The sequence below is a fragment of the Peromyscus eremicus genome, chromosome 10, assembly GCF_949786415.1.
Source record: "Peromyscus eremicus chromosome 10, PerEre_H2_v1, whole genome shotgun sequence".
NCBI lineage: Eukaryota > Metazoa > Chordata > Mammalia > Rodentia > Cricetidae > Peromyscus > Peromyscus eremicus.
In genome coordinates this window covers 13,268,903-13,340,991 of record NC_081426.1, presented here as the reverse complement: position 1 = coordinate 13,340,991, position 72,089 = coordinate 13,268,903, and the positions used below count along the sequence as shown (strand labels likewise).

The window sequence follows — 72,089 nt, the reverse complement described above, 5'->3', positions numbered from 1 at the left end:
CTACTTTTCCAGCCCATAGATCAGTGGTTCTCAACCTTCCTGATGCCGTGACCCTTTAATACAGTTCCTCATGTTGTGGTGATCCCCAAACATAAAATTATTTTCATTGTTACTTCATAACTGTAATTTTGCTACTGTTATGAACCATAATGTAAATATTTGATGGTGACCCACAGGTTGAGAACCACTGCCATAGATGATGCTATCAGTGTTTAGAGCATATCTTCCCTCCTCAGCTCAGCCTCTCTGGAAACTACCTCATAGATAGCCTCAGAGGTGTTTCCTAGCTGATCTAAGTCCAGGCAAGGTGACAAGGCAGATTAACCATCACTGTGTCTTCTGTGTTTCCATGTGAAGTTTAGGATTGTTTTTGCTAGGTCTTATGAAAAAAATGTCAGTGGAATTTTCATTGTGTTGAATCTGTGGGCTGCTTTCAGAGATATTGCCATCTTCATAAAATTCACACTGCCAGTCTGGGAGCTTGAAGGCCTTTCCACATTTTTTTAGTGTCTTAGCATTTTCTTTATGAAGGTCTTCGCCTCCTTCATTAGCTTTATGAACTACTGTAAATTCAATATTTCCTGATTTCTTAGCATGTTCATTGTAAGGATGTAGAAAAGCTACCAATTTTTGTATGTTGGCTTTGGAATTTACCACTTTACAGAGAGTGTTTATAGATCTAAGAGAAATCTGGTAGAGAATTTGGGGGTTAAGAACATATTTTTTTATGTTGCCTGCAAGTAGGATAAATCGAGTTTTTACTCATTTGTTTTCCTTTTATCTGCTCTTATTGTTCTAACTAATATTTCATTCCAAATTTAAAAAAAAATATTTTGAGTTTTTTTCCCATTCAGTATAATCTGGCAATATGTTTGTTGTTTATAGATTTATTATGCTGAGATAAATTCTTTCTATTTCTTGTTTCTTTAGGGGGTTAATTAAAACTATGTGTTGAATTTTAGTACATTTTTTTTCTGCAACTTGTTGTGATGATCCCGTTACTTCTCTCCTTGTGCCTGTTTATATGCAGCCTTACATTCATTATTCTGCATACGTTGAACCAAACTTGCAGTCCTAGGAGGACACCAATTTAGCTGTGATCTCCTTAATGTGCTCTTGCATTCATTTTTAAAGTGATTTATGGAGAATTTTTGAGTCTCTGTCTATTGGTTTATGTTGCTGTGTCCTTGTTTTGCTATCCAGGTGGTACTGTGTTGATTGGTTAGATCTGGTAGTCATCTTTCTCTTCTATTCTGTAGAACTGTTCCAGATGCATTGATTGCTCTCTGTAAACATTTGGTAGAACTCAACATGAACATGTCTGGTTCTGGGCTTTTCTTTGTGTGGATTATTTTACTCCTCCAATCTTCTTGCATTTTAGGACTCTATTTAATATTCTCCTGATTTAATTTTGGTGCCCATATGTGTTTAGGATTTACCCATTTCTTCTCAATTTCCCAGTGTTTTAGAATATAACTTTTTAAAATATTTTGTATCCCTGGATTTTATTGGAGTCTACTGCAATATCTCCCTCTTCATCTTTATTGTCTGTTTTTATTAGTTTGGCTAGATGTTTGTCAACATGTTTTTTTCTCCCCCAAATCCAACTGTTTCTTAACTGATTCTATCCATTGTCTTTTAGTCTCTATTTCATTACTTTTTGTCATGGTCTTTATTATTTCCTGCATTTGCATTTAATATGTTCTAATTCTTTATGTGCATCCTCTGGTTGAGATCTCTCTGAATTTTTTAATGCAAGTATTTATAGCTATAAGCTTTCCTCTTAGAACTGCCTTAGCTGTGTTTCAAAGGTTCCCATATAATATGCTGTCATTTTCTTTTGGTTCTAAGAATTTCATATGGTTTAATTTTGACAAAATATATTTATTTCTTCACTTATGCCCAGGCATGGTGGCACAAGCAGAGAACCCAGGAGAGGATGGAAGGAGGGACACAGAAGTTGAAGACCAGATAGTCTACCTGGTGAGTTCCAGGTCTGTCACATATACAGAGAAACACTATTTCAAAAAGGAAAAAAGCATCATCATGATGTATGTATATAATGTATAAAATAATATATTATATAATTATAATATATACTGTAATTGTAGACCCATACAAATCCTACAAATACAATACAATATATATATGTATATATATATATATATGTATATATATATTAAGATGTTTCTCCCATCTTTTTATACTTCCAGATAATGTTTCAGTATGGTCAGATTATCTATAACAGTACTTGACAGGAAAGACTATTGAGTTCTGACTACCAAACAGACAAAGAGACATGTTATGTGTCTAATTTTGGCCAATGAATTGGAAAAAGAATTACTTCCAGGCTAGACTATTTAATTGCCCATTAAAACCTCCACAACTCCAAATCTCATTTTTCAACTTTTGAAATTTTGCTCATGAACTCCCTACTGTTATAATAAAATGAAACTTTGATTTGTTTTTAGGGCTAGAAATGAACTCCACAATCTTCTTCAATGCTACATGAGTATTATTGAGTTATAAAATGAGGCCCCATTGAAATTCTTGTATGTCCTAGTCCAAAGGCGGGAACACAAAACCAGCGATGTACAGTGCTGGGAGAGTATGTGCTCTGGTGGTACTAGTTCTTCTTTCCATGTTTATTAAGCACTTACATTGTGCTAGTTACTGTTCAAAGTATTTACTTAATTAATTCTTGCAGGTTGTTTTGAGGAATATATCTTCAAAAGCTCATTTTCAAAGAAGGAAATTAAACCTTAAGAGCCAAGTACAATTTTCAATCATAATAAAAGGCTGGTTTTTCCAAGTCTAGAATACAAACTCAGAACCATCATGTTTATGTAGCACCTGTAGACCCTGTGATCTGAACAGTATGTGTCATAGATGTTGTTTGAGTGAAGGCAGTGAAGTGCTTCGAAATATCTTCTCTTTCTCCTTTTTAAATTTCCCCACAGTCTCACATGACACTTCCCATGAGAGCCACCCTGGTCTACATAATGAATCCCAGGACAGTCAGAGCTACAAAATAGGGAGACTCTGTCTCAAAACAAACCAACCAACCAACAAACAAGTTCATCGGGTTCTTGTTCATCCCCACTTGAATGATTATTTCCTGAGAATCTTCTCTTAATATGGAGAACTTAAATACATTTTAATCACCATGAGTGTTTCAGAATATTTGTTTGCACTGTGTGATTACTGTCCTTGTAATCGGGTTAATAAAGAGCTGAATGGCCAATAGCTAGGCAGGAATAACTAGAAGGGACTTCTGGGGAAAGAGAGAACCCTGGAAAAAAACTAGGTGTGCAGGAGATGCCATCAAAACACAGAGAGAGTTGGACATACAGAATGGAAGAAAGGTAAAAAGCCACGTGGCAGAAGGTAGATTAATGGAAATAAGTTAATTTAACTTATAAGAGCTAGGTGGGAACAAGCCTAAGCTAAAGGCCAAGATTTCACAATTAATAGTAAATCTCCATGTCATTATTTGGGGGCTGGTGGTCTCAAAGAAAGTCTGACTATACATGAGATCGTTTTAAAGAATTTTATTAAATTTAAATTGTTAAATATTAAAATATTTTGTTCAAATCATGAAAATGTTTTTCTAATGTTTTTCCAATACCCAAGCACACACATATTTACACTCCCACATGGATATATTTTCATACACACACCTGGGGTAATATACCTCCATTCACACACACACACACACACATATACATATATATATATATATATATATATATATATATATATATATATATATATATATATACTCAAATCCATGAATGCTGAATATTCATATGCAATCATATACCTTCACTCATGCACATGTACATGTTCATATACTTACTAATCCACAAATTAACATTTTAAGGAGTGTAGTTGTGTGCACTTCATCCCTAGATACAGCTTATTTGTTCAACATTTTAATGAATTTAGCAATCAACAGGAACAATCTATGGCTTCGTAAAACTGTTACCCAGTGAGAAGAACAAAGAATAAGGCAGTTGAAAAATACAGGCCATAATTTCAAGTTGAAATAGATTCCATGGAGGATATAGACCAAGAGATATAGTAGCCAGGAAAAGTTCTCAGATTAGAGGGGCAGAGGCTTATCTGGAAAGCAGTGTTTCAACTGAGATCTTGGCCATAATAATGATTTGACTATTAAGATGGATCAGAGAATATGATAGGGTAGAGAAGAACAAATGCTTGGAGAAAGAGTTGAATAGGCAAAGAATCAAAATATGGCAATTATGGCTGAACTTTTGTGATGAACAGTGGAGTGAGATAAAACTAAAAAGGGTGAGATGGGTCAAATTAAGAGAGGCCCTGTAGACTGTGATATTGGATTTAATTTATTCTTTTGTTATTGTTTGTTTGTTTGTTTTGTTTTGTTTTTGAGACAAGGTTTCTCTGTGTAGACCTGGCTGTCCTGGAACTTGATAGTAGACCAGGCTGGACTCAGACTCACAGAGTCTGGCAGGGTAGAGCTCTAAGTCAGTGCGAGAGTCCTTGACTTGCATGCATGAGGTTCTGGGTTCACTCCCTGTTTTGAGCTTTCAAAAGTCAATTTCCTTGCCTGTCTCTTAGCTTCAGGATCACCTGATGCAGCCAAGAGGACCTTGGTGAGTCCTTGTGTCTGCATATCTAAAGTCTTTGCTGTCCCTTTGGTTAGCCCATTCTTCCCAAGTCTCTCTGTCATTAAACACATTTTCTGCAACCACAATGAGTTCAGCCAGCCTCATAACTTCAAAACCTTCTAGCCTTTTAACTTTCAGCAGCTATCCAGCTGACAAAAGCCAGCCTCGCTATAAATCTATTCTCTGATGCTTCTGACCCAAGGGTGTATAGGTCTTATAGGACTCTATTATTCTGTCCAAGGAGGCTCCTGACATTTCCTCAGGCCCCTGGTGCACCTGATTTACTTTGGATGAATTTTTGGGCCACCTCACAACAGCCCAAAGATCCATTAGAGCCTAAGGATAGTCTTTTAATCTCTCCCTACCTTCCTCCATGTTTAAGTGCCAGTCAGGTTGTATCAGGGAAAACCAGCATTTATGAAGTCTGCATTAGTATTTGGCCTTCTGTCTGGGCCTAGAACCAATTTAGAGGCCTCTGCCAGAATCCAATCTCTGCCCTCAGTAGTGAAGAGGATCTGGAGTAACTGGTAACAGTCATCCCATGTTGGTTGGTAAGTAAAAAGCACAGAATCTAACAAGTCAAAGAGCCTTACAGAAAATTTAGGGTTCTTTATCTTCTAATTATATAGGTCATTAGTGATGAAAAGCCAATGGGCCAGCTGCTGCCTGCCATTGGCATCAGGAGATCCCACAGCATGTAGTGGGAAAGCCATAAAGTCAGTCTCTCCACTGGCAGCTCCTCTTCCTGAGCCCTAGTGTGCATGTGTGGAGGGCTCCTTATCCCTCCTCCTTCCCTACTGTCACCCTCTGCCTCCCCCTGTGCCTCCACTCCTCCCCCTGCCCTTACCTCCTGAGCCACACAGGGGTGTAAGGGGTGGTGCTGAGAAAAATTCCTCCTCCAGATCACTTGGGGAGGACAGGGTACAATGGCACAGAAGGTTTGCCTCCTCCCTCTCCCTTTGGTTCCTCCTTCTAAACAGATACCACCATAATCACCTTTGTGGAGAAGGAAAGGGTTTCAACCACTTAGGGGGATTCTCCATAAGGAACTATAAGAACTATAAGATTCTATAAGGAACTGCCAGGTGGTTTTGTAGAGTACCTGATCAGGTGCCCTGGTGACCCATATACTATGTTTTTGACTCAATAGATGATTGGGAGATGGAAAGTCGCCTCCTACATCAAATGTGGGTCACTTGCTCCTGCAAAAATTGGAGAGTGTGCTTTTCTGGACCACAAACCCTAAGTAATAAGCTTTGGCCCAGAAATTCTTGAAGTTGTTTAACAGGATACTTAAGAGGGGGTAGATATTGCTTGCTCCATCTCTTCTAGGATAAGAAAGGAAGTTAGTAGACAAGGAAGACAATAAAATGGACAATGAGTACAATGCCTTAAAAAGAAACCAGAATCAAGACAATGGCCTACCTCAAGGTTGTTTGTCAGCCGTTTTGAAGGACTAACCTGCTGTTCTGTCCCAGCTCAACCAGGAGGACCCAGTCCCCTACAAATCCTACAAATACAAGTAGCTCCAAGACCTCTCTTGACCCATATGGCATGAGTGCCAGAAGTGTGTCCACTTGGCACATCCGGGACCAGCTCCAGGTTCAGTTTAGCTCAAGCTTCCCAGAAAACAGAACAAAGAACACAAGAATGCAAAGAACAAACTGAGACACACAAAGAGCACCCACTGGCCAACACACCACATGTTAGGGTCCACAAGAAGTCCTGTAAAAGCATATCAGACATGATGAAATCAGAAAGAGCATTTACTATCTCAAGAATAAAGGTACCAGCATGCTAGGGCAGAGCATCAAACAAAGGCAAAAATGGTGACCCCAAGAAAAGCTTACAAGCTCTTTTATACACACTAAAGGAATTCTGAAGCAGTATGATTATTCTACATAGGATTGGCTTATGCAAATTGCAATCATCTTTGTACTGTTCTAATTGGTTAGGGCTAGCATGGGTGGTCTAGGGCTATAGCTTTTCCATTCTTGGTCAAGTCTGGACAAGACCCAGGCCTTGTCCTTATTTGGTTATTGCCTTGAGGTGCCTGGGGAGGAGAAAGGGGAGTTTACCCATGCATTCATGCAGTTTTCCTCATCCACTATCAGGGGTGTTGGTGATTGATTACCCTTTTCTTTTGAACTAAGGCCTAGTTCCTATCAGAGTTATTAGGGGCCTGTCAGTTTACAGTGGTTACAGTAGATGTGAGAAAATAACAGGGATTTAGAACATAGTTTGAAAATAAGACCAGACTTTTGCAAATCTAATGTAGTGATTAAAGGAAGGTTATCAAAGATACCTTCCAGGTCTTTGGTTTGAGGATCTGAGAAGACTGTCATAACTAGACATGATTTAATCATCTATGTTGATATAATAGCTCACATTTATCCAAAGCTTTCTGTGTCATGTGTGTATTTTACATATATTATTTTATTATTTTTTACAGCATCCCTATATAAGGTAGATCCTATTATCTCTGCTTTACACATGAGGAATTAAAGCTTACTATGATGAACTTCTCCAAGTTTCAAGGCCTTGAATGTAAATACTGGTGCAGAATTTACATGCAACTACTCTGAACTTGGAGCCACTTTAGTGAGACTGAATGATTACACTCAAGGAAAGGATAGTTGTTATGTTTGGATAGTAAATGTCCTTACTACTAGCTTCTAGCTTGTTTTCAAGTTGACTCAGATAGTATATTAGGCAGGATTCATCAAGCTGTCAGTAAAGATTATCCCTCACAGATGGTGATCATTTGACTGTCATTTGTATCATTACTCAAGAAGAACAAGAGGTTTGAGATATTATGGTGTGTGTGCTGGACTATGAGGTAGTGCAAGTATGTTGGAAAGATGGATGAAAATGGAGTTGAAGCTTATGCTTGGATTGTACACATCTCTGTTAATATATAAGACATTTGGTGATAGATACATTTGATCTGTTTCAAAATGAATGGTCTCAGAGATGAGTGCTTTAGGTATATTTTATCTTGACTACTAATTATAGGTTAGGAGGTAACACAAATTGATAAGTGGTCTTATTAATAAAAAATCCAGAGCCAGATATTGGGGTGAAAGCTGAAAGATCAGAGAAACAGAACAAGCTAACCATGTTCTTACCTCTACAAAATCCTCAGCCTCAAAAGAAAGAGTTCCTATTTCCTCACACCTTATATACCTTTCTGTGTCCTGCCATATTACTTCCTGTGATTAAATGGGTGTGTGCTTCCCAGTACTGAGATTAAAGGTGTGTGACACCACTGCCTGGCTCTCTTTCCATTGTGGCCTTGAACTCAGAAATCCAGATGGATCTCTGCCTCCTGAGTGATAGGATTAAGGATAGTGTCACCACTGTCTGGCCTTTATGTCTAATCTAGTGGCTGGCTCTGTCCTCTGATCCTCTGGCAAGCTTTATTGAGGTGCACAATATATCACTACATTTCCCCTTTTTGTCTAAAATAATAAAAGGTTATAACTAATATAAGAAAAACTATATACAATAAGCACAATAACTATATACAATGTATACAGGCAATAAGTATATCAACAATGTCTAGTCCATTTGCATTTGGCAAATTCTGAAAAAATACTCCATTATCTATCCTATCTTTGTGAATCTAAAGGGTTATATCTAATTCACCTTCTATCCTAATTTGCATTACCAACCCAAAACTATCTTTTGATATCTTTCAAACTTACAAAAGAGACTAGATTTTGATTACAAAGGAAATTAGATTCAGAGCAGCACAGAGAAACCCTGTCTCAAACAAAACAAAACAAAACAAAACAAACATGAGATAAAAGGAACCTTTATACACTGCTGGAGGGACTGTAAACTAGTACAGAGTACTGAAAACAAAAACAAAAACAAAACAAAACAATCAAAGCCTTAGAGAGCAGTGGTTCTCAACCTGTGGGTCATGACCCCTTTGGGACTTGAATGACCTTTTCACAGGGGTCACCTAAGTCCATTGGAAAACAGAGGTATTTATATTATGATTCATAATAGTAGTAAAATTACAGTTATGAAGTAGCAAGAAAAATAATTTTATGGTCACCACAACATGAGGAACTGTGTTAAAGGGTCTCAGCATTTGAAAGGTTAAGGACCACTAGTACAGAGGTTCCTCAAAAAATTGTATGAAACTATAGTATGATCTAGCAATACTAGTTCTAGGAATAAGCCAACATACAATAAAGATAGCTGTACACCCATGTTTAGTGCAGCACTGATCACTGTTGCCAAGATATTAAATCAACCTAGATGTATGTGAACAAGTGAATAAATAAAGAAAATATAGTATATATGAGTATCAATAATCTATAAAAGGCAAATCCTTCCCTGTGCAAAAAAGTAGGTAGAATTGGAGGATGTTATATTGAGTGGCATACCTCAGACTCAGAGACAAGCATCACATGTGGAAAATTAAGAGAAGTCTGAAAGTCAATTAGGACCATAAATGCTTGGAAGGGAACCCAAGGAGGTGAGTAAGTGGAGAGTAAAAGGAAGTGTAGAAGTGGTCAGTACACAAATATGCATGGTTTATGTTTCTTAATGTAAATTTAATTTGTGCATATGGGTGCTTTGCTTACCTATATATCTGTGTACCACTTGAGTACCTGGTATCTAAGAAGGCCAGAAGAATTACCTGGAACTGGAGTTACAAATGGATGAGAGCCACTATGTGGGTGCTGGGGATCTAGCCTGAGTCTTCTGTAAGGGTAGCCAATCTTGTTATGTGCTGAGCCATCTCTCCAGCCCCTGTTTTAAATTTTTAAAATAGTCTTTCTCTGCCTCTGTCTGTCTGTCGTCTGTCTGTCTATACCCTCTTCTTTGTGTGTGGGTGTGTGTCTGTCTCTCCCTTTCTCTGTGATGTCATAAGTGTGATTGTGTGTGTGACTGTCGATGTGTGCATGCCACAGCCTGTATGTGGTCAGACATTGGTGGCCAGTTCTTGCCTTCTTCCTTGTTTAAGAGCCACTTGTTTGTGGCTGTGTTTGCCCCAGACAACTCATGAGCTCTTGGCATTCTCTTGTCTGTAGTTCTCATTTCTCTGTAGGATCACTGGGATTGCCAATGTGCCCTACAGCATGCAACTTTATGTGGATTCTAGGATTCTGAACTCAGTCCTATGCCTAAGTGACTAGAGATTTATTCATTGGATCACCTCTCTAGCACCTTCATTTTATGTTTAATAAATAGGTTTAGCTGAGTAATAACTATGAATATATAAGTTGTACAATTTTAAAAGTATTTACTATGGTAAATATACTTTTCACAACCAAAAAGCAATTTTTCTATATATCCATTTGTAATTCTCACATCCACAAGTACTAACTGCTACTATAGTTGAATTTCTGGGTTTTATATAAATCATAAAAATATTGCTATACTGTTTATTTTAAAACTATTTTTCATTCATATAAGAAACACATGAGATTTTCAGCTACTCCAGATGTTGGCCATACTTGATGTGGTTGGTCTTGTCAATTTTAACTGTCTAATGTATACATATAATAGTGTCTCATTCTAGTTGCAATGTACACTTTCTAATGACTAATTATGAACATCTGTTCAATGGTTACTTGATATCTGATGGATCTTTTGTCCATTCAAGAATATTAAAAATTTTGCTTTTATTCTTAAAGTTCAGTTCTGAGAGTAATTTATTCTGACTACAGATTCCTCATTAGTGTGCAATTTGCTGAGTTTTTTTTTTCTTCTCAATCTGCGTGTTGCTTTTCACTTCCTTGGTTGTATTATTTTTCCATTTTAGATGCACTCATTTTTTTTTCCTTTGGTCATTTGTACTTTGTTGTAGCTTAAGAAAAGACTGCCTAATATACAATCATGAAGATATTCTCTATGCAATTTCTTGTTAGAGGTTTACAGTTTGACCAATGGTTAATATAATCTGCACTGGTTAATTTTTTCTTCTGCATGTGGTATAATGTAGGGGTCCATCTTAAATTATTTTGCATCTTTGTTTTTAATGAAGCCAAAGTCACAACAGTTTCTACATATATTGGCTACTTTTTATTGTTATAGCAAAAGCAAAGTAAAGGAAGGGGGAGGTGGTTTGTTTTGGTGCATGGTTTCAGGTGACAGTCCATAGTGGTGCAGGAGTTTGAGGCTGCTGGTCACGTTGCATCCAAGTCAGGAAGCAGAGGCAGATAAATGTTAAGTTCTTGACTGTTTTCTCATTTTTATTCAGTCCAGCAATTATGGTATCTCTTTCTGCCTCACTTAACTTAATCCGAAAAGTCTCTCATGGACAAGCCCAGAGATTTGTCTCCAAAGTAATTTTAGATCCTGTTGGCAATATAAACTACCATGCCACAAAAAGTCTAATTAAAGTTTTAATTACCCCCTGCAAATGTTCAATAATACAACACAATTTTGGTTAGCAAGATCATTCTTTCCCTACTACATTTCTTTTGTACCTTTGTGTGAAAACAAATCAATTATCTAATTACAGTTCAGCCTATGTTCACAACAGCCTCAAAACAAAATGAACAAAAGAAAACATCATGGGTTAGGTTTAACCAAACAAATCAAATACTTCTATAATAAAAAGACTAAGATACTGAAAAAAAAGTTGAAGAAGACACTAGAAGATGGAAAGCTATCCTATGTCCATGGATCAGTAAGATTAAGATTGCAAAGTCCCCCATTATACCAAAAGCAATCTACAGATTCAATGAAATCCTCATCAAAATTCCAACACAATTCTTCACAGTGTAAAAAATGATCTTCAACTTCAGATGAAACACACACACACACACACACACACACACACACACACACACACAAAAGCATAGCTAAAAATAATCCTGAATAATAAAAGAACTATTAGAGGTATCACCATCCCAGATTTCTTCAAGTTGTATCATAGAGCTATAGTAATGTAAACAGCATGATAACGACATAAAAACAGACACACAGATGAATGGAATTGAACTGAAAAAGACATAAGCCCACACATGCTGTACTTTTTTTGTACTTTTTGTACTCTGTTAAGATTTGTCATTTGGACTGGCTTAATAAAAGGCTGAATGGCCAATAGCTAGGCAGGATTTTCAGGGAGAGAGAATGCTGAGAAGAAGGGCAGAGATGGGGAGTTGCCAGTGAGTCACAGAGGGAACAGGAGATGAACATGCCCACTGAAAAAAAGTACTGCCACATGTTAGAACATAGATAAGAAATATGGTTTAATTAAGGTTTAATAAAGCTAGTTAGTAAAAAGCCTAAGCTATCAGCCAAACTTCTAAAATTAATAATAAGTCTCTGTGTGGTTATTTGGGAGCTGGTTGGCAGAACAGAAAAGTTCACTTGTACACATATTTACAAACATTTGATTTTTTTAAAAAAAATGAAAAAAAGTATGGACTGGAGAAAAGATAGTACTTTCAAAAATGATGCTTGCCAAACTAGATGGCTACATGTTGAAAACAAAAATAGATTCATATCTATCTAACCTCTACAAAGTTGAAGTGCTCAACATTCCTAGTCATCAGGGAAGTGCAAAATAAAACTACTTTGAAATTTCATCTACCCCATCCATAATGGCTAAGATCAATAAAACAAGCAATAGCACATCATGGTGAGAATATGGGGAAAGAGGAGGATTTATTCATTGCTGACTGTAGTGCAAACTGATACAGCCACTATGGAAATCAGTATGGCAGTTCCCCAGAAAGCTGTGGATTGATCTCCCTCAAGATCTAGCTATACCACTCTTGGACATATACCCCAAAGGCTCTATATCCTACTACAGAAATATTTGCTCATCCATAATCAGAAAGTGGAAACAGCCTATATGTCCATTTGATGAATGGATAAAGAACACACAATGGAATATTATTCAGTTGTTAAGAAAAATAAAACTATGAAATTCTCCAGTAAATAAATGGAGCTAGGAACAAAAATCATCCTCAGTGAGATAACTCAGACCCCCACAAAGACAAACATTGTATGTTTTCTCTTATATGAGGATGTTGGATGTTAATTTTCAAAATGTATGCTATAATCCCAATAACAACAGAGATTATATTTCTAGTAAAGGAATGGGGACAAGAGATCTCCTGAGGAAGAGAAACTATAATATAATGTTATGGATAGAAAGGGGCAAACTAGACTAGGAGAATTAAATAGGAAGGAGGAAGGAGGGAGGGCAACAGAAGGAGGAAGGAGGGAGGGCAACAGGAGGGAGGGACAATTCACACTAAAGTCCATTTGTAAAACTATATGGAAACCTACTACTATAGAAGTGTCCTCAAATATATACATACATGAAAGGAATCTAAATGGAGTCACTAGAGAGACAATGCCCCAACTAGACATCTCATTCTACCAAGCAAAAACCTCCAGTGCTAGGAATGGGTTCCATGTTGTACATTTATTGGCCAAAGGGGCCCAGAGAAACTAGCAAACATCACAGGCTATTCAAAAGGCTATTGGTTGCTCTCAACAACATGGCAGTAAGGCCCTATTGTTGAAGAGAATACTTACGTATGTCATGGAACATGGAGTAATTAAGCTGGTGCCTAACTAGAAGGGTCACCCCTATTGACTAGTATGCATGGTACTGGGAGGTACTCTGAACTCACCCAGCTACAAACCCCACAGCCTACAAAAATGACCTGACTGCTAGATATTCTGGTACAGTAGTGGCAAAGATATGGGAGTAACCAGTTGCATGAATCCAAAATGGTCTTATAATAAAAACCTGGAGTCAGGTATCAGAGTGAAAGCTGAAAGATCAGAGAAGCAGAGTAAGCCACAGCCACCACCTCTTATCTCACCAACTCCTCAGCCTAACAGAGCATCTGCAAGATCATGAATTCCTATCTCCTCCCATCTTATATTCTTTTCTCTACCCAGTCATATCACTTCCTGTTTCAACCTTCCTAGTGATGGGATTAAAGGTGTGTGATCCCAAGTGCTGAAATTAAAGGTGTGTGCCACCATTGCCTGGCTCTGTTTCTTTTTTAGACTGCATTCATCTCATGTAGCCCAGGGTGGCATTGAACTTATAGAGATCCAGAGGGCTCTCTGCCTCTGCCTCATGAGTGCTAGGATTAAAGGTGGGTGACACCACTGCCTGACATCTGTGGCTAACTCTGTCCTCTGATCCTCAGGCAAGCTTTATTTCTTAGATTACAAATATATCACCACAATAACCAACCATTATTTGATTGGATTTAAGGTCCATTCCATGAAATGGAACCCATAGATGATGCTGCTAAAATGGCTAAGATCCTTTGACTAGATAAGTCATGGTCCTACAGGAAAACTTATTACTATTTTTCTGCTAAGAGAAAATAGAAATAAAATGATTCCTAATGACATATTGCTATATCCATATATCAGTTTCTCTCTCAACTTACATTAGAAACATTTCTTTCAGTACATAGGAATTAACACAGAGGCCCACAATTGGATAATGTCCAGAGTGAGAGACTCTGGAGCACTCAGTCCTAAATAAGATGTCTTCATCACAGCCTTCCTTCAATGCTCAGTGTTGTGGTTTCAGTGAGAATGGCCTCCAATAGGCTCATATATTTGAATGTTTATTCCCTAGTTGCTCAGGAAGGATTAGGTGTGGACTTGTTGGAGGAGGTGTGTCTCTGGGAGTAGGCTTTGAGATTTCAAAAGCCCACATCAGGCCCAGTTTCTCTTTCTGCTGCATTCTAATGGATAAGATGAAATCTCTCAGCTACTGTTCCAGCACCACACCTGCCTGCCTGCCACCACACTCCCTACCATGATGATCATATACTAACCCTCTGAAACTGTAAGCAAGTGCCCAATTAATTTCTTTCTTCTATAAGTTGCCTTGGTCATGATGTCTCTTCACAGCAACAGAATAGTAACTAAGACACTCTGGGATCTATGCATTTGGCAGAACATATCTGTATCATTAAAGGATCTGTGTAGGTAATTTTTGAAACCCTGTCTGACAGTCTCTGAATTTTAACTGAAATATTAGACTACTTACATTCCACACAATTATTAATATGATTTGATCACATTGCTATTGGTTTTCTATTTTTTATCATGTTCCTTCCACTTTATGTCTTCTATAGTTGTTAACTTATTTTATGGATTGGGAAACTACTTTTCTTAGTTGTTGCTTTAGAGTTAATAGTATTAACTAATTAATAGCAACACAATGTTATCTTCAAGTTATAATATACAACTTAATACAGACTATGAGAAGTTTGGTAGTGCATATCTTGCATGATAATGGAGAAGCATAGAAATGACCAGGCAAGATAAAGTCATACAACCTTAGTATCTATGATGAAATTAAGTTGTTCCATGATGTCAAGAAAGTTCTCAGATTCAGTAGAATCTGTTTGGGAAGCTTTTAGAAGAAATAAAACTTGTAAATTCAAGTTAAAAATATGTTTGAGGCCAGCCGAGTGAGTTCCAGGAAAGGCACAAAGCTACACAGAGAAACCCTGTCTTGAAAAACCAAAAAAAAAAAAAAAAAAAAAAAAAGAATAAATGGCATAGAAATTGAGGGTTTGGTAGATACAGGTGCAGATATAACAATAACTGTACCCAAAAAAATGGCATCCAGGTTAGCCTCTTCAGGAAGTAAATGTTCAGCATTTAGGAATGGGCAGTTTGTCTCAAGTAAAACACAGTGCAAGATGGGTTGAATGTATAAGGACAGAAGAACATAGAGAAAAAATAAAGCCATATATAGAAAATATAACAATAAATTTATGAGGACGTGACTTACTACAGCAATGGAATACTCAGATTAACATCCCCCCAATCTCAGAAACAAACTATAAAATAAGGAATGCTTCTGAGAGAAATATCAATAAGATACTATCAAGGACAGTCACAAATCATTCAAGCTGTACATAAGCAGGGCACCACAGCTGTTGATATTTCAAAGGTCCCAACAGTTCTACCTTTAAAATGGTTGACTAATAAATCTGTTTGTGTAGAACAATGGCCTTTGACATTAGAGAAATTACAGGCCTTAGAATATCTGGTACAGAAGAAGTTAAGTGCTCAACTAATTGAAGAACCAACCAGTCCTTGGAATTCTTCTGTATTTGTTATTAAAAAGAAATCTGGAAGATGGAGAATGGTAACAGACATAAGAGCTATTAATAAGTTGATTCAGCCAGTGGACTTTTTATAGCCTAGAATTCCCCTGCCTTCTTTATTACCTAAAGGATGGCCTGTAGTTAGAAATTTTCCTGTGTCCCACCTGGTCCTGCAGCCACTCAGACACAAGTAAACACACAGAGGCTTATATCATTTACAAACTGTATGGATATGTCCTATGGCTCAATTTTCTTGCTAGCTAGCTCTTATAACTAAACTCATTTCTATTTATCTACAAGTTGGCATGTGGCCGTGGCTTACCAGTACATTCACATCTTGCTTCTCCTGGCAGTGCTGGCATCTCTTTAGACTCTGCCTTTCTCTTTCCAGTCTCTCTCCTTGGATTTTCCTGCCTTGCTCTAAGCTGCCTTGCCATAAGCCAATGCAACTTTGTTTATTAACCAATGGGAAGAACATATATTCAAAGAATACAGAAAGATATCCCCCAGCACTTCTACCTTTCTATCTTACCAAAAATGAAGGTTTTAACATTAACATAGTAAAATTACATATAATAGAACAGTTATCAACCAAAAATTATAATTACACTATCTAGTCTATTTGCATTTGGTAAAACTAAGGAAAATATTTTATCATCTATCCTATATTTGTGAGTCTAAAGTTTCATATCTAATTTATCTTTTATTATAACCAAGGAAAATTATAACTATCTAGTCTTCAACTGCATCAAAAACCTCACAAGGCTATATTATTATCTAAGTAAACAGGAAGAGTGTTGTAAGCAACTTCAAAAAAATTTAGAATAACAGAGACAGCTGGCTGCTTGGACAGTCACCCAAAGTTCCTCTGCAATGTTAGGGCATCTATCTTTAGGCTATAGTCTCTCAGTCATTTTTCTCTGTGTCACGTAGAATGTCTGGCAGTCTCATCTGTGAAGCAGGAATCTGAAGGACCATTTAACCTTGTTTTGGCAAATTCAGTGGTCATTTTTCTATGTATCCTGTGTGTCCAGTTTATACAACATATTATCAGCTGTTCAGACAAGAACAGTTTCTTACCCAAATGGTTATTTTTGCCAAAAAGAAGATAAACTCCATATAGAGTATCTTTGATGCCCATCTTTCTCTTTGAAGTAAATTAGTGCTGCCAGGAGTAGATGTGTTTCACTGTCCAGAAAGTCTAAGTTTTTAAAACATTTTAAATGCCATATTCTGTATGTCTTTGAAGGGTTTGAAGATTACCTACACGACTGACATATATCTATGTATACCTTGAAAACTTAACTAACATGACTATAAGTTTGACTATCATAGATGACTAATTAGTTATCTGTATTTCTTAATTATACATTGCAATTTCAAATGAGCTGCACAAACATAATGCCTTAAACAAGAGTAGAAATATACATACAATATAATAAAATTAACTTTAAATTTGTATCGATAAACTAAAATCCATAGCAGTGTAAAATATTTTAAACAAGTTGTTACTCTTTTTTTTTTTTTCGAGAGATGAGGACCGAACCCAGGGCCTTGCGCTTGCTAGGCAAGCGCTCTACCACTGAGCTAAATCCCCAACCCCAAGTTTTACTCTTTATCCTATCATATCTATAATATCTCCTTTTCTTCTTTAGAAAGAGATTGCATTTATAATCAATTCCCTTTAAAAATAAACATTTAAACAATATTTGGGTAATTTTGATGTAGCTTCTCCTACTACTTCCTGCTGGATGAGGGCACTGGCAATCTTATGGGGATCCTGAGAAAATTAAGAATTATGGTCAATTCCTGACTGGAATAGTCTGCAAAGCTGCATTGTCTGAGCCAGTTGCTTTGAAACTGTTCTGGATCTTGGGTCATCTGGGCCATGGTGTAATTGGAGAACTTTCGGGGGTCTTGGCTGATCAAATCATATTAGCCTGGAAACAATATACAGGTTCTCATCTTCTGTGGAAACAAAAGCAGAACCTCTTTTCCAAAGCAAAATATCCTTAGACATAAACTTTAAAGTCAAGATACCTTTAATGTATATATATATATATATATATATATATATATATATATATATATATATATATATGTTTAACTCAGCAGCCTTTACAATCAAATATCTTTCTGCAGTTAAAAATGCAAAGACAATATAATCCAGACTCTGTGACTTCCAACTTTACATGGCTTATTTTTTATATTACTTTTACTGTCTCTTTAAGAGACTTTCTTTTTAAAAACTATTTCTTTATATAACTGTCTATCTTCCTCTTTCTCTCTCTTCCAAGCCTACATACATTTTTACACACACTGTAAACCATTTAGAGGATTATTCCATCTGAATCTGACTTATTTTGTGAATCTATAATCCTTCTCTGACTAGGACATATTTTAAAATGCTAAACTGAATGTTTAAGACTGAAGCAGCAGCCTTGGCTGCTGACTCCACCTATTTCAGCTTTTCAACGTGGCAGAGGTAATTCACCTTCAGCTCTGGGAGTCATGCTGTTCATTGACTCTCGGAGGCAGTGGATCCTTGCCTCCATTCAGCAGTGTGTAGCTCAAAAACCTTTTTTTTGTACTAGCAAAAGCTAAATCCACCACACAGCATGCTGCATGGCTTAGAGACACCATTGTATAGTGCACCAGGACTCCACCATGCTGCATAGCTTATGATAGCTGGCAGCCAGCTCCATCTTACAGACAGCTGTTGGGAGATGAGTTTTTACATTGCTACTGTCATGAGACTATGAGATTAGGAATCCTAGTAATGTAAAGGAGAGATAGTGAGAAAAGAAAGGAGAATGGGACAGATGCTGCTAGCCCCTGCCAGGAGAAGCAAGATATAAAAGTACCAAAAAGAGTGGACTTCTGAGAGATAATAGCCAAACAGGACAAAACAAGATAAAATAAGATAAGACAAAATTCCTCATGCCAAGGATGGACAATGCAACCCAATAGAAGGAAAAGAGTCCTAAGAGCAGGAAAAAGAGTCAGAGACAAACCCACTTTCAAGGTATTATTTAAGGAATCATTATTCATTGATAATTTTCATGAATTCATGTGGAAAAGAAGCAATGAATGAGTGTCAGGAAGAAGAGAAGAGAAATCAGGGGAGACACCTACTTTTATTTCTTCTCCATCACTTGTAGCCTGGATTAAACTAGCATTTCAGCTATAAAAGACAAGCTCCATAGATACAACATCCTGCATGAATAATACCCAGGAAGGGATATTTGAATGAATGTACCACTGAATAGGAAAGAACATCACTAGAGAGAAAATTTATGAGTAAGACACCAAGGGACATAAAACATCATTTATTTTTATATCATGATTTTTGTTCAGACCACTGAAAACTCTTCTTCAGATAGAGTACATCAATTCTGAGCAGGAAAAGAAAGGGAGACTTTAATAATAGAATATATATCTTCCATACTTAACTATGTGCTTTTGCATCACATTGATAATAAATATTTTGTTGGCTCATATCATTACAAGATCATGAAACATGAAGAGAAATGAGTGATAAATAAAGGCCTATGTGACTTTTAATAAAATGCCCCATGTCAGAGCCCATGGATTTTCTTATATTCACAGTGAGCTCAAATATCTTCTAATTGAGGTATAAATACTATACAACTTTTAAAATTTTATATTTTAAGTGCATTATATAGCCTTGATCATTTAATTTTTCTATGTATATATGCCAAGAAAAGATACTGTTTCTATACAATTAAATCAAATCCCCAGACATCTACAGATGTTAGCAGAGTGCTTTCTACTGTTAAACTCTTCTGAGGGTTTTAGCATATTGATGTTTCCAAAACAAATAATTCCCTACTAACACTAACTTCAGAAAGGAGGAAATTGAACAGAGAGGATTAGTGACTTGTCTTAAGTCAAACAGCTTGTGAGTATTGGAAGTGTAATTTAAAAAAGAAGAATTATTAATTTAAATTTATTTTTATTTCTTTTTGTTTTACATGCATATGTGTTTTACATATATATGCACATATATGCATATATATTATATGTAGGTGTATCATGTGCATGTCTAAGACCCATGGAGACCAGAAAAGGACCCAGATTTCCTGAAACTGGGGTTACAGATAGTTGTACCCTCTGATGTGAGTGCTGAAAAATGGACCCAGATCCTATACAATAGAAGCTAGCTCTCTTAACTGCTGATCCATTGATCCATCCACCATGAAAATTCCATTTTGATATAGACAATATGAGCTCCCAAGTCCCTTCTCTTATATATTGTTTTAGCCTATCCTGGACTCAGAACAGCCATAAAGTAGATACTATCTTAAGAGTATTTGGACAGCATTCAGACTCTTAATAGAAAGCATTGCACAAATGACCCATGTGTAATGGCCTTTACTGCAGAAGCTTTGGTAACTACATGAAAGAAAAGTATACTGAACAGAGAGATAAGGGTGAAAGGGGCATGTGACAAGCTGTGACAGTTAACAGTGATTATAAAGAGAGCTGATTCAATAAACAAAATGTTATTTACTAAGGAAACATTAGGTGGCCAAATGGATCTTGCTTGGCATTGAATGAGAAGCAGACAGTAACCAAAACTCATGAATGCATCAAATTACAATCATGAATGCTATGTGGCAGGGAGGCTTCTAAAGGCCAGAAGAACACATAAGTGGCCACTTAACCTAAACTGGAAAAACCAAGACAGACAGAACATGTCATATGTGAACAAGAAAACAGGCAGAATTTCATACCATTCATGGGGCAAAAATGACACCAGGCAGAAGATAAGGCAGAATAATCCTGAAGGGAAAAGGAAAGAGCTCCCTATAGACACACAGTATTCTCTAAAGTTGCATGTTTGCTGCATGTCAAAAACAATGTTAGTGAGACTAATTTTAATCTTTTTTTTTAATTTTTTTATAGCTGCTCTGCAATTTTATTCTTATATATTTAAAATGTTTGCAAGGCTAACATGTAAATATTGAATTAGTCCATTGACAATTGTATGAATGTTACAAATAAACAACCTTATGGTGAGACTTAAAAAATAAAGCTCAGCTAGCTCAGTCAGTAGAGCATAAGAATCAAGGTCATGAGTTTGTGCCCCTCATTGGGCACTAAATGTAGTCAGAATTTTTCCTGTGTCCTGTCCAATCCTGCAGCTGCTCAGAACCAAGAAAACACACAGAGGCTTATATCATTTACAAACTGTATGGCTATGTCCTATGGCTCAATTTTCTTGCTAGCTAGCTCTTATAACTAAACTCATTTCTATTAATCTATAAGTTGCCAAATGGCCATGGCTTACCAGTACTTTCACATCTTGCTTCTCCTGGCAGTGCTGACATCTCTCTAGACTCCACCTTTCTCTTTCCTGTCTCTCTCCTTGGATTTTCCTGCCTGGCTCTAAGCTGCCTTGCCATAGGCCAATGCAACTTTCTTTATTAACCAATGGAAACAACATACATTCACAGAATACAGGAAGACATCCCACTAGCAATGGCCTATTAAAATTATTGACTTAAAAGACTGTTTCTTCACTACACCTTTACAAGAAAAAGATAAAAATTTGCCCTCACAGTGCCTACTTAGAATAATTCTCTGCCTGTGAAGAAAGGGAGAGAGAGAGAGATCAACGAAATGTTCTTTCATAAGGGATGTTAAACAGCCCAACCCTGTGCCAATATTTTATATGATGGCCACTGGAAATAATTTGTGTACAATTTCCTCAATCTAAAATTTACCATTATATGAACAGTATTTTACTAGCTGATTCAAATATAGATATTTCAGAGAAAATGTTTCAAGAAATAAAAAAAAATTTTATCTTGCTGAGGATTACAAATTGCTTCTGAAAAAATACAAAGGGGAGATTCTATTAATTACTTAGGATATAAAATATGTTTACAAAAAAATTCAACCCCAAAAGGTACAAGTCAGGAGAGAACAATTGTGAACTCTTAAGGACTTTCAAAAATTGTTGGGAGACACTGCCCATCTATGACCCACTATTGGAGTAACAAATTAGGAACTAATTAATAATTTGTTTCAAATTTTAAAAAGTAATAGTGACTTAAATAGTCTCAGAGAATTATCAGAAGAAGCTGAGAGAGAATTGGCTTTGGTTGAAAAGAAATTACAGGATGCTCATGTGGATCATTTGGATTCAGAACTCGATTGCATTCTGGTTATTTTGCCCTCTACACATTCCCCTACAGGGATTTTAATGCAGAAGGAAAAATACTATATTAGAGTGAATATTTTTACCACAGAAACAGAGTAAATAATTAAAGACATAAGTGGAAAAGGTTTCTGAGTTGATTATAAAAGAAAAATTTAAACTTTGTTACTTGACAGGAATGGATCCAGCAGAAATTGTAGTACCTTTACTAATGCTGAAATTGCTTCATTATGGACAGGAAATTTAAATTGGCAAAGAATGTACAGTAATTTCTTGGGAGAGATAAGTAACAATTATCCAAAAAGCAAGAGATTTGAGTTTATAAAAAAAACTAATTGAATTTTATCATATATAGTACAAGGTACCCCAATTTTTGGAGCCTCTACATTCTATATGGATGCAAATAAATCAGGAAAGACAGGTTATAAGTCAAGAAAAATAAGTAAAGTGGCTAAAAACCCTTATGATTTAGTTCAGAAATCAGAATTATATGCTGTTCTCATGGTATTATTAGCTTTTTCAGAAACTCTTTAATATAAATACTAACTCTCAATATGCAGAAACAGTTGTCATATATTGAAACTGCTGAACTTATTCCTTGTAAGTAAGAAATAACTTCATTGTTTATACAATTACAGGAAAAAATCAGGAATAGGAAACATCCCATATATATAACACATATCAGATCCCATATGGGTCTGCCAGGCCCTCTAGCATAATGTGATGATGAAATTGATCAGTTTATATAGGAAATGTGCTGGAGGCCTCAGAGTTTTATAAAAAGCATCATGTCAATAAGAAGGGTTTAAAAAGGGAATTTTCCATCGCTTGGCAACAAGCCAAGGAAATTCTCAAAAAAAAGTCCTATTTATGCCTTGTATAACCAAACTCCACTACCTGCAGGAAGTAACCCAAGGTATACTCAAAGAAGTAAAATTTGGCAAATGGATGTGTTTCATTTTGCAGAATTTGGAAAATTAAAATACCTATACCATCCTATAGATACATATTCAGGATTTCAATGGGCAACTGCTTTGAGTTCTGAAAAGGCTGGTTCTGTAATTACACATCTATTAGAAGTGATGGCCATTATGGAGATACCTTTACAATTTAAGACTGACAATGCTCCAGTATACATGTATAGTAAAATGAAACAATTTTTTTTAATATTGTAACATAAATCATATTATAGGTATAACACACAAACCCAGAAGACAAACAGTTATAAAAAGGCATGCTTGAACTTTAAAAGAAATGATTAATAAACAGAATGGAGTACAGAACAAAAACACCCAGAAATGGATTACACAATGCTTTATTAACTTTAAATTTCTTAAATGCCAATGAAAAAGGAAGAACAGCTGCAAAGTGACACTGGATAATAGAAACAACTGATGAATTACATCAACCTATATATTTTAAAGATGTATTAAGATCAGAATGGAAAACAGGATATGTGTCATGTTGGGGGAGAGGTTTTGCTTTTGTTTCCACAGGAGAAGAAAAACTATGGATACCATCATGATTAATAAAGAATAGATTTGAACAGGAGATCCTTCCTAATGAAGAGATAGCTAAGAGTTAAACTGGCCAAATGTTATATTTCCAACAGGATAAAATTTCATAAATCTTCCTAAATATTTGTTTTTGTTGTCCTTAACAACTATAAAAGGCAAATGGTCTTTTTGTAGTACCAATTTAATTAAAATTAATTTAAATTGGAGAATGAATCTCTCCTCTAAACCAAAGCATGTTTGTTAAAGGAAAATCCAAAATCTCTGTCTTGTGTCAGAAGAGCCACCTCATGTGGGTCAGAAGAAAACCAAAATTTAGGGACTTTTTATTGCCAATAAACTCATAATCATTTAATTTTGTTATAACTATTTAAAACTTTTCATAGACATAAATATTAGCTCTAAATTTATAAGACTATTCTGTACATGACATTTAAAATGTTTAAGTTTTCAGCAGTGAACTGTAACCAGTCATAACAATGACCTTTGACATTTCTAATAGAAGATGGGGCCCCACAATGATGGTTCAATAGGGATTGTGGTAATGCCATTAAGGGGAAAAACACTACCCAAAGATCAGTATTGGACTACAAACTGCTCAGGAGGATGCTAAAATTGCTTGCGGAGAGGGTTCATTTTCAAAGGATGCTTTAGCCAGGATTTCAAATAAGCTTTTCACTTTCCCATTATACAGAGACTGAACAACGGATGTTGTAGCTGATTTTCTCAGGTCTTGACCAATATTTTAGTTTTTTCAGGGTATCATTACCCCCAGACAAAAGGAAGTAATTTTGGGTTCACAATGCCAATATTCTTAAGAGGTAGAGAGAATGGTGTTAGGTCATTTGGTGTGTTATGGACAATTGTCACTTGTTTATTAATTATTACTGGTATTGGCATAGAAGGAAATTATACAAATGATATTATATTCAGGGGTCTCTTTGGAAAAAAAGAAGAGGAGGATATAGAAATAATAAGATAGAAGGGTAGATTATTGAATCTACTTTAAATAATAAGGTAAATTATTGAATTTACCATGATCTAAGGGACAACTATTGATCTCAAATATTTTGTATTTGTAGGGCTTTTGTATATTGACACAAATTTAAGGTAATTTTTGTTGCAACACACTGTATGTATGTTTCTGTTCTTGTTTGGGGGATTTTTGTATATTGATAAAAATTTAAGGTTGTTTTGTGGAAGCTATTATTATAAACTATATAGGATAATCAGGAAACATAAGTTAGTGGTTAGTCATTTATAACATTCAAAATTGTAGATATGTTAGTGTACTTTCTGGATCACATAGATATATTTTAAATAGACAGATGGTCTTCAAACCTTCCAAAGATCTACAGAATATGGTATTTTAAAATGTTTTGCTAATATAGGGCTTTTCATAACAATGAGACACATCTGCTCCTGGCAGCACCAATTTACTTCAGAGATGATGGGCATTGAACAAAGTACTTATGGTGTTTGCTTTCAATGTGGCAAGGCAGGCCATTTGGGCAAGAAGCTGCTCTTGCCTGGACTGATTGACAGTATACTGTATAAACTGGAATGCAGTAACTACAGGAAAGTGGCCAGTGAATTTAGCCAAAACAAGGTAGAATGGTCCTTCAGGTTTCGTGCTTCACAGAAGAAACTGCCAGACATTCTGCAAGACACAGAATAAAATGACCGATAAACTTTGTCAATATAGACAGGACAGTCATTCAAATTTCCTGCTTAATTGAAAAGTATTCCAGATACTATGGGCCTGTAGGTTGAAGATGGATGCCCCAATGTTGCAGAAGAACTTTGGGTGACTGTCCAGGCAGTCAGGTATCTGTCATTTCTAGAATTTTTGAAAGTTGTTTGCAATGCACTTTTTATTTAAGTAATATTACATCCTTCTGGGGCCTTTGATGGAGTTGAAGACTAGGTAGTTATAGTTGCTGTTTTCCTTAGATATGATACAAAGTAAATTAGTTGTAAAATTTTGGGTTTACTAAGATAGAATGTGGAGTATTTTCTTTAAATTTACCAGACAGACATGAATTGGAATTCAGTACATTGTGAATGTAATCTTTACTTGATATTTGTTTTTATTGTATACAGTCTTACTATGTTAAGGTTAAAATCTTTCATTTTTCCCTAGAAAAGTGTGTGTGGGCGCATGTTAGAGAACATTATTCTAAAGTGTGTTGCATTTTTTCCCTACTGTTTTTGTTAACAATTCAAAGATGTGTTTTGTAGGAAGATAATGCCTACAATGCCAACAGATGAGCCAACCTGGAGTCTGACTGAGGGCCTAGCAACAGGTGCTGTCAGAGGTCCTGATTGTGCCTAGCCAATGAGGAGTGACCACTCAATGTCACCCAGCATCTCCATATAAGGACTGACCCCACCCAGGAGGCAGAATCAAGGCTCAGCTCCCGAATGCTGTCCCTTGTCTGGAGACGCCACATGGGCATATGGTTGTGGTTTATAAAAATCACAGAAATCCCCTACAAAGCAAAAAACATAAAGACCTGACACAATTTTCCACCCCTGTTGAATGCCATCTTCTCTCCAACTGTTGCTCGCCTGCTGTCTCCCTCTAACGTTTCCATCAATTCCACCCCTTCTATGTCTGATCTCTCTATGTCATCCAATGATGAGGAGGCAGAGTTCAGCTCCCCCCCACTACAAAACCTGCTGAGGAGAGCATGGCCACAGTTAAGACTGTATGTGCCACTTCCCCATCAGCCCCACTTCCATCGCAGGAGGCTACACCTGCCCCATGATACTTTTAGAGTAAAGAAGTGCCTCAATGTCCATATTCCCCTGAAGGCAGAAATTCCCTAATACTGCTTTATGTTCCCCAACTGCTACAGCACTCCCATCTCAGGCCTTAAAGGCTAGTGGAAGCCTTTCTGGTCAACCTGGGACAAAATGCCACTAGTCAGCCCTGGATTCCCACTCCCGTAGCTGAACTCTCCCTTATCTGGACGGTGGCTAATGAGTCAGGCCTGGATTCACCTTACTTTGAATAGGTTCTCACTCAAGGGGCAATGCAACTACAGACTTATTTTGATTGGTATAGTCAACTTAAAGCTGTGCTGGAGCCGGCCACCTTTCTTAATTGGAAATTGGCTTATGATGATCAAGCAGAAGCTCAAGCATGAATGAACCTCTTAATTAACATTGTTCCAGTGACCCTTGACATGCTCACTGGATGAGGTAACATTGTCCATCCCATACATCAGACAGAATTTGGCCATTAAGTCTAGTACCAGCATGTTTCTGACCTGGCCTTCAAGGCTCTTAAGGCATGCACCCCGTCAGACCATTCAACTTACTTCCGGAATCTTATTCAACAGCCAGGGGAACTTTTTACTGATTTTCTTGCATGTGTAAATGAGGCAGTGGAGGGGAGAATAGACCCAGGCCCCACTAGGGAAATGTTAATCAGACAATTGGTTTGGGAAGGGCTTAATGCTCCCACTTGCAATGCAGCTGCAGTGGTCTGCAATGAGGACATTCACAAGTGGGTACTGGCCACAAGAGGTCTTGACCTCAGTTACAGTCCCATTGCTGCCCTCAGCGATTCCCTGGATGCCTTCCTTGTGGACAGACAGTGTACCAATGACACACCCAAGGGCCCGCAAGTAGACAGATCCTGCTGAGGATGTGGCAAACCAGGCCATTTGTGGTGTGACCACCTCTGAGCAAAGCCTAGGACCCAATGCCCCAGATTCAATAATGGATTTCATTGGGCAAAGGATTGCATATCAAAGCCTGCTGAAGCATTAGCCTCTTTAAACTTCAGGTGGGGTGCTCCTCAGCCCTGCCAGTAAGAGAAGGCTCTGATAATCCAAAAATCTATTGGACACTGCCCATTTTTCCACACTCCACAATGCTGACCATCTATTTGGATGTACAAGTTGTTAAAGGCTTGGTGGACACAGCTGCAGACCTTACCATATTAACAGAAATGGAGGTGCTCCACTTCCCCCATTGGAAATTTAGACCTGGCCCTCCCATGAGTGGAGTAGGAGGCCAACAAGATTAAAAAGTTACCAAGCATCCAGTTCATTGGAAAGACCTTGATGGCAACAAGAGAGCCATTCACCCTATCATTTCTACAGTCCCGAGAAACCTCTGGGGCACAGACATCTTGGAAGATATGGGTGCTATTCTATCTACTGATAATAGAGCTTTCTTTGATGCCTTTCAGGTCCATGAAAAGACAGGTTTGGCAAATCTTATTCTTACATATGAGTCACACCCCCAATTCTAAGGGACAATCCATTATGATCGAGCTTCCTAGCCCCATCCCATTGACATAGCTCTTGAATCAAGATATCTGGGTGTAACAGTGGCATATAATTGAACTCAAGTGGTCAATACTAAAGGAATTAGTTGCAGAACAGCTAATGATGGGCCACATAGAACTGACCACAAGTAAGCATAATACCCCCATATTTCTTATTCCCAAGAGATTGAGTTGCAATAACCTCCTTCAGAATCTTCATGCAGTTAATGATTAAATAGAAAAAAAATGGGGTCCATACAACCAGGCTTCCCCCACCCTAGCACTATTTCTCCATCTTATTATATTTTAGTTTTCGATATTAAAGACTGATTTTTTTCAAATTCCCTTGGTGCTACCAGATCCAGACTGCTTTGCCTTTATAGTATGGGAACCTAATATGCATAAGCCAGCCAAGAGATATCAATAGACTGTTTTACCCCAAGAAATGAAGAATAGCTCCACACTCAGCTGGTTATATGTTTCTCAGGCCTTGGTAAATATTCCCAAGGACATCTTCTTAATCCATTACATGGATGATCTTTTTCTGGTACATCCAGATGCAGTCTGTCTGCAGAGGTCTGCTGAAAGAGTGTTAAAAGATTTCTCATCATTACATCTGATGGTAGCATCAGATAAGATTCAAATGGTACACCCCTTTGCCTTTTTAGGCTTTTCCACTGCTAAGCAGGTCTGCCCCCTTTCCTTTAAATTGGAAATGAAGGAACTATACTCACTCTCAGAATTAAAGCAATTATGTGGCACAGTTAAATGGCTTAAACTCTTTCTGCTCATCACTGTTCAAGAGATGAGACACCTCTTATCATTGTTGGAGGGCCCCACCTATCCTTTCACTAAGGTTAGGCTTACCCAAGAAGCTAAAGATTTGCTACAAAAGATTTGTACATTCTAGCTACCTCCAGTCTGCAACGCCATGATCCACAAAGGCCCTTATTGACAATGGTCCTCTGGACACCCAGGGGATTTGGGGGAGTATTATGGCAATCTGGGCACCTTCTATGGATACACCAAGTACACTCTGACATGAACAAGGTCACCTCTAAGTTTGACCAGTCCTTCCAACTTGTCCTTAAGGCATGACGGCTGGCATGGAGAACATATGGATGAGAGTCAGATAAGCTTGTCTTCTCCTTTTCTCTAAAGAATACCCAGTCTTTCTGAGTGGATTCTATATTGTTCCAGGAATGGTTTCAGGATTCACGGGAACTATTGACAAATATTTGCCAAAAAACAAGATCTTAGCAGAGCTCTCCACACTTCCAATTCAGATACAGCCCCATGCAGTTCCCTCCTCCACTCCCACCCCTCATGCCACTTTGGCCTTTTCGTATTTCAATAAAAAAAAATGGTGTTCTTATCCAGTGTCCTTGTTCCAAAAATGCTACATATGTTATCCCTAGCCCTGGTTTCATTCAACTGGGTGTGAGCTATTGGCCCTCCTCAAGGTTCTAGTGGAGTGCCATACTGAGCCTGTTAATATTTTTTCAGACAGTAAGTACACTGTACAGGCAGTTCATTTGCTGGCCTTTTCTTGAGTCAAAGACTCACTGACCCCCATTGCCAGCACTATGCTGCTCATACAGCATGTCTTAAATCAGATGACTGAGCCCCAGTACCTATCACATATTAGATCCCACTCCAAATTTCCAGGCCCAAGGTTACAGATACCATCATATTAACAGTTAGTATAGATCTCCTAGAACAAGTCAGGGCTCTTCACCAGCAATTTCACCTGTCTCCACAGAACCTGAATAAGCTTCTCCCCAAGCTGCCAATTTTCTAGTGCAAGCATTTGTCTCAGTCATATGCCACCTGTGCCCCTCTTGCCTCTTTGAGGCCACTTCAACATGTAGGGTCAACCCCCATGGCTTATTGCCCAATACCATTTGAAAAATGGACATTACACATTATGCTCCTTTTGGCAATCTTAGATATGTTCATGTGATAGTGGATACATGCTCCTCCTTTGTGTATGCCCTTGCCCTTGATGGGGAAAAGATTGTTAATGCTATTAAGGCCCTTAAATCAGCCATGTTGTTCATGGGGGTGCCTTGAGCTATAAAGACTGACAATGGCCTTGCCTACACCTCTCAACAGTTTAATGACTTCCTGGGATCCTGGAAGATCTTGCATACCACTGGTATGCCCTATAATCCTCAGGGACAAGCCATTGTAGACAGAGCCAATAGAACTCTTAAAGAACTGTTGGCTAAGACCATCTCACCTGAGGCAAAAAGGAACCCCCATTTGACCCTAGCTGAAGTCCTTTTCCATATAAATTTTCTCAGCTCTGATGAGGTGGGACTCAGTGTAGCATATAGACATTGGGCTTCCTGTCCCGGACCACACCTCTACCCCTAGTAAGATGGCAGCCACCAGTCCCCCTGCTGATCCATGGGAAAGGGTATGCTTGTGTTTTTCCTCAAAGTGAAACTATGCCAATATGGGTCCTAACAAGAGATGTGTGTCCCACCACAGACCAGCTGGCCTCCACCAAAGAACTGGCCATGGATGAGTAATGTACATACCACCATTGCCTTTTTTATTCCCTTAAAAGCAGAGGATCTATGGGCTCTGGTTCCCGTGCCTCCCATTCTGTTGCTGGTGGCAATTAACTCCTCTTTCCCTGTGATATTTACCACCAACTCTTGCCTCAGCCTGCCTTTTATTGATCTGGGACTGACCACAGGGGGGAAAAAAAAAATGGAGGACACCTGGTCTATGGAGGAAGCCTTTTGCTTTACCCCACCTTTTTTTTTTCTCTTGTCCAATGCCTAAGAAATAGAATTAGTAAGAGACATCTCCCTACTGGCCTCTAATCCATGCTTCCAGGCAATTTGCCTCACCCCCCTTTTTTTAACTGAGGTCTGGGACAACTTTAAAAGGTGATTTGATCCTTCCTGGATGCTCACATATGCTTTGATTGATGGGGTGATACTGTTAATCCTTATTTTCTTTATATGTAACCTGCAGCAGTGTGCAGCAACTAAGGCGACTCTTTAGGTTTTAATGGCTCTTAGATATCCTGCTCATAGCCCTCCACAGGAGGTTATGCATACCTGATTCTCTGAAATTCAAAAGGCTACTGCCTAATCATCTCCACCTGGGCGGCTCTCCAGGAACGGATGTTCTTCAAGGGTTGGTAGTCAATGACAGGTAAGAGTTTGTTAGGCAAGCCTGCCTAAAACAGGCACAATCCAATTGCTGAGCCCTCCTGAGGTGGGGTAAACAAGGCCTGAACAAATAACTGGCTCCCGCTGAGCACCCAAGTAATAAAATAAAAAAGATATATAGGAAGGCCTAGGAGGCCAAAGTGGAGTCTGCCTGAGGGTCTAGTAACAGGCACTATCAGAGGTCCTGATCTTGCCTAGCCAATGAGGGGCAACCACACAATGTCCCAGACCAGGATGCAGCCTAGGTGCTGGGAGGAGGGTATATAAGGCTCTTTTCATTGCTGAATAAATGAGTCTGCCGTTTGTCTTTTACCTGACTCCTGGTGTCTGTTCCGTTGATGTGGCACCTTCTCATCCCCTCCTCTGAGGAGGAGGCTGAGTTAACAAGTAGCTGACAGGAAATGGTAAGGAGGAACCACGTGTAGCAAGGGTTTTTTGGAAGATGCCAGCAAAGTGAGGTTACTTTCTTTTCAGCCTTTCTGAGGGAGCAGAATTCCACCTAAACCACTAAATTGTGAGTTCTTTAGATTTAGATAGTTTCCCTTAGTAGCTTTGAAAGAGTTGGTGCCTGAAGGAACAGCAGCAGAATTACAATCTCTAACTAGGATAGCCATTGCTTAAGGGGCAGCCACTGTACATAATAAAAAAAATAGACAACAACCTACTTCTTTGAACTCCATGAGGATGTGGACATTTTGCTGTTGGTATTGTCCATACACATATGTATGTGTGTTTTCTAGAGAAACAGAACTGATAGAATGAACATATTAAAAGTGGATTACATTGATTTACATGATAAGGTCCAGGTAAATCTAACAATGGCTGTCTCACACCAGTGAAGCCAAGAATCTAATTGTTTAGTCCATGGAGCTGAAGATCTCAACAGTACCAATCTGGCACAGGAGGTAGGTCTTCCCACATAAGTATCTGATTAATAAAGTCTATGGTGATATTTTATTTGTGCTCTAATAAATAAAGCTTGCATGGAGAGGAAAAAGTCAGCCAATATATTAAACATAGAAGTCAGGCAGTGGTAGGACACGCCTTTAATCCTAGCATTGGGGAGATGGAGATTCATCAAGATCTCTGTGAGTTCAAGGTCACAACAGAGTCAGGTGTGGTGGCACATGCCTTAAGTCCCAGTACTAGTTAACCAGAGAGGTCTGGAGCTCTGTACAGACAGTCAAGAAGTGGTAAGAGCTGGGCAGAGAGGAAGTGAGATGGCAGGGACAGAAAAGATATAGGAATGAGTATATAAGAAGTAGCCCTCTCTTGGACTAAGGATTTTCTAGGGTAAGAACTTGTGGCTGTGGCTTGTTCTGTTCCTCTGATCTCTTGGCTTTCACCCCAATACCTGGCTCTGGGTCTTTTATTACTAAGACCATTTAGCAATTCGTTTTACAAAAGTCCTCCACAGGAATGCCCAGTAGCTTATGGTTTAGTTGATTTCATTTCCAGCTAAGATGGCAACCAAGATTAGCCATCAAAACATCAGTCTTCAGACTTTCCTCAGTCTTTGAATGTGGTTTCACACTAGCAACTCTCCAGGAGCTCATAAGCCTTTAACCTCTGGCTGAGGTTATATCATTGGTTTCGCTAAGGTATCAGATCCTGTGGCAGAGGAACTACTGGTTTCCCATTTGATTGCTATCATGAAACTGTCTAGCCTCTGATCATAAAACCCAATCCTTTTTGTAACTATATATATTGTATTGTTTTCTACAGAATTTGAACACTGTAAACAGGAATTTGAAATGCTGTTTGGTGATTGGTGACGCATATACACCAGGAGTAAAAAATGGATACCCAGCCATCCTAGCTCTTGTGCTATCATCAAGTATTTAAATTTTACAATGTATTTTCTTTTAAACGTACCAACAAAGACATTAGTTCAACATGGCAAACATGGATAGAACCCTCACAAAGCAGTTAAGAGACTTCCTTTTCAAGGTATAAAAAGGTCCTAGTTTCAAATATGTATGACCTTAATTTTTACTACCTGTATAAGGCTTTTGGAAGACTTTCAGTTAAGCTGCTGTAGTTTAAATGCAAAATATTCCCTTAGGCTTATAAGTTTCAACACCCATTCTCTTAACTGGTGGCACTGCTAGGGAAAGATTTTTGCAGGAGGAAGTGGGTCACTGGGGCTGGTCCTTGACATTTTACAGGCTGGTCCCATTTCCTATTCATTCTTCATCTTGACTGTGGATACTGTGTGTTAGCTGCCCACCTCTCCTATTGAGTGAATTTACCGTTATGACAGAGTGCATCTCCTAGTAATGTAGGCCAAAACAAACCCTTTCTAAGTTGCTGGTCAGCTGTTCATAATAAGGAGAAAAATAACTGAGAATATTGGTATCAATAGTAGAGACACTACTGTGGTAAAGTGACCACAAACCGAATATTTAATGTTTGGAACTCTGGACTAGAAATGTCCTAACATACTGTAAAGAGAACTGAAAAGCCCGCTCTGATGAGAGTTTAGAAGACCAAAATGCTAACTAACAGAAATGCAGACAGTGGAGACCCAGCTCATCAAGGTTCAGAGATCAAGGACTCACTCCATCTTAAATTGGGCTAAAGGCCATTTGTGTATTTGTGTGCTATCTTGGCCAAAAAAATAAGCTGCATTCTGCCAAAGTCCCAAGAACTTGAACAAAGATAAATACAGGAATACAGCAGTAATGAGCTAATTATTTTGGTGGAAGAAATTTCCAGGATAGTGTTCAAATTGTGATGTGGCTACTGCTTATTGTTCTGATTTAGGTATACAAAATGCAAGAAGTGTGCAGTTTGGTGAAGGAAAGAGTATAAATTTAAATTTACAGGCCAGGCAATGTTAAAAGGCAGCTGCTAATTATTAGTGTCATTAAAGACACACTTGACACTACTATGGTACAACAGGAAAACTGTGCAACTGATCCACAGGGGTTAGGCCCCATGCTGAGCTGGCAGCACAAACTGACTACAGCATCCACATTGTGCTAGTTTTACAAGCATAAAAGATGAAGGGTTGAGGATTCATGGTCTTACATCATGGGTCCACAGAGCTGCTGAGGCTAGCCTATGTGGCAGTGTTGAGGTCCTTACAATAGGGCCCTCCAAAGGCAAAGTGTTAGGATATGAAATGGAGATCCTAGAATACTGGAGACGTCAGAATTATGGGGTGTGCACTGAACCCATCCCAAGGGCATTGTGTGCTGCAGGTGTGGGCTCCTACCTTTGGAGTCCACATAATAAATTCTATTGCAAACTCCACTCACTCAACAGTTTTAGTTAGAGTTCACTACAACATGGCTGCTACACCTGGAACTCTTATAAATGGGTCTGTTAGCCCCAGTTCTACAGCAATCCAGGTTTCAAGCAAAGTTTTTTTCCAAAGGCCCATGAGAAACAAATGTAGCAAGAGCTTGGAGGTTGCCATTACTGATACCATTTTATTACCAGTCAGACACTAGAAACACTCATGGATCACAAGGTACAATGGCCATCGCCCAAGAGTGTGGCATCACAATCACCTGACTGGTCAAGCTGAATTCACTGTGAAGTATTCACCAAAAGAAACAGGGAAGGCTTTGAAAGGAGATTAACTCCAACCCCTTGCAGGAACTCTTCCCTCAGTTCCTTCATGTAATAGGCTCCTGGGCTACTAGGGGAAGAAGTGATTGGGCTCAGAATAGACATTTTTTCCAAAATGTGAAATTCAACTATTTACATGATTTTATTTTTCATTTGTGCTCTACCTTCTTAATAAATTTTACTACAAACCAAACAAAAAAGCCCTCATATGAGCTGGCCTTCCCTTTGGCTAATTTTACTACATCTGTTCTTAAGAAAGAAAAAAATAAAGAAAAAATGGCTAGCTCGAAGTCTGAATTCGTATTTTATTGATATAAAATTGCCATTCTGCTAAAGATAACTATAGTTTTTACTCATGTTCTGTGTAGGTTGTTCAACAGTGTGGCATCACCTGAGAAAAAGTTGTTCAAGTAAAGTCAAACCAGTGACTGATGACTCCTTACTGCACTTGTGTTCTGCAACAAAGGCCTTACTTGTAAGGTCAGACATCCTCCCAACACAAGGCCTTCTTGTTTGCTCTTGTAGAATATACAACAGTGACTTCCTATTTTGGCATCAGGTTTCCAACTTTTGATTATGGAATTTTTATATCATTAACATTTGGTATTAGACTATTAACTTTATGGGTTTAAGGTCATTTAATCTACTTACTAAATTTCCGTATCACATAAAACAGGAACAGAAGTGTTCCATTATATGATTGTATTGAGAAGTTAAATAGCTTAAAGCTATTCTGTAAGTAAAACATTTAGCAATGTTAAATGAAACTCACCAATTATGATTTATTAGCCAAACAGACTTTAAAAAGACAAAACTCTAAAATCAACACCTGTATGTGTTCACTTATGACACCTAAAAGAAGGCACATTTGCTGCTTTGTGAATCCACAAGTGCTTATGATCACATTGCCAAAAGCTGAAAACCAGTCAAATGTGAACAATTTAAATTCAGTTTAGCACTTCAATCAAATAAGTATTAAATAAAATTTAAACTGTTCCAAAAAACATTTTCCAACTTGAATACTCAATGAATCAGTTACAATGATTTAAGTGAAACAAGAAAAGAAATCCACAAGCAGAATCTGACTTCAAATCATTCAAAATATAATTAGTAGCCATCACATACAGTAGTAAGCAGACAAAGGCAGAGGAAGGTACTCATTCTTTGTAACTTAAAAGGTGCTACTGTGTTACTAAAAAAAATGTGGTTCATAACTACATAAAACTGTTTCTGCAATAACTAACATAAGTGTTCTTGCAGTCAGTTGTCTAAATGCTGCAACAGGCTCTTCTCTTTAATAATGGTCTTGCTGAACGAACTTTCAGTGAAGCAGAACCAGCAAAAGAGCTTGCAACAGAATACTGCTTCCAGTCCTACCAGCTGCCCCTCTGACTTCTGTGGACAATGTCCCTGGAGACCGGAAATGTGCCAACCGATGCAAACTAGGCAGCTCTTCACATGCTAGTGCTTCCAGCGACATTTAGGGAATGAAGATAGTAGAGTGGTATGAAAGCAGGGGTAGTCTGATGGACTAGCACATGCCCACCATCCAGAGGTGCTTTCATAGTTTCCATGAAAGATAAAGAGATCACTTAGAAGAAATCAATTCTAGCGAAGATGGTCAGCTATGAGTTCCAAAGAAACAGACACACAAGGCCAGTGTAAAAGGATGGGCAGAATGACTTCAACGTATTCTATAGAAAACAAGTGCCAAGAGAGCTGGAGCAGACAGAGAGACTTGGAACAGACTGAAGGCTCACTAGAAAAGCAGGCCATTCACTTTCTGACATAAAAACTTGCAGTATTTATTTAGGTCTTAATAATATACTCTTTGGTAACTAATACAGAACAACTAAAATCTACCTTACTGTGTATGTATGTATATATAAATGTATATTTGTATGTATAAAACATCTGAAAAATGATATGTACTTAATAATAACTATCAGATTGTCACAGCTCAAAGATACCTGAACAATAGTGAACACCTCATCAAGATGGGTGCTTCATAGCTGAACTTTTCTTCATGTCTCCTAAAAGCCATTTAGAATACAAGCATCCTTACTGCCATATGCCCTCCCCTCTAGTTAAGGCTTGTATTACTGGCTCATTTTTTAAAAGACAAAAAGGGGGCAGGGATGACAGAGAGAAAAAACAGCGATGCTAAATAATTAATTAGAAGGAAAATTACAATAATAAGAAAACTGAGAATAGAAAGTCTAATTTTGAATCCTGGAAAAGATTAGTTAATTCTTTAAAATAAAGAATGTATATGAGCACTGTTAATAAGCAGTCCTTAATGTACTTTAGATTGTATTTCAGTGTTAATGCTCCTCCAAATTATTTTAAGTACTAATAGATTGAAGCACATTATGCAACTGTTTAGATGTTCAGAAAAATAAATTTTAACATACATGCAGGTTTAATTTGTCTGTGACGTTGAAAGCAACACCATGAATGGGCATAGTGGTAGATTATCCGTACTCACAGCACCCAGAGACTGAGGCAGAAGAATCACTGTTAGTTTGTGGCCATCTGGGTGACAGAGTTCAAGGCCAGCCTGGGCCATATGGCATGACCCTAACTGAAACACACATGCACATAAAGAAAAAGAACAGCTTGATCTGTTCTATCTAACCTATATGATAAAGAAGCTGGATCAGATGACATGTGTTTCTGTCAATTCTAAATGTTCTATCTAATTCTAAAAGCTGCTATTGTAAGTAATAAAGACAAGTGATGCTTTGTTACTTAGCTTAATCTGGTTTTTTTTTTTGTGCTAAACTAGACTTAATGCCAATCTGTGTTTTTTCTAATAGCAAAATGTTTTCAAATTGAATCACACTTAGAAACAATTAAAATTTAAACCTACTTCTGGCTAGCAACTGAAAACAATAATTTTTTAAAAAATAAATAGAAGTTCTCTACATTTCAGCAAGGCCACTAAGAATATGGGAGTATTAATTAAAAATTGTCAGTGTATAAAAAACCTTAAGTAACTGAAAAATGACACTACAAAACTAAGTTACTGCTTAGTTATTTTAATCTGTTAGAAGCTTTACAGCTGTCTTATTTTTGATGCTCAGCTGCTATTGTAAGTAATAAAGACAAGCACTTCCCTCTGTGTGTGTGTGTGTGTGTGTGTGTGTGTGTGTGTGTATGTGTGTGTGTGTATAAAAAAAATGGTAACTTTTCAAAAACTTATACATAATTCACATACATCTCTAAGAAAGTTTCATTTACCATTGTAAACACTGATTTATTAAATAATACAGTAGAAGCATTAAATTTCTCACAGAGAAATCATGATCAGAAGTCCTATCATAGATAGTTATTAACAGCTGTGAAACCGTCTGACTCAGATTCCATCAAAGCAGTGCAATGGGAGCAGAACGCACAGCAGGGTTCGCCTGTGCTTTGGCCTTTCTTCGTACCAGTGCTTCCTGCCTTTTCCGTTGAATTTCTTCAGGGGAATACTTCCTGTTCCTTTCTTCTTCACCTAAAAATTAAACAAAGCATAGGGATTAATCTTATAACCTATAGGTCATCCTGAATATGATGGAACTTTTGCTTTTTCATCACACTGGTTTGACTATTAAATAGCACAGAACCATTACATATATAATCGCATGTACACACATAAGATAGAATGTTCCAGGTTAAGAGGATGCCAAGCCCCTACCCAATACCCACAATTCAAGTACGATAAAACTTTAAGGTAATTAAAAACTGATTTTTGAAGACTCAGCAAATAATTCATGTGAACAATGACATCTAACCTATGACTATATAAATTTCTTTAAATACCAGATTTTAAATGGGACAAAAATATTGTAGATATAGTAAAAACATTATGGATTAAACTGTCTATCAATCCTTCAAATATAGCTCAGTGGTGGGTCATGTTTGCAATGCCAACACTGGAGATGGAGGAAGACCCAGTGAGCACTGGCTGCAGCTATGTACTGAATTCAAGGCCATTTTGTGCTACACAAGACAGTCTTGAAAAAAAAAAAAGAAAGAAAGAAAGTGAAGGAAGTGAAGGGAACGCAAAGAAAAGGAAGGAGACTCCAAATAGCTATGAAGGAAAGCTGAATATTAACAGGTACTTTTTTCATTAAAATAGTCACAAGGTTTACATTTCAGTTATCAGAAAAAGATTTGAGTGACAGAATGAAATCTCTCACGTCAAATTGTATGGGAGACATGGAGGTCCATGTGCTCACAGATAAGCACTGAGGGAACCAAAAATGTTAAACACACAGAGCTATTTCTTCAAAGGAAGGGATGCATAACTTGTTATCCACCCAGAAGAGCGGGAGCTGACATAGTAACAGTCTGGAGACTTGTGCGTTACGACAAATCCTCCCCCAGACCCTAAGCATGAGCTTGTCAATCTATAGAACCTATTTTTATGCAAAGTGTCACATGTAGTCTATCTATAGAACCCATCTTTATGGAAGATGTCATACGCACTTTACAAAGAGTTTCCATGAAGTCACATTTTAACCATTATTGTGCACATGGGACTGAGTTAATTATTGCAGAGATGCCTGCAACACTGGCCATTTATAACTGTTCAAAAATTTATTTTTATTGAAGAATGTATCAGAAAATTTAAAACAGTAATCTATATGTGTATGTATATATGTGTATTGCTTTAGATTAGAAACTATTCTCATTTAAATGCCATGTACTATCTAAGAGCACAACCCTAATATACATTTATGAAAACTTACTGATTAAACCTTAACTTTTTAAAGAATCTGTATTATCATTAGAAGAGAAATATTTAGATAGTGAAATCACAAACTTTTTACACAAATTTATCTTGTTGATGAAAGGAGACTCAAAATATATCATGTACCTACTTTCTCTCTTGGTATAACCAGAAATGAGAAAGGATAAATAATTTTTATTTCAAACCAACTCCTCAGATAACTCTGATATCTATCATTTCCAAAGCTGGACTTTAGCTATTTTCCATCCCAGAGAAATACCAAAATAAATTTTATAAAAAAACAAGTTACTAATCCACAATGGTATAAAAGAATACAGCCTCATTAAAAAGGCTTTAAATTGGTTTGATAATATGGGAAGTAATTTCAAACATATGAAACCACACTATAAACTTCTGATTTAAGGAGAGCCTAATGCTTCCCCATCAGCTCTTTCTCTAACTCACTCTCTCACATTTTATACATATATCAACCACTTACAAAGTCAAATTGCTGCACAGTACCAAGCAACTACGTTTCTCAAATTTTTATTTTATTTTATGGCATAAAGGTCAGAAGTTATTACTCTCTGTAGGACCAAAAAAAAAAAAAAAAAAGTTAACTTTTGATACCAAAATGCTTACTCTAACTGTTCAACCTTATTCATTTTACATAAAAAGTCATGCATAATATGTAAACAAATCAGAGCTTTATGAATTCATATGAGTCACGCTTTCAAATCTGGTATTGTTCTCATGAATTTTTTAAAAACCATTTAAATTTTTAAAAATGATTTTTAATGTACCAGTTGTATAAAAAGAGGCTGCAAATTTACTAATAACTCTGGCCTAAAGCCACAAACAGGTAGATGGATTTTGTTTCAAGGATATTCCTTGGAGACCAGTTTGTGACATATCAAAGGGAAGGAGAATAAAAACAATACAAAACACTGGTGAGGGCAATATTAGGCATGAAGATTAAACAGTATTAATAAATCTAAAAGAAAAACTGCTAGGATGAAAGGCAAGTAGTACATTTACAAAACAATTCAGACAGGAATAAGTCTTTACTGGAGCTAAAAGTATATGTAATAAATTCATTTTAAAAACTTTGACCAATCAGTTATAATATATTTACTTGAAAATAAACTTAGCATATTTACAACTATTTATAATAGATTGACAACAATTTTCAACATTTCAAAACACACTGGGCTGTCACATGGAAAAATACTCATTGTATCAAAATTTGTCTAGCTTTTTATAAGGAAATCTGGTGATATCTGTCAAATTTCACAACATTCTCTTACATCATATTTTTAGGAATTAACAGATATAAATACACAAGGTTCAGAAATTTGTACAGAAGAATTCCTACTGTACTGTTTATAATTGCAAAAAACTAACACAAGCTTCCATCAATATAAAAACAATTCTTACCCAACCTGAACAACCATATAATTTAATATACAATACACAGATACTAAAAGGACATAAGGAAACCTACAGGTACTAAAAAGAAATGACAGTTATAATTTATTAAGGAAATACAAAAATCAAGCATGTATCATCCAATTCCATCTATTTACATAAATCAATGGATATAGAAACACACCTTTTTTATATGCATAAAAAATCCTTCAAGACAAAAAGCATAAAGACTTAAAGATAAAGTTGAGGAATAATAACTTCTCAGAAAGTGTATTCCAATAGCAATTTAAAAATATGATTGCAACATATAATATCTCAGAGAAATAGAACAAACCAAAGCATTTGTAGTCTAAGAGAGGGAACAGACTAAAGGCATTGAAAGCACATTCCATAAAAGTCAGGCATTAAATATCCCAAATATAGGCAACGAAATACTGAAAGTTTTACTTATAGAAGTAGCAAGTTACATGCAAGATAAACCTACCAGAACAACAAAATTCTCAGAAAAAAAAAAAAATGCGATAGCATATCTGATGTATTTCAAAATTAAAACAAATTACCTATCAATCAATATTATTATACATACATACATGCATAGCAAAGTTATCCTTTGAAGTTGAAGGGCAAACAAAAATTTTCAATGATTAAAATCAACTAGAACAATTGATGACCACTAAGCCATCACTGCAAATGATAGTAAAGCAATAATTCTCAACCTTCCTAATGCTGTGACTCTTTAATATAGTTCCTCATGTTGTGGTGACCCCAACCATAAGATCATTTTCATTGCTACTTCATAACTGTAATTTTGCTACTGTTAGGAATTGTGATGTAAATATATTTTCCAATGTTTTTAGGCGACCCCTGTGAAATGGTCTTTCGACCCCCAAAGGGGCTGCGACCTACATGTTGAGAACCACTGTACTAAAGGAATATTATGCACAGATGAAGAAAGATTAACAAGTACAAGAGCTCCAGAAATAATAAATTTTAGAAATAACAAAATTTTAATATAAGCTAACAAAGAAATGAGTTTAGAAAGGAATCAAGCAGTTTTAAATGGGTAAACCAGAATCTTTAAGATGAAGAAAATTTTCCTACTGTGGAACAAGCACACTAAATGTAAACAGTTGTGACTCTCCAATTAGAAGACATAAACTTCAGAAAGGATTATATAGAAACAGGATCTAAGTATTTGCTGGGTCTGACACACAAAGAACGAAATTACAAAGTCAAAATGAATCTGAAAGCCCGGACAACAATGCCAGACTTCAAGCCAAACAGAGGGTATAAAGCAGCTAACTGTTTTAATAAAGGGGACAATCCATCAGAAGATATGATGAAGGCTGATTGTGACAATAATCCCAACACTCAAGGAGAATAAAATCAAAGGACTGAAAATTTTCAGGTCTGCCTGAGGCTGCACAAGTTCCTGGACAGCCTAAACCACAGAGAATTCTATCTCAAAATCTGAAGTAAAACAAAACAAATAAACAAAAATTTGGCAGCCAGATGATGGCTCAATGGGTAAAAAGGCTACATCTCAGGATCTGAGTTCAAAAACTGTACCAACACGGTAGAGAACTGAGAAGGTTCTTGCCACAAGACTGATGGCATGAGTTTGATCACTAAACATGGCAGAAGAGAGAACTGACTCCCTGAAGTTGTCCTCTGATCTCCACACTTGTACTGTGGCATCCCATCCATCTTTGTCAACAAGTCATCTTAAGAAATAATAGGAGAGAGAGATCTAGTCACAAAGGATTTTAGTACCATAATATTTCATTTTTGTCAACAGACAGACCATTCAAGCAGAAAAACAAATAACAAAAACAACTCTCTGTGTTAACTATTCCACAAATCGAAATGGATTCAAAGGACAAATACAGAATATTTAACTCAACCACTTCAGAACTTTTCTAGCAACCCATTATACTTTCTCCGAAACAGATGTTATATCGTAAGTCTTAATAAATACACACACACAAGGAGGAAGGGGAGGGAGGGAATAATTTCTTCTCTTATCAGATCCATGGGAGGGTTATATCAGATCCATATGGGAAAGGTGGGTCACTCAAGAAATGAGGAACTTAGAAAATTTCTAGAATCAAGTAAAAATGAAAACACAACTTACTAGAACATTTAGAATAGCTAAGTTACTACTAAGAAAGAAGTTTATAGCTATGAGTTGCCTACAATTGAAAACATCAGAGATCTTAATTCATGTTCATTCTACAAAGTAAGTATTAACCTTGATATCAAAACTAGATAAGGATGCAACAATACATTTTCTGGAAGAATGTAGCAAAATTCACTTAATAAAATAATTGGCAAATCAAATTCAATAACAAGATCATAATCAAGCTGACTTCATTCCAGGGACACATACATGACTCAGCCTACACAAACCAACAAACACAACATAGCACATAAAACAACAACAACAAAAACCCAAGGATAAGAATCGCATGATCATCAACAGATATGGGGAAAGTTTTAGATAAAACACAACACTCCTTCACGATGACAACCCTAACGAATCTAGGAATAGAAGTATCATATCTCAACGAACTAAAGAACATATGAGACAAACCTACAGTCAACATTACAGTGCTTGAAAATTGAAAGCATTTCCTTTAAAATTAGATATGAAATAAACTTGTCTTCTCTCTCTGCTCTTATGAAATAAAAGTGCTGGGTCTCTCAGCCACAGCAAAGAGGGAATAGGAACGACAGAAGTCACCAGATTATTTTCATTTGTTAACCATACGATCACATACATAAAGGGCTCCAAAGACATCTCTAGAAAACTTAGATCAGATAAACATTTTCAGTAACATAGCAGTATAAAAAAAACTAATACATAAAAACTAGTAGATTTTCTATGTCTCAAACTAAGAAATCAGCAACAAAACCAAACAATAAAACTTCAGAAGTAAAACTACCAACGTAGTGAAAGATCTACACAATGACAATCACAGAACAATGAAAAAGAAATTTAAAACACTAGAAGATGGACACATTTCCTATGTTCATGCACTAGAATTAACGCTATGAAAAATGGCCCTATTACCAAAATGGGTCTACAGATTCAATGCAATCCTATCCAAACTCCAATGACACACTTCACATGACTAGAGAATTTATATAGATAGATTCATGTGCAGGCACAGACACACAAAGACAGACAGGCACACACAGACTCTCTTTCTTTCTTTCTTTCTTTTCTTTCTTTCTTTCTTTCTTTCTTTCTTTCGAAAGGCATACGCCGCCACCACCACCCAGCTGATTATGACATTTTCATACCCGTATATAATGTAACTTTATCATAGTTACTGCCTCCAGTTACTCCTTTTCCTACTGGCTTCCTCCTCTTCCCAAAGTCATCACCCTTCATGTCATTTTTTTTGTTGTTCATTACATCCTGTAGTAATTCATTGATGGACAATAAGGTTTGTCGTACAACTTGGCTATTTTGAATGCATATTTTTGTAATAAACATTGGTATTGCATATTCATTTTGATCCCTTCATTAATATACGAATAACAGTGTAACTAGCCTTAGCTAGTTTACACATATAAATGTTTCCTTATGTGAGTTAAAAAAATCTATTTTGCTTTTTTGAGAATTAGAATCTAAAGGGGACATAGAGAATTTAGGGTGGAAAGAATATTGTTAAGGTGGACAGTTTCAAAATACAATTTTTGAGGTGTGATTAATGAAATTTATTAAAGGAATAAAAAAAAATCACAAAAAAGATGAATTTTAAAAATTTAAAAAAGGTTACATCAGATAATGTATTAATTTTGTCACAAGTGGCATTGAATTTTATATCAGATACTAGTTATACCAGTTAATCAAAACAAGTAACTAGCATTAATACTTTTCAAAGAAAATTATTTCATACATACCTTTAGAAGATGGTTTCAAAGACTCAGAATATTTTATTGAAGATTGCTGTTGATTAGCCTCAAACAATGAAGTGACAGTTTCCTTTTTTCCAAAATCCTGCAAGATTTTGCTAACAGGCATACTTCCTGCTATACAACTTTGATTTAACTGAGAAAGAAACTGTGGATTTTTTGTCTTAAATGTAAATTTTGAAAACTTCTGTATTTTGCTGTCATTCTGTGCTTTATCTGCTAAGGTGCCGTGGGATAGTTGATGAGTACTCAACTTCATATTAGTAGCAATTTCTGTGCCCCTAGGACCCAAACTAACATTCAAACTTGAACTTCCTGCAAGAATAAATTTTGAGCTATTCACCTGTACTGGTACATGTTGTTGATCATTTGAATTCTTAAGGCACACAGACAAATTTGTTGTAGCATCCAAAATATTGGGATAATCTCCACAGGTGTCTCTTTTTTCCAAAACCTTTACTGATTGATGTATCAGTGAGTTCTTTGGTAAGGATGAAGGTACTGAGGAACTGACAGGATTCCAATGTGTAGAAGGCACTGCCTGGCTTCCTCGTTTAGATGCAGTCCAAGTATTTCTGGATCTGTGTTTGGGAGTGTTATTTATACTTTCTGCTTCCTTGCTGCCCTTGCTTTCTTGCTGAGTTAGTCTTTCAATGTCATCACATGCCTGACATAGCAAATCATCATCGACATCATCTGCTTCCCAGGTAGTCTCTAACTCATGGCATGCTTTAATTATTTCACTGGCCACCAAAGGATCATTCCAGTCATCAAGGGAAGAACTGAACTTTGATCCATTAGTCTGATTTGCATTACAAACACTGTTTTCTTTACCCAAGGATACAGAACCAAGGGGGGCAGTATCAATAATAGGTGCTTTCAAAGGCAGGTTAACATTTTTTTCATTAGGGTATCTTGAGTAGGAAGCAGAATTGTCAGAAGCACACACATTCAATGTACACTTGCGACTATCTTCTTTTACTCTTGTAAGATTAGAGACATCAACACAACCTTCATTTTTAATGTTATTGAAAGATTTCTCAAACCTCATTTTACTTACAGTTAACGGTAACTTGCTAGATTCATCACTTGGATGTGATAAAAACCTATATCCTTCAGAATTTCTTAGTTCCCTGTTATATGTCTTTGATGGAAGATCCAGAGTTACTTTTGAATCTCTTAACTTTCCACCTAGATTCATATTTGTTGTTGACGTGATTGTATCATTTTGAGCAATACAAACTGCCTTCTGACCAGTAACTTGGGCAGCTGTAGAAGGAAAGAGTTCAAGCATTTCAGCATTTTCCATAAGGAAAGGTTCATTGCCTAGTAAGCTTTCCCAATCGTCTTCAAAATCACTAGTAGTCAACCCATCAAGATGTTTATTCGAAGCTTCTGGCTTCTTCGCACAGGGAGTCACACATGATTTCTGCAGTAAGGCAGTATCTACCTGAGGGGAAGGTGATTTCGGAGTTTTATTTGGCAAGTTTTCAGCGAGCAGAGTTTCATTAGTAATTTCCTCTTCTATTAAGCTTCTTTGCTTTACAAAGGTAGTTTTACTATTGTTCACAAAAGCATCCGGCAGATCTTGGCTTAGCTGTCCACTACACATCTGAGTGGAACCATCAAAAATAGCATTAAGGGCTGCTTCAACATTTTGGTCAAAGGGTTTCTGAATTCTGTCTTGCTCCTTTGCCAAAGATATCCTGCTGTTTCCTTCCATTTGCTTCTTTATTAGAGCACAACTGATTTCAGGAACTGTCTCATCTGTCTCTGTCTGTGCAGAATCTTGAAGGTTGTGCAAATGTCCCACTTTTGAAGTTGTCTGGATAAAATCATAATTCTTCACATCTTGCTCTTGAATCACATCAAGTTCTTCCATATTTTTATCAAACTGTTTAGCCAATTTCATAAGTTCTTTTTCTCGATTTTGTGTTTTTAACCTATTAAAACATTGAAACATTTTAATTAAAAAACTGTGTAATAATTATCATTTGGTGTATTTGGTGTGACAAAACACCAAAATTTTACCTCTCAGAATACGTTTTTAATTCCAGAATTTTCTATATCAAAACAAAGAAGTTTACTATTTTGGTTTATTCCAAAACCTACAATATTAGTAAGCATATCTGCCTCACTGGAAGTACAAGAAAGTAAAGTCTGAACTCACTTTGTGCAGCTGATTTTCACTCTTGACTTTTCTTTGGCTACACTAGGAGTACAAGGAATAGCAGTGTCTCCAATCCACACACCCAGCATGGAATTTGTCACTGGTTTCTCATCCTTTGAAAGAGGGAAGAAAAAAGAACATAAAAGCACCACAAAAGCAACCCCCACCCCACCCCCAAGAAAAAGGAAGGAGAGGTGAGACTTGAGAAGGAGAATTCTGGTGATAGTCAACAAACTCAAACAATGGAAACTGGAGAAAGGCAGTAAACTGTGATCCATTTATGCTCCCAAGTAAGAAAGAAATATTCAAACCATATTTATAAAAACCAAGGTTTGATGTATATTACCTATCAAGTGCATTCTGGTGTTATATACATATAAAAGAACGTTTTATAAAAGGGAAACGACATTTCAGTTGTAAGATACTCAAAAAATCTGAACAAACTATATAAAAACATCAGAACTGAAAATAAGAATATATTCAGAGGCCAGGGGGTGGTGGCGCATGCCTTTAATCCCAGCACTTGGGAGGCAGAGGCAGGAGGATCTCTGTGAGTTCAAGGTCAGCTTGGGCTACAGAGTTAGTTCCAGGAAAGGCACAAAGCTACACAGAGAAACCCTGTCTCAAAAAACTGAAAAAAAAAAAAAAAGTGTCATTTTATATTTATTTGAAAGTTTTGGTGAAAGATTTCTATAATTTGGTAGTGAAACAAAAAGCAGTTTTCTTACTGCACACTTGAATCTACTTTAGTTTTGAAAAATAATACTACCAGTTCATTTCACTGGTAGGCTAGATATCTTCTGATTTGTGTGATCAACACTTAAATAACATTCTTCATGATTTAATTATGGAATGTGTCCACATACTAGTAAATGAAATTCATACAAAGTCTGAAAAAGTCATGACAAAGTTATATACCCACTCAAGTCTATGTATTATGTACCCACTCACCATATATGTAACAGTAGTCCTCTGTATGTTTATGTACTCCTTATAAGAGCTTATTTTAAATTTATAATTGTTTCACTATTAGGATAAGAATTTATACTGTATCAAGCTGATAATAGAAAAATAAATAAATAAATAAATAAATAAATTGTGATCATTATATAACTTACTGGTTCCTAAGTAAATTCTAGGTGCCACACAAGTTCTCCAAATCTTCAATTGATCTTAATGAGCACAATGTATAGTTACATAAATGATGAAAATAAACATATCACCTTAAACACCACGTAAATTATCACTACAGAAAAATGGAATGACTAATACGCAAACGCATATCTTAAAAATGAAATCTGAAACCATTATGAGGAAATTGAATGATTTGAAGATAACTAAGAAAACCTCAAATATCTGCAATTATGAGAGTATGACACTTTTCAAAAGATCTTAATGCTGCCAACAATGAACCTGCTTTTGGTTTTGTTTTTGTTTTTTGGAGACAGGGTTTTTCTGTGTAGTTTTGTTGCGTCCTGGATCTCACTCTGTAGACCAGGTCCCTCAAACTCACAGAGATCTGCCTGGCTCTGCCTCCCAAGTGCTGGAATTAAAGGCGTGCGCAACTGCTGCCTGGCTTGAACCTGCTTTAAGAATGCTCGTTAGTAGACAAAATAAACTAATTAGGAGACTCCTAACTAGTTAGGAGACTGAATAAACTAATCTCAATATAGTTTTCCGGGACTCAAGCTACCACTATGCACCTTTGCCATTTCTTCACCAGTTGCTATTTCCAGCTCATTTAATAAAGGAGCCAACAGGACACTCAACTGGCCAGCCCAAACATATTTTATTCTGTTATTTGACTTAGTTAATGAAGATTTACTGTTAACACACAAAGTAATATTACGGCATAAATGTACTCAAAAAATGAAGTGTTGATACAAGGTAGTAGAAGGAGAGAACTGACTCCTTCAAGTTGTCCTCTGACCTCCACACATGCTGTGGGTATGCATGCACATGCATGTACATATGTATGAGAGCGTGTACGCATACACTTACTTTTAAAAATGTAAAGAGAAAGTATTTAAATAAGGAAAAGAAACTCCAAACAGTTGATGTTATTGACCCATGCTTCTTACTAACAGCAACAGGACTAATACAAGGAATGACAGTTACTGGAGTCCTTGTGTTAAATGATTCCCTAAAACTTCTGTTTCACTCAAGCACCACAAAAATTAAAAGTGAAGAAAAGACATCTTTCAAGATGGGTCTATTACAATAAATAAACCATAATTAATTTATTTGTGGCACTCTATAGTTTATTGCAAATTTTATATAACTTAATCTTAAGAAGACAGCAAGGCACGTAATAATTCTACTTCATGGTTGAGTGAACTGAGGTTATGAGCATTTAACTGACTCATGGGGGTGTCACACAGGAGAAGAGGCTGCATGAGGCCTCTATCTGAACCCAGCAATCTCTCCAGTTTTAAGTGTTTCGTGGTGATAAAGTAAGCCAGTGGATCTTAGTAAGAGCGACTGCAATAGGGAGAATCTGCACCGTAGACAGCGAACAAGCCCTGACAACAAAGACTGAAATTTACACTGCTTGTTCTATTACACAACTTACTCGAAATATAATGTGGAAAACGCAGCATGGTGTTAAAGACAACAAAAGCAAAACTCTAGTCAATAGTTACTACTCCAAGAGAATTAAAACAAAATGTCTACTTGTATCTGCAGGTTCCACATCTATCTAACCAACAACAGACTAAAAATAAGGGACATATATAGACACTTTGTTATTATTCCCTCCACAGTACAGCATAACAATTAACTGTATTATTTAAGGAATAAGTAACCTAGAGACGACTTAAAGTACATGGGGCGGGCTGGAGGCATAGCTCATGGAAGAGCACTTGCCTAGCAGAAGTGAGTCCCTGGGTTTGAGCTCCAGCACTGCAAAAAAAATAAACAAAATAAATAAATACAGTATACGGCAGGATATGCACAGGTTACCATGCAAAACCACACCATTTTATGTAAGGGACTTCAGAATCTGCAGATCTGGGTATTCAAAGGCGTCATGAAGCCAAGTCCCATGGAGAATAAGGGATGACATTACCCATTCTATAATTTGCTCCTTTTTTCAAGACATGCACTCAGAAATAGAAAAGCTAAGTGTAACCTTTGTTGCTCTAAATACATTATTTTGAATACGAAAGAGGATACGAGCATACAATAAACAATGTTTGCTGTTTCAAAAATCATGAAACTTGCTGTATTTACCTGAGGTGCAAGTATTTACCTGAGGTGCAATACGGTTGACAATATGTGAAATCTCATCAGTGTATGTACTGGAAATCTTCTTTCTTCTTCCTTTACCTAAAGAAACAGACATTTCTATAAATCTTAGACCAAGATACTAAAATCAGCTGTTACTTTTTAGAAAATGATCATAATCAGTGCAACTTAAATGACTCCGCACAAACATCATGAGCATATTAGAGAGAAAATTACACGAGATTCAACAACAAAAAATCCACTGTGTTGAAGTTTCTCATGTTACCCGACCAAAATTTTACAAACACTAATCCTTCAACAAGCACTTAATGACATAAAAATCTTAACAGATTACCTAACTGTTTGGTCAGTGGAGAATTTTGATCCCAGAAGATATCAGTCTGTCCATCTGGATCGTTAGGAGAGCTGAAGGCACAGGATAATAAATCCGTTTTCACAACTCTTGTTGGTGTCTTATACTTTTCTGTATAAAATGACAGTTGTCACATTTTAAACATTACCTCACAAGAGCTAAAGTCAAACAGCAGTTAGACAAATTAAGTTTTATGTCCAATACAAAACTTGTCTCTTAAAGACAATTACTTTAATCACAATAGAAATAAAAATGCCTTAATACCTTATAAATGCCTTAATACTTCATAGTGTTTTTTGAAAAAATTTCATAGGCCCAGGAATGATACCACCTGGTCATTGAGTTACTATTGCACGGCTCCCATACTTATTTACTAAGTTCCTTACTGCTAGCAGATTCACCGAAAACCTCAAAATGTATCCAAACAGAAACCCCAGTTAAACTCTTTTAAGTCCATCCTATCAACTCTACCCAAATTTTATATTCCAATTAACCACTCCAAAGAACATTAATGATTTGTTTCTACAGAAACTAGAGGTTTGGGCATTTAGCTCAGTGGTAGAGTGCTTGCCTAGTAAGTGCAATGCCCTGGTTTCAGTTCTCAGCTCAGGAAAAAAAAAATGAGAAACTAGAAGCACTTAAAAATTTTTACAATTTTATTACTCTTTCTCGGGTTTGTTCTGTCATAGCAGAGGCAGGCTAGGTAACAGAAGCTGTATTTTAAGAACACACCTTAGGAAAGGTTATGAGTCTGGCCCTTATTTGGTTAGGACCAAATCTTTAAAATCTAACTCCAAGTTAGCAGAAAGGAACGAGTCATTGATTTGCAATTCTAACCGGATGTTTCTCCTAGCAAGTTCCGGGAGCAAACCACAGCTTTGAGGTGACCCTTTTTTGTTAAGCAAAACAATGCAAAAAAAAAAAAAAAAAAGCTTGGGTGCCCAATCCCCCGGGGGTAGCTCAAGGCACAGGCTCCGTCCAGAACCAGGGTCAGCCAGACAGCAGCCGCCGCTCAGTTCCGGGGACTCGGCTCTGCGGTCGAAGCCTCCCGCCCCCTCCGAACCCCGGGGCTCGGCTCCCCGCCCCCTCCTCCCCGCCCCCCACCCCGGGGTCCGCTCCCCGCCCGCCTTCTCCTCACCCCCGGGGCTCCGGCCACCGTCAGCCGCTGCCCGGCGCTGCTCCCGCCGCAAAGGCCGCGCTCCCGCCCGGCAGAGCCGGGAGTCGCGGGCCGCCCGGGACCACCGTGACCCCGGCTCCACCGCCGGGCAGCGTTCCTCGGCAGCCGCCCTGCGCGGCGTGCTCCTCCGGGCAGGGCTGTCCGCATGCTTCCTTCGCCGACTCATTCCGCTGGCACCCTCCTCCTGCCGCATTCACATTTTGCTACCCAGGAACTGTGCAACGGCTCTGCAAACACCCTGCGCGCCAACAGCCACCGCCATCTTTGCAAGTAGGGCGCGCAAAAGACGCTGCCGCTGATTGGCTGCGTCCGACTAGAGGCGGGGTGGCTGAGCCTGACGCTGATTGGCTGTGTCAGGTCGAGGGGCGGAGTTACGGAGGCTGCCGCAGTGCTAGCGGCCAAGACAGTTCCAGCTTGGAAGGTTTCTTTGGAGATGTATCTTCAGCCTTATCCAGCATAGGAGGAAATGCAGAACTCTCCTCTGGACAAGTGGTTGGGGGATAGGTAGTATGTGAGGCAGTAATGCAGTGGCAGATTCTTACTGAATTTACAACTTGTACTGGCTGGTTTTGTGTGTCAACTTGAAACAAGCTGGAGTCATTAGAGGAAGGAGCCTCAGTTGAGATGAGACCCAGCTGCAAGGCATTTTCTTATTTAGTGATCAATTGAGGAATGCTCGGCCCATGGTGGGTGGTTTCATCTCTGGGCTGGTGGTCCTGGGTTCTATAAGAAAGCAGGCTGAACAAGCTAGGGGAAGCAGCTCCTCTCCATGGCCTCTGCATCAGCTCCTGCCTCCGGGATCCTGCGGTTTGAGTTCCTGTCCTGACTTCCCCTCAGTGATGAACAGCAATGCTGAAGTGTAAGCCAAATGAAACCTTTTCTCCTCAGCTTGCTTTTTGGTCATGGTGTTTCGTTGCAGCAATAGAAACCCTAACTAAGACATAACGTAAATTGCATATTTCCAAGATTCTAATGATGGTGTGTTGCTTGATAATTTGAGAAAATAAAGGATATGGTTTAGGAGGGAATAAAATGACAGTTCATAGATGTATTATGTGCATAGAAAAGTCCTAAGTGTAGGAAAACTTACTAATTTAATAAACTAACAGTTGCTGAAAACTGTACATACAAAACAAAAGCTGTCACCTCAGTGGGAATAAGACACCGTTTATTTTGAACCAAATAATTATCATGGCCAGGGAGCTTTGATTCAGGCTGACCTGAAAAACGTGTTTCAACATAAAAGCATGTAAACAAACTTTTAGGCCAGCCTGGTCTACAGAGCGAGATCCAGGAAAGGCGCAAAGCTACACAGTGGAACCCTGTCTCGAAAAACCAAAAAAAAAAAAAAAAAAAAAAAAAGCAAAAAAACAAAAAACAGTCACAGCACAAAACACAAAGGAAGTGTTTCTCAGGCACTTTGTTGGGGACAACAGGAGATAGGTGGGTTAGAGCAAAGCAGGGGATAATTCTCCCATGGGCTTTAGGTGAAGATAGTTCATGATATCCTTCCCCTTTGGTTGATGGAAGTTAGTAATGCATTCCAAAGGTTTTACCTGGTAGTCAACAGGATGTTAAGCCTGACAGAGAGCTGGACAATTAGTGGCTAGTTAGGACACTAATGATAGGCATAAAGATTATTTGGTTTTATATGTGCAACATTCCAGTTTTCTTTATCACAAAGTGTGCCTGTGTCTTTTTTCTTTTTTTAAAGACTGTGTCTTATGTAGCGCAGTGTGCACACCCCCCCCCCCCTATGTAATGAAGTCTGGCCTTGAACTCCTAGTCTGCCTGCCTCATCCTCACCAGTGCTAGGATCGCAGGTATCGGCCCCTAATCAGTCAGTCAGTCAAACTTGTAGAATCGTCAGTATGGCCTTTTTCTTCCGTTCCCAATACAAAGTGAAATTCAAACGTCAGTTGTGTCCTAATAGATTAGTAATAAACAAAATTCTAAGTTTTAAGAAAATATGATTTGCAATAGTGAAATTAAAGAGTGCCAGCTCTCTAGACAGAACTATAAAAACACCTTTGAAATAAATGGAAGACCAAAATAAAGAAAGGTTATGCTGTATTTCTGGGCTGCTAATACAGGGTCAGTTCTTCCCAAATGTGTCTATAGTCAGTGCTGATACACTTAGATTCTCAGAACAGGGTCCATGCATGTCTAAAGAGGCGGGGGGGGGGGGGGGATAACATTACTCTAAGACATGTATGGAAATGAAAAAGGAGGAAAATAACCAAGAAACTCTTGGTCTCGTGTCATGACTTAGAGTAGTTAAGAGTTAGCATGGTGTTCTAGTGGTGAAGGGATGGACAAATAAATGAACAGAACAGAAGAAATAGCCCTCCACAGATTTCTACAGAAACACAGACTTGTTTAATCCAAATCTGAAGCATCTGAGCAATGACAAAAGGACTTTGGGAAATTACTAGTACAGCCAGATGGAATGGATAATAATACATGTAATTCTCCCAGCACTCAGGAGGCTGAGGCAGGAGGACTGAGAATTTGAGGCCATCTGGGTTATATTGAGTGATTTTATCTCGAAAAATGAAAAATAATAAGTAAAAAAGTATACATATATATGTAGTATATATACATTCATATATATAGTTTGCATCAATATAATTCACACATTTAACAGTCAAGCAATAACAGGGTTCAGAGGTAGGGCTCTGGGGACATGTTTGGATCGTGGGGCCTCTGACTCTGTGAATAGATTAACCTACCAACACGTGGATAATTTGAAGACATTGTTGGGAGGTGACTGAACTAGGAGATGGAGCCTGTTTGGAGGAAGTAGATCAATGGGGGCATGTCTCTGAGTGATGTATCTATTGTGTCCCTCTCCCTCTCAGCCACATGAAACAAACTATTCTGCTCCACCACGTGCTGCTGTCATGGTGTTCAGACTTCCTTCCCACAACAATGGCGCCTGCTGACTATGATTTGAAACTATGAGTCAAAAATAAAGTCTTCCCCTCTTAAATTGTTTCTCTGGTGTTTTATCAGAGTGACAAAAAGTCTAATTTAGGCCCATACATAAAATGTGTAAAGATTGGCTTGGTAAGAAAACAGAAGAGGCAGTGATTAGAACAGGCTTTACAAAACAGATATATATATATATATATATATATATATATATATATATATATAAACAAACAAAGGTGCTCAAAGGTGAGAACAGCTAAAATTTAAAAGGCTGACCATACAGGCATCAGGAAAATAAACGAATGGAAGCTATCGTACACCACAGGGAATATAAGCAATTTTTGGTCAAGCAGTCCCACTGAGAGGAAATGCACGGGATTGTGTATCAGAATATGTCTACTCAAAATACTATATAATAACAGAATCGAGAAGCTACAGCTCCAGATTATCTTGAGGGCAAATTGCCCAAAGTGAATTGAGCAAAAATAGGAAGGACTCACCCTCAGTTTCACCTCCATTCAATAGAAGAGTCATAAATCCCAGCAAACCAAATTCATTTGTAGAGTATAGAGAGTTTGTCAGCTTTGACTTTATGGGACTTAGAGTCACTATGCAAGCAAACCTCTGGGTTTCTGCTAAGGCTTTTCTAGATGGGGTTAACGGAGATGGGAAGACTCACTATAAAGGTGGCACCGTTCCTTGGTGTCCTGGACATACACAAAGGAGAGAGCAAGCTGAGCACCTGCATTCATTGCTCTGCTCCATGGCTGCAGATGCAATGTGCTCCCGCTGACATGCCATCCCAGCCCCACTGTGGTGAACCCATGCACCAAAATAAACCTTTTAGTTCCTTCAGTTGCAATATGTCAAGAATTTTGTCACAGCAAACAGAACCATGGCTGATACAATGAATGTAAACCTCAATGTTGAAATTTTAAAGAAAGATCTAAGAAGTGATTGTCATAACAGTCAGAACAATGGCCACTGTTCAGGTTTGAATGGAGTATGTCACCCACAGGCTCATGGGTTTGAACAGCTGGTAGTCAGTCCACTGGTGCCATTGGGAGGTTGTGGAGCCTTTAAGAGGTGGTGCCTAGCTGGAGGAAGCTGGCTGCAGGAGGATGGGCTTTAAAGCTTATAGCTCTCCAGCCAGTCCCTCTGCTGCCTTTGCCCCGTGTGATACACCCCAAGCCACATGTCACCCTTGCCAGAGACAGGGGCCACATCTGCCATGCTTTCCCTGTCAGGTACACTCCAACTGTGAGCCCAAATCAATCCTTCCTCCCTCGTTTCTCTTCATATATTGTTCGAAAAGCCGAGAAAAATCATTAACACAGTATCTTTTGAAAGAGAGAAAGGGAAAGTGATTGAAAGAGGAAGACAAGTCTCGTGTATTTGTTACTTTCATTTTACCGTCATGAAAGTGATCATCTTGTGGTAACCCATTAACTTCTGCATCTTATATCTGTCCATGAATGCAGTATATTTATCAATAAACACATGTTAATCCCAACAGTGAGAATAAGACCACTACCACAGTTTGAGCCAAATTTGAAGCAAGCTTGATTTTTTTGGGGGGTGCACCTAAGAGCTGACCAGCAACTGCCTCCTAACTCGGTTAAAGAGAGCAGCCCTGAATCCATCCCTTGGGCCCCTTTTAAGGAGTAAAATCACAAGTAGTTTTATAGAAGGGAGCCGATGGGGCAATAAGGAAATACAAAAAGCCTTAAGAAAACACCATGTTGTCATTCACCATGCAATTAGGGAGGGGTTAGGGAGGGTCAGGGTATTCTCAAAAACAAATCAAGGTTGTGGGTTGGGAAAGGTCAGGTTTCAGGAAACTCTCACAGTAGATAGAAACTTATTTCTAAAAATACAGCATAATGGCTCCTGCCTTCAAAATGGAGTCACATAGGCTCCTCACACATTGTAACTTTTTTGTTGTTGTTGTTGTTTGTTTTTGTGAGAAAGGGTTTCTCTGTGTAGTTTTGATGCCTGTCCTGGATCTCACTCTGTAGACCAGGCTGGCCTTGAGCAGAGATCCGCCTGGCTCTGTCTCCTTGAGTGTTGGGATTAAAGGCGTGCACCACCACCGCCCCGGCATGCATTGTAACTTTTAATCTAAAAATCTTAGTTCTCCAGAGGAACTCATCCATTTTTTCTCTCTTTGTAACTGTTTCCCTGGCAGTTTGGCTGAAGATAGTCCGAGAAGTAGGTTTGAGCCTCAGTCCTCATCCTTAGGTAAGATGTTTGATCCCAGAAGAACTGCATTCTTTCCCCCTAGGTCTTTGGCCTCCTCCTAATATTTTCCCTTACTGTGATAATATGTATAAATCACATATTTGAATTTGACGTCATTACTTGAGAATCCTCATGTCTAAATTAGCAGGATCAATGTTTCTTTCTCTTAGGGATCTCTCCTGCCTCCCAGTTGATCAAGGATTCTAGAAGCACACATTCACAATGGCTTAATTTATACCCCTCTGACCCAAATACCCAACTCACATTTAGAAAGCAGTTAAAAAGTTATGTGGCAGTTTGAATGAGAATGGCCCCTATAAACTTATTGGTAGACCTATATGAGAAGAATTAGGAAGTGTGGCCTTCTTGGAGGAGGTATGTCATTGGGGTTGGGCTTTGAGTTTTCAAAAGCCCAGGCATCCTGAGTTAGGTCTCTGTCTGTGCCTGTGGATCAGACACAAGCTCTCAGCTGCTGCTCCAGCACCCTGCCTGCTGCCATACTCCCTGTCTGGATGGTCATGCACTCACCCACCTCTGGAATTGTAAGCCCCAACAAAAACTCTTTTATAAGTTGCCTTGGTCATAGTTGTAAGGATTCTGTTCTCTCTCTCTCTCTCTCTCTCTCTCTCTCTCTCTCTCTCTATCTATCTATCTCTATCTCTCTCTCTCTCTCCTCCCTCTTTCTCCCTCTCTCTCCCTCTCTTTCCCTCTCCCTCCCTCTCCCTCTCCCCCCCCAATAAAGCTCTAAAAAGGTAACCATGGCTTGTGACTCTCCTCTGCTGGCATGGCCGCTGCGGGTGGCGGCCAGCCAGGAGCAGTGCGCTATTTAACCAACAATAATATCTTTTCAAAACAATAGAAAAATAGGTAAGACAAATTCCAGATAATTTAATGACACCTAGAGGAGTAAGAAAAATATGTCAGTCTTTTAAAGCTTAACAACTTCTCACAACTGTCCAAATTTTATACTATTCTTGTAATTCAAAAAGAAATAACACACCTAAGATTGCAATACTCTGTGATCACTGTGTGGTAGGAAATTGTCCTATCATCACCAGTGTCTTAGAGCTGTAAATGGTTTTTCAAATTCAATACACTTCTTGAATTTAACTCCTAAAATAAATATAATATAATTACTATATAAATGAAGTGTCTTCTACATTTTGTATTATTATTAATGTGTCCGTTTGTATGGTATGTGTGTTTGTGTAAGTGTCACTGTGCACATGTGGGGTCAGAGGACAGTGTCGGGAGGCAGTTGGCTTCTCCCCTTTACCTGGGTCCTGAGGTTGAACTCAGGTTATCCACTTCCCACAGCAAGCGCCTTTACCCGCTGAGCCACCTCACTTGCATAATACAGTGGTTTCATATGAAATACAAGCTAAGTTTAGGAGATACTTTAGCACATTATTTTTGTAAAACCGCGGAGAGAGGCCTTAGCGGGTGGAGCCAAGGTGCCCCGCAGCAGGTGAGGGAGACACTCTAGGCAGACACAGCACCCATGTGGAAAGTTTTATTAATGGAGGGAAGAAAGGAGGAAGGAAAAAGAAATTGGGCAGAGTCTGAGGAGAGGAGAAAGAAAAGGAAAGAAAAGAAAAGGAAGGGAGGAGGTGCACACTACCTCATGGTGAGAGAGGAAGGAGGGGGGGGAGGGGTTTTCTCTTAAAGAGAACTTTACATATGATTCTTTAAGGGAGCTGGGCGGGCCAGGTCTGAATGCTAACAACTATGATTCAAAACGGCAAAACATAACATTTTTCTACATTTGAATAGTTTATACATGTAAGTAATATCTAATTCGGGAAACTTTTTAATAACAAACTAAAATTTTTGTTCCTATAGAGAAATGGTTCATAAGCATGATGGTAATTATTAATCTGTGTTCCTAGGGAATCTTTTCTGTCAGAGATTCCCACCATATTCACATTACAATCCTATTATCTCATGCTACTGTGAGCATTTGTTTCAAGAAAAAAACAGCAAGATCGATAATTCAATCATAATTATATACAAAAAAAATTCTTTTTTTTCTTTCATTTTTGTTAGAATATTCCTACTCAAATTCTACCTGTGTCCTGACATACCTCTGCTTAGTGGTCCCCTCAATTGTATCAGTGACTATCAGGATTCACTGGGCATCTCCAAAGGAGTTTCTGGTTCTTTGATCTGAAAACATACACATATACATATATATGTGTGTGTGTGTGTGTGTGTGTTTATGTGTGTACTTATACATTAAGAAGGTACCAAAACAGTTCCAAGAAGGAATCTGATGCTTTGAAAGGAAAATAGTATGAGGTTGTAAATGATGAATAAGTATAGCAACAGTATCTGAAGAAAACCAAAAATACAAACTAAGCTTTCAGCAAATTATAGATTTGACAGTAGGCCTTATCATTGTCTAAGAAGGTAAGGCGTCTACTTTGTTTCTGTGTTTGAAGAGAACATAAATCTTTGACAGTTCACAAGCATAAGCAGCCCTATCTTTAAGATGACTTTGAGGCAGTGGAGACTCAGATGGAAGAAATTTTAGTCTAGAGAATAATCTCTTGAGTTTGTCAGGTGGAGCCAGATGAATATCTATGAGTTCGAGGCCAGCCTGGTCTACAGAGTGAGATGCAGGACAGGCACCAAAACTACACAAAGAAACACTGTCTCAAAAAACAAAACAAAAAAGAGAATAAATTTCTGTGTGTGATTTATATGGGGGCTGGGTGGCAGGCCCCCCAAAGAGAAAAGACCAAAAGTAACAACTGGTTTTAATAAAAATGGCCCCATAGTTGCATAGAGAGTGGCACTATGAGGAGTTGTGGCCCTGTTAGAGGAGGTGTGGTTTTGTTGGAGGAAGTGTGTCACTGGGGGTGGGCTGTAAGGTTTCAGAAGCTCAAGCCCATCCCAATGGCTCACCCGCTCTTCTTCCTGCTGCCTGCCAATCCAGATGTAGAACTCTCGGCTCCTTCTCCAGCACCATGTCTGCCTGCGTGCTGCTTTACTTCTTGCCATGATGATAATGGACTACACTTCCGAACCTGTAAGCCAGCCCCAACTAAATACTTTTCTTACCTTTCTAACAGTTTAAGGGGTCTATGTGACAAAGTCCTAGCCTTAAATCAAAGTAGCAATCCATAGGTACAGCTTAAGGAACAAACCGTTAGAAGGTAACCAGTTGCTCATTGTGCTTCTTCCTGAGGAACAGATGAAGGCACAGACCCCATCACAAAATTCTTTTTTAGACTTTGTGCCTGGAACTCACTCTGTAGACCAGGCTGGCCTGGAACTCATAGAGATCTGCCTGCCTCTGCCTCTCAAGAGTGCTGGGATTAAAGGCGTGCACCACCACCACCCAGCTCCCATCACAGAATTCTAAAGCCAGTTTCTGAGACAGTAAACAGGAAAATTCAAGGAGCCTAGATTCCAAAAATGCCGAATAGCGTGGGACCCAACCTGGGCAGCTTGCCTCAGGCCTATCCATCCACTGTTCTTTGATCGGTAATATTTCTGAGTGTGGTTCCCAAGACTAACAGCATCAGTATCAGTAATAACTGATAGGAAATCCTCATTATGATACCATTCCATAGTCATTGGGGAGAGACTCAGTATAGAGCTAGATATCTGTGCTTTGATAAGCCTGCAGCTAATTTTTGTGATTCTGTAATATCTAAAACATGATCTTCCCAGGTTTCCTAAAAGCCATGTGCAAATTTTTCAAATGTGTTTTTATGCAGATGTCTTGCTGAGACACTGGATTAACCTTTAAAACATATGACATTCATTTTTGTTTTCTTTATTTTTTTTTCCGAAACAGGGTTTCTCTGTGTTGTTTTCGTGCCTGTCTTGGATCTCACTCTGTAGATCAGGCTGGCCTTGAACTCACAGTGATCTGCCTGCCTCTGCTTCCTGAGTGCTGGGATTAAAGGCGTTCACCACCACCGCCCATATTGGTGCACGCCTTTAATCCCAGCATTGGGAGGAAGATGCAAGAGGATCTCTGTGAGTTCTAGGGCTAGCCTGGTTTACACAGCTAGTTTCAGGCCAACCAACCAGGGCTACGTAGAGTGGCCTTGTCTAAAAGAAAACAAACAACTAAAATCCTCTTGGGCTAGGAATGGACCCTACTTTGCAGCACATTTGAGGTCCCAGCACCACAAACAAAAGAACATTTAGAGATGGTTAGAAAGATGGCTCAGCGGGTAGAGCACTTGCTAAGCAGTTCAGATCTCCAGAACCCAGGCAAGAAAACAAAACATAGCACTAATGTAGGCATCTGTAATTCCAGGGTGTCCTACTGAAGCAGATAGCAACAAGAGACCCCGTCTGGAAACACATGGTGGAAAAGCAAGGACTAACTTCCAAGGTTGTCCTCTGAACCTCCACACATGTCATGGTACAGGCATATCCATCATAATAACCACATCATGCACACACAGACATACATACATATACAGCAAAACTAACCAACTAAAAAAAAAAAGAATGAACAAAATTCTAACAAAACTTACAAATTAACAAGAAAGAGACCAGGTCAATAGTAAACAATGTGCAAAACAGGTTCTTCTGGAAAGAAGAAACTTAAGACTCTACAATTTAAGAAGAAATGTTTATCTGCACTGGTAATCTGGGAAACGCTAATTGGAAAGTGAGATGCAAAATGCAAAAGTGAGATTGCAAAATGAGATGCATTTATTAATTCATTTATTATTATATATTACTTCATATATATCATTATTATTCATTTACATTCATACAAAAACATTGCATAAATGCTTGTAGTGATTGATTTATTTTCTTTTTTTGGTAATGTCACTTATTATAATAGCCAAAAACTGGAAAAAAAAAAACCAACCAACCAACCAACCAAACAAACAAAAACATATGACATTCTTATTCTTACTGTGTGAACAGCTAGAATGTAAAATATTTTTGTGTAACAAAGTGAGCTGTTAAAAAGGTATCCTGGTAGAGGAGAAAAGCAAGTTAGCAGTTATATACTTTGCATATGCTTTATTCGTACACATTTTAAAGTAAATATTCCAAAATTAGCTGTATTTTTTCTTTGAGTCATGAAAGTGTACTAATGCTTATTTTTTAAATGTTGCTAATAATTTATCTACAATGAAGATGCATTTCTCTTAATACTAGAAAGAATACATTCTAAGTATTATATAGTACATTTGCAAATCATCAGTATAAAAGACTCCAGTGTGAGAAATAAAGAATTCTAATACTAAAATGGATGTATAAGAAGTCTTGCATGAAATTTCATATATGAATGAAAAAGACTTGTGTGTTAGCAATCAGTCTACTATAACGACTGTATTCTCTGAAGGTTTCTCTCATCCACCCTCGCCTTCAAATTTTCTCATGCTCCGGTATTAGTTTTGTTTGCAATATGGACATTCATAAAACCGACTTCTTATTAATGGCCATGTTTAGCAGCAGCTCTCAAACTTCATAAAACTGCAGTGGTTATCTCTCAGGAGCCAGCAGTGAGTGGACACCCAGGGAGCCGCTGTCTGTTAGTGCTCATTCTCCTCTCTCCCGTTTAAGTAACTTCGGTTTCTAGGACATTGCCACCTCTTAGCTGATTTTCGAGCCTTCTGTTTGTTCTAAGCCTCTCAATTCTGCAGATGAACTTATATCTGAGCTGAGAGAAGCCTGCGCTGTGGGCTAGCTGTACAAGTGAAGCCGAGCACTGGGGTTGAAGGAAAAGAAAGCCTGGGGGCAGTGGGCAAGAGCTGAGACACCAGTGGTGAGGGGCTTTCCTGTTCTGTCACCCTTTGCAGTTCAGGTTGTGACTGTCAGGAGGAGGACAGAGGGAGAACAGGTTACCCAGTTCTAAAGTGGGAAGGGGTACTTTGAAGATGGTACTTTCTGCAGATATTACTCAATAGTAGCATTAATTGCCTTTAAACTCACTGGCCATTTCTGATACCACACTACCTGGCCTATACGTACCTATGTGTAGTAGCTGGGGTGCTGTGGAAGCAACTGGGAAAGACATTTTCCTTTGCTGCTTTAAGTGAAAATTGTAAGGAAAAAGTGTTAAAATTTACCAGCCCCAAATACCTTACTGTCAGTAAATAAACAATAAAATTTAGTTATCATTTGAGAGTTTTTTTGTCCTTATGGATACTAGAAATATGGCCTGATTTTGAAGCTTGTCCCTGATACTTCAAACAGCAGAATTAGATCATTCATTTGGTCATCATAACTTTAACTTAAAACAGTCCTAAACTGTCCCTAAAACTATCACAAATTTCTTTATTTCTTAATAAAAGACAAAATTTAAATTTCTTTCAACTCTTTAGCAGTATTTTTCTTAGCCAATGGAAAGGCACACAGAGAACAACTGAAATGTTCTACATGTGAACAGTTCTTTTGGTGAGCGGTTATTTCCACTGAATGTCTGGCAAGTGTTGAAAATGGATTTTGATTGTTTAGAAATAAAATCACAGCATTAAAATGCATTGAAGATTTAAATAACACCTTAGAGTGATTTGAGTGTAAAATACTGCATAGAAAAGAAGTTAGTTAAATTGCAAAGCATATATTTATATGAAAACTGACCCTACTTATTTCAATTCCCTTCCAGGCTTAATAAAAGGTTCCTTTTATCAGTGTTTTTCCTATCTTTTAAACTGTTGGGGAAAATGAGTGCTTCATTTCACACAAACTGTGAAGGCTTCTTTTGGCTTTATTCTAGTATAAATTATCTAGAGTACAAGGGCTGGAGATATGGCTCAGCAGTTAAGACCCCTTCTGCTTTTCCAGAGGACCATGGTTCAGTTCTCAGCACCCATGTCACAACTGCTTGTAACTTTAGCTCCAGGGGATCCAACACCAACACTCTCTTCTGGCCTCTTCAGGTACATATACACGTGACACATCTAAACACCTAAATACAAAGGAGTCTTTATTTATTTAAAAATTGTTTTTGATTAGTGTATGTGTCTGTATGGGGATGTATGCACGTGAGTGTCCATGGAAGCCAGAGCCATCAGATACCCCTGGAGCTGGAGTTAAAGGCTGTTATGAGCTCCCTGATATGGGTACTGGGAATCAAAGTTGGGTCCTCTACAAGAGGACTCAATCACTAAGCCATCTTTCCATGTTCTCAAAATAATCTTTAAAATAAATCAAGATGGTAGCATTGTGGAAAGGTAGGTCTGAGAGTAGTTATCTCGTTGATGAAAACCAAAACCACACATGGAAAATAGAGGTTTATTTATTCTACTGTTGGACAGTTTTTCTAAGACGTGATTTCTAAGGGTCTCACTGGGCAGACTACTCTACCTGTTGTTGCTCTTCACCATCCCCTCCCCTTCCTGTCCTCTAGAATCTCAAATATTCAGTGCAGTATACAGAGAAGCAACATGGACACCACCTGAGAGCTTGTCAGAAATGCAGAGCCTTGGGTTGGGGGTGTAGTTCAGTTAGTAGAGTGCTTGCCTAGATGCACAAAGCCCTGGGTATAATCAGCAGTACTGCCTAGAATCAGGCATGGCTCCTGTAATCACAGAACTCAGGAGGATCAGCAATTCAAGGTCATTCTCATTTTAGGCCATACTGGACTACAAAAGAACCCCATGGGGGTGGTGGTTAAATTATACAAACAAAGGAAGGAAGATAAACAAATCATTGAAGATCCACAAAACATTGGCTTAAACAGAAAGCTCATTTTTATTGCTAGGGTCACTGGGGCAATAAGATGGGTGAAAACATGCATGTGTATGTGTTTCTGAACAGTTTTTTTTGTCATATTGTTCTTTTTTTAATTAGAATTTTCATTCCTCTTTTGCTAATATGTTTTAATGCTTTAAGTATTAATGCAACCTAAGAACAAATTCTGGTTCATTGATGTTATAAACAAAAGGGCTATCTCATGATGATATTAGACTGTGATGCTACCAGAATTTAGAGATTAAAGATTAATACAATAGCCAGACAGTGGTGGTACAGGCCTTTAACCTCAGCACTTGAGGGGCAGAGGCAAGCTGATTGGTCTCTGTGAGTTGGAGATCAGCTTGCTCTACAGAGTGAGTTCCATGACAGCCAAGGCTACACAGAAATACCTTGTCTCAAAAACAAAAACAACAAAACAATAACACCAAAACTATAGTTAAATTACAAAACATTGTCAAATGTTTTAAACTACTATTGTACAATAAACTACTATTGGAAAATATTACTTTTGATCACTTTACTATGTAGTGCTCAAATTGGGCTTTTGTCAATGTCAGCATTTCTTTACAATATGATCTTGATGAAAAAAATAAGGATTATGATTATGCTCTTAATGTTTATCCTGGCTATTTTAAGTAGAGCAGCAATGAACATGGATGACTGAGTATCTCTAGAGTAGGATGTGGAGTCATTCGGTGTATGCCCAAGCTGGATCATGTGGTTGCTGGAGGATGTCCCTCTGAATGCTGTGAATATATGTTGTTCTCATTGGTTAATAAATAAGCTGCTTTGGCCTATGGCAAGGCAGCTTACAGGCAGGTGGGAAATCCAAGGAGAGAGACAGGAAAGAGAAAGGCAGAGTCTGGGGAGATGCAAGCTGGCCTCCAAAGGAGCAACATGTAATGGGACACAGGTAAAGGTACAGAACACTTGGTGATACATAGATTAATAGTCATGGGTTGAGTTAAGTTATAAGAGCTAGCTAGCAAGAAGCCTGCCATTGGCCATACAGTTTGTAAACAATATTAAGCCTCTAAATGATTATTTTATAAGTGGCTGAGGGACTTCGAGGCTGGGTGGGACCAGAGAAATTTTCGGCTACATTTGGCTGCCCAATGTGTTGGCTCAAGTTTCCACCTGAAACCTGACAGAACTTAATAAGAGATTCTAAAAGGGAGCCAAACACAGGTTCTTACCTCATGTCTCATGGAGGCCACAAGATGCTGCAGCATTTGGGCTTGAGCTCAACCTGGTGGATTCCTGCCTCTGTACACAGAGGTGTCTCCAAGCTGCACAGCATGCTGCATGGTGGATTTAGCTTTAACTCTTAAAAAAAAAAGGGTTTATGGGCCAGCTGCAAGCTATCTGGTGAGCATGGACCCCCAAGTTGTCGGTAGTGTGACTCTCCTGGGTACCTCCACCATGTTGGAAAGCTGAAGTGGGTAGAGTCAGCAGCTAAGGCGGCCACTTCAGTCTTAGCCACGCTGCAGGTTGCCATGATCAGAAAAAGATTATAGATACACAAAGACAGATTCAGATGGAACAAACATCTAAATAGTTTACATTATGAGTAAAAATATACATAGACTTGGAAAAGACAGGAAAGAAAAAGGAGGAGACGCCAGCCTGCTGCCCAAGGAACAAGATGCCAGCAGACCGTGGCAAAACATAGATTAATAGAAATGGGTTGATTTAAGATATAAGAGCCAGCCAGCAAAAGGCCTGCCATAGGCCATACAGTTTGTAAATAAGACTCTGAGTGGCATTCTCATCAGCTACAGAAATATGTTGGCCAATCTTTAGAGCTGAATTGCTATTCATTCATGTAATGTGTATTATGATCATCTGTCACAGTTCTTCATTGACCCTTAAAGCATTCAATAAAAGAAAGCCAGAAAAAGTCTGATATATAATTTTGTAGTTGTTGTATTGAGATAGTCTCACATAGCCCAGGCTGGCCAGGAACTGGATGAAGACAAGGATGACATTGATTCTCCTTCCTCTGTCCTCAAGTATTAAACTCATAGAAGTGCCACGTGCCCTACTTCTAAGTTCTTACATTTTTAAGCTGAAGTTTTATTTTATATGTTCCTAAGCAGAGGGCTTTAATTTAAACAATAATTGTTAGTGGCTCATTTTAAAAAGACTTATGTTGTGTCAGCTGCTTGGCAGTCCTAGACCTTCTGTACACCAAACCCTGTTGAAATCCAGACCAGAAACCTGACCAACAGAATACTGCAGAATGGAACGTTTATATCAAATCCTTGCAGCATTCAGCAAGCTAAAAGCCACACAAGAACCAAAGTCTACAGGGGAACTTTCATAAAGACTCCAAGTAGCATGCAGACATCGGGAAGAGCAGCATGGAGGTGGGGCCAATATCTGGAACTAGAAACCAGAAGATGCTACAGATGTATGACCACCACCTGCAATGTGAACATCTAAAGAAAGACTCAGAGCAAAGAATGGGACCTTCCATCACAGAGAGACTCCCAGGGGTGAAATAAGTGTCTAGAAACTGAGAATAGAACTCTAAGATGCCTCAGATGGATTTAGAAATCCATTTTTATATCCCTTCTATATTTAATCCTACTTTATTTAATGTGTAATGTCAATTTATTAGAACAACTCGGTCCTGCTCTGTTCTTGATGTATATCACTTTTTTCCTTCTCCTTGCCTAACATCCTAAATGCTCCACCCAAAAAGTCTTAAATGGATAAACACTTTTAGCAAAGTGTCAAGATACAAAATTAGCATATAAAATCAGAAGCTTTCTTATAAAATAGACACAATCATTCCGGGAAAGAAATCAGGTAAACTATTCCATTCATTGTAGCATTAAAAAATTAAATACCTTGGAATAAACCTAACCAAGGGTTAGAAAGACCTCTACACTAAATCTTTAAAATTCTGAAGAAAGATGAGTTTGGAGAGAGAGGCTCCTGTGAATGACATTGTTTTCCTGTTGTTTTTTCCTCAATGAATTTGTCGTTAATATATATAAAAATAAATGATTTAGCATGCCATATTGAGTTTGTATCTTGTTACTTTGCTAAAAGGGTTAATGAGTAATAAGAGTTTTTGGTGGATTCTTCAGGATCTTTAGGATATAGGATCATATAATTTACCAATAGTTATAATTTGACTTCTTTATTATTTGTATGCCTTTTGTTGCTTTGTCTTGCTTTGTGGCTCGGGCTTATATTCCAAGTATTTTATTGACCTAACAATGGCAATAGTGAACCCTCTGGTCTTATTCCTATTTTTTTTTTAAAGTTTTCTCTTTAACCTTCAGTATAATGTGGATTATGTTGTGCCATGTACATAGCTTCTATCCTGTTGAGGTAGGAACATTGTAGCTAATATGTTTGTCTTATTTTATTTTATGTGTTTGAGTGTTCTACCTGCATGTCTGTCTCTGTACTGCATGTGTATGTGGAGGTGCCTGTGGAGGTCAGAAGAAGGCATCAAATCCCTGTCTGTCTTGAAATCTCCTCTGCCAAAGAAGCTACTCTACAATTTTTAAATTTAGTGCCAGGAAAACAAAATCTTTAAGACCAGGGCAAAAAGCAGCCACATGTTTTGCCAAAATATCACAAGAATGGCCTCTAGCTCCACTGTTAGTGTTGTCCCCTCTAAAAGCTCCGGAACTGGACTTCCATAGTCTACACTGCTCTTATCACTGTTGTTGTCCAAGCTCCTACTAGAATGGCCCACTTACAGAATTCAACCACTTTTCTAGTCCAAACTCCCAAAGTCTTCTACATCCCTTTGAAAACTCACATGGTCTTGACTTAATTTGGGTATGTGATACTTATCCAGAAAATTGTCCATTTCTTTTAGATTTAATTTTGTGGAGTACAGGTTTTTGAAGTATGACCTGATGCTTCTCTGGATTTCCTCATTGTCTGTCATTATATCAGATTTTGTTAATTTGGATATTCTTTCTCTGCCTTTTGGTTAGTTTGGACAGGGGTTTGTCTATCTTGTTGATTTTCTCTAAGGACCAACTCTTATTTCCTGGTGTCTATTCTTCCTGGGTGAATTTGCTTCTTTTTGTTCTAGAACTTTCAGTTGTGCTGTTAAGTCACTAATGTGAGATTTCTCCAACTTCTTTATGTAGGCATTTAGTGCTATGAACTTTACTCTTAGTACTGCTTTCATAGTGTCCCATAAGTGGGGGCATGTTGTACATTCATTGAATCCTAGGAAGTCTTTAATTTCTTTATTTCTTCCTTAACCCAGTGGTGATTTAGTTGAGCATTATTCAGTTCCTATGAGTTTGTAGGATTTCTGTAATTTGTGTTGTTGTTGAATTCTAACATTAAGCCATGATGGTCCAATAAAATACAGGAGGTTATTCTAATTTTTTGTGCCTGTTGAGATTTTCTTTGTGACTGAGTATGTGGCCACTTTTAGAGACAATTCCATAAGGTGCTGAGAAAAAGGTATATTCTTGTGTATTTGGGTGGAATGTTCTGTAGATGTCCAGTAAGCCCATTTGAGTCATAACATCTGTTAGTTCCCTTATTTCTCTGTTAAGTTTCTGTCTGGCAGACCTGTCCATTGGTGTGAGTGAGTGTTGAAGTCTCCCACTATTAATGTGTGGGGTTTGGTGTGTGATTCAAGCTTTAGTAAAGTTTCTTTTACATATGTGGGTACCCTTGTATTAGGGGCATAAATGTTGAGATGCTGAAGAAGCCTTCAACAAAATCTAACACTCTTTCATGATAAAGGTCTTGGAGAGATCAGGACTACAAGGAACATACTTAAACATAATAAAGGCAATTTACAGCAAGCCAACAGCCAATATCAAATTAAATGGAGAGAAACTCAAGGTGATTCCACTAAAAATAAGAACAAGTCAAAGCTGTCTACTCTCCTCATATTTATTCATTATATTATTCAAAGTTCTAGCTAGAGCAATAAGACAAGAAAAGGAGATCAAAGGGATACAAATTGGAAGGGAAAAAGTCAAACCCCACATTTGACAGAGGGCTGGTCTCCAAAATATATAAAAAACTCAAGAAACTAGACATCAAAATGCCAAACAATCCAATTAAAAAATGGGGTACGGATCTAAACAGAGAATTCTCAACAGAAGAATCTCAAATGGCTGAAAGACATTTAAGGAATTGCTCAACATCCTTAGTCATCAGGGAAATACAAATCAAAATGACACTCTGAGATACCATCTTACATCTGTCAGAACAGCTAAGATAAAAAAAAACCATTGATGATAGCTGTGATTGATATATTGTGCACCCCAATAAACTTATCTGGGGGGTCAGAGAACAGAACAGCCACTACATTAATCATAGAGGTTAGGAAATGGTAGCATACACCCTTAATCCTCGCATTTGGGAAGCAGAGATCTGTCTGGATCTCTGTGAGTTCAAAGCCACACTGGGAACAGAGCCAGTCATGGTGGCAATACATCTTAATCCCAGCACTTGAGATCTCATGTCTTTTCTTGGGAAGGATGCATGCCTTTAATTCCAGGAAGTAATATGGCAGGACACAGAAAGGTATATAGGGTGTGAGGACCAGGAACTAGAGGCTTTTAATCCAACTGAGACCCTCAGGGGTGAGGACTCAGAGGCTTTCAGTCTGAGGATTTGTGCAAACAGGATTGGCTGAGGAGTTGTCAAGGTGAGGTTGGCTCTGGCTTGTTTTGCTTCTCTGATCTTTCAGCTTTCACCCCAATATCTGGCTTCTTTTTTTTTTGTTGTTGTTGTTGTTTTAAATAAGACCTTTTAAGATTTGTATTACAGACAGCTTATGTTGGAGAGGACATGGAGCAAGGGGAACACTCTTCCACTGTTGGTGGGAATGCAAACTTGTACAGCTACTTTGGAAATCAGTGTGGCGACTTCTCAGAAAATCGGAACTCAATCTACCTCAAGACCTAACGATACCAGGCATATACCCAAGGGACATACCACAAGGACACTTACTCAACTATGTTCATAGCAGCATTATTTGTAATAGCCAGAACCTAGAAACAACCTAGTTGTCCCTCAACCAAAGAATGGATAACAAAAATGTGGTACATATACACAATGGAGTATTACTCAGTTGTAAAAAAAGACAATGACATCATGAAATTTGAGGGCAAATGGATGGAACTAGAAAATATCATCCTGAGTGAGGTAACCTAGACTCAGAAAGACAAACATATGTACTCACTCATAAGTGGATACTAGATATAAAGCAAAGGATAACCAGACTGCAAACCACAGCTCCAGAGAAGCTAGGAAACAAGGAGGACCCTAACAGGGACACATCGATCATCTTGGGAAGGGGAAACAGATCAGATCTCCATGAGTAAACTGGGGATGGGGGTGGCAATAGAGGGGAGGGGATGGGGGATGAGAACATGAGTTAATGGGATGCTCAAGCTGGGGGAGGGATAGAGTGGGAGAGCAATGAAAGAGATATCTTGATCGAGGGAGACATTATGGGGTAAGGGAGAAACCTGGTGCTAGGGAAATCTTCAGGAATCCACAAGGATGATCCCAGCTTAGACTACTAGCAATAGTGGAAAGTGTGCCTGAACTGGCCTACCCCGGTAAACAGATTGGTGAATACCCTAACTGTCATCATACAGCCTTCATTCAGTAACTGATGGAAGCAGATGCAGAGATCCATAGCCAAGCACCAGGCCAAGCTCCGGGATTCCAGTCGAAGAGAGGGAATAGGTATTGTATGAGCAAAGGGAGTCAAGATCATGATGGGAAAATCTACAGAGACAACTGAACCAAGCTCATAGGAACTCATGAACTTTAGACTGACAGCTGTGAAGCCTGCATGGGACCAGACTAGGCACTCTGCACATGGGAGACAATTATGTAGCTTGGTCTGTTTGATGGACCTCTGGCAGTAGGTTCAGTATCTATTTCTGGTACATGAGCTGGCTTTCTGGAGCCCATTACCTATGATGGAACACCTTTCTCAGCCTTGTTGCAGAGGGAGGGGCTTGGTCCTGCCTCAAATGAATGTAACAGGAAGCTTTGCTGACTCCCCATGGTAGCCCTTACACTTTTGGGGGAGAGGATGAGGGGACAGGAGGAGGAATGAGAGACGGATTTGTGGTTGGTATGTAAAATAAATAAATGAATAAATGAGTAAAACATTTGTTAAATAAAAAAAAAAAGAAAAGAAAACCCACACGGTTAAGCCTGTTATGACAATAACATACTCCCTGGTACCAACTTCTGTCTTAGCTACTTTTCTGCTGCTGTGATAAAACATCATGATCAAGACCACTTGCAAAAGATATGTTTTAATATGGTGCTCACGGTTTTATAGGATTGGAGTCCTTGACCATTATGGTTGGGGGCATGGCAGCAGACAGGCAGATATTACAGTGGAACAGTAGCTGAGAGCTCACATCTTGAGATACAACCATGAGGCACAGGGAGAGACACTGTGAACAGCACAAGTTTTGAAAGTTTAAAGTCCACTCCAGTAACACACCTCCTCCAATAAAGCCACCTTTTAATTCTTCCCAAACAGTTCCACTAACTAGGAACCAAGTATTCAAACATATGAGCCTATGGGGACCTTTCTCATTTAAATCTGTTTAATAATTCTTCCTCTAAGTTCTTTCAGTAGTGGTGACTTGGAGAAAGAAATATTTTCCACAGGCTCAGGTGTTTGAATATTTGGATCCTAGCTGGTGGCACTGTTTGGGGAGGTTGTGGAACATACAACCTTGCTGCAGG

The 72,089-nt window shown here is 38.1% G+C and overlaps 1 protein-coding gene across 1 annotated transcript; it reads right to left on the bottom strand.

Moving 5' to 3' along the window:
- Positions 1-35,243: 35,243 nt before the first annotated feature.
- Etaa1 (ETAA1 activator of ATR kinase) lies at positions 35,244-51,768 on the bottom strand. The gene is made up of 6 exons (XM_059275406.1): positions 51,465-51,768; positions 50,309-50,437; positions 49,979-50,055; positions 46,729-46,841; positions 44,547-46,501; positions 35,244-37,985 (listed from the first exon to the last, which is right to left on the bottom strand). Exons 1-6 carry the CDS (start codon positions 51,694-51,696, stop codon positions 37,855-37,857), a joined length of 2,637 nt encoding a protein of 878 aa, XP_059131389.1. The 5' UTR covers positions 51,697-51,768; the 3' UTR covers positions 35,244-37,854.
- Positions 51,769-72,089: the final 20,321 nt, after the last annotated feature.

Excerpts from the sequence above, each read along its gene's own strand:
- Etaa1 (XM_059275406.1), bottom strand. The coding sequence starts at position 51,696 with ATGCGGCAGGAGGAGGGTGCCAGCGGAATGAGTCGGCGAAGGAAGCAT. Across the intron at positions 50,056-50,308 it reads TCCACTGACCAAACAGTTAG|GTAAAGGAAGAAGAAAGAAG; the intron begins GTAATCTGTTAA and ends CTGTTTCTTTAG. Across the intron at positions 46,842-49,978 it reads TCAACCGTATTGCACCTCAG|GATGAGAAACCAGTGACAAA; the intron begins GTAAATACTTGC and ends CCTCTTTCAAAG.